This window comes from Sciurus vulgaris (assembly GCF_902686455.1).
Source record: "Sciurus vulgaris genome assembly, chromosome: 15".
NCBI classification, from domain to species: Eukaryota; Metazoa; Chordata; class Mammalia; order Rodentia; family Sciuridae; genus Sciurus; species Sciurus vulgaris.
The window spans coordinates 49,698,369-49,770,457 of NC_136476.1; the positions used below are offsets into that span (position 1 = coordinate 49,698,369).

General features: G+C 36.0%; 1 long non-coding RNA gene across 1 annotated transcript; it reads right to left on the reverse strand.

Moving 5' to 3' along the window:
- Positions 1-27,495: 27,495 nt before the first annotated feature.
- LOC306644982 lies at positions 27,496-46,306 on the reverse strand. The gene is made up of 3 exons (XR_013759490.1): positions 46,167-46,306; positions 29,488-29,615; positions 27,496-27,608 (listed from the first exon to the last, which is right to left on the reverse strand). It is a non-coding gene; the product is annotated as an uncharacterized lncRNA (long non-coding RNA).
- Between the last annotated feature and the right edge of the window lie 25,783 nt (positions 46,307-72,089).

The window sequence follows — 72,089 nt, forward strand, 5'->3', positions numbered from 1 at the left end:
GAAGTGCATGAGTATTGGTGTTCAAATTTCACTTGGATATATTTTTCTATCTTATAGGTATAAATGAGTGTTAAACTGTGCCCATCTTGTTATTCTAGAACAATACTATACATGTGACATAAGAGGAGCCTGGGCATTTATAAACCTTGACCTTACTACTGCATATGCATCATATTCCAGAATTCCTTAATCTTGTCAACATATATTTCCAGATATAAATGACTCAATTTAAAATATTATGGCAAAATTATAAAATTGTTGATTTATTTTATTTTGCAAGTATCCATACCTTTTATCTAATTTTATAGTTTATGGTAACTAAAACAAAAATGACCGCAAAGAAGTACATCAAATGCTATGTATCATCTCTGTAGAGGCTTGATGTTATTTTTGAACAGTGATTATTAAAAATAATTTGCTATAATTGAAAATACAGTTTGTCTGAAATAATATTTACAGGCATGAGATCAAAAACTAATGCTTCCCCCTTTGTGAATAAACATACATTTAGAGCTAAACTGGCTTTGTAATATGTTTCTCAATTTTATATTTCAAAACACTGTAGTTGGAAAACATGTTAATGGCAGTATTTACCGTGCTAGGTTGTTACAACATCTCAATGGATTAGTTCATGCAAAAGCCTCCAAATATTGCCTGAGACATAATAATGTTCAATAAATTTCATTAGCAATATTATTAATAATATAATTTTTAGTTAGACTGATATAATTTTCAGTTAACTGTTAGAGTTATATGATTTTATGCCTCACTCCTGAATCTTCTCTGGCATTTGTTCAACTTTCCTATCTTTAGATTAACCTCTTACTAATCATTTTAAAAGTCTGGGGTTACATCTTCCATCCTGTTGAATGCTTCCTCTACCTTTACAAATGTCGTGAGTGCTTTGTAAATCCCAATATTCTCTACAACTGTCATCCAGTAACTGAGCCCCATAAATGAAAATTAAAAGTTACAGAAAATCACCAATTAAACATACCACAAGTATGTCAAGAGAGTAGACACATTTTTCCAAGGAAATGTGCATGGTGAACAGTACTTTAAAATGCAGTTTTTCCTTAACATTTCTTATTCATGTTCTCCACTAAATAAATGTTAGAAGCACATCTTGTTAATGTGGAATTCTCACACAGAAAAGTTTATAATAAATATCAGCTGGCACAAAAACTAATTCGAAAATATATTAGATGTTTATCCCCACAAAACCTACACAGAGAAGTAGAACAATTCATACTTCTCAGACTTAGGTTTTATATGTGTCACAAGTAGTGAGATCAGTGGAGACCAAATCCCTAAGACCAAGGGCAGATTGAATTTGGGATACAATAAAACCTGGGCATCACACTCTATTACTTCAGTTTCTTTTAGACATTAGGCCTGTTTTCACTGGCCTTCTTGTTTCAGTGGGAAACCTAAAAGTCTGCGTAGAGGATTTCATATCAAAGTATTACATTAAACCTGAAACACAACAGGATTTCACTTGACTGTCTAAGTTTACTTACATCTGTTGCTCCTTTATAAAATATTACAGAGTTCAGAGTTCTAAACAAGAAGTCATAAACCATGCAACCCTTTATAAGAAATGTTTACTTGGGGCTTCCTATGTTGAAATGTCATAAATACAGGGTCAACAGGCATTTGCAAATTTTAAAAACTTCTTTCAAGATGTTATAGGTTCAGGGATCTTGGGGGGAAAATGGAGTCTGTGAAGTATAAAGTGGTAACAAGTCAAAATGAAACGATATAAAGATCATTATCCAAAAATGGGGTTCTGGCAAGTTTAATGGGTGGTCAATATCTTGCCCAAGCAAGTTTCAAGTCCCTATAAGAGACAAGTTCTAAATCAGAAATGTAAGGAAAGTTCTTATTTACAAAGACTGAGTATGCATGGAAGAGACTATGCATACACAAGCTCTCCAGGCCTGATACAGGTATTGTATATAATTACAGGTATTGTCTATATAGCTGACATCATTTCTACATTACCCCAGATGAAGCTGAGCTCCTAATATATTGCAAGAATCAAGCTCACCCAGTTCCCCAGCTAGCCCACCACACATGAGAGTTAAGGTGTCTCTAATATATTCAGATGATCAGTGGAAGAGATAGGTATCAGGCTCTCAGAAGCAAAGACTGACAAAGCCTGAATATTTAAGAAGATGCCTCCATAGAAAATTCAGTTTGGTTCCATGGTCTTTAATCCAGAATAATCTCATCAAAATTTAGGTCTCCCCACCTCTTTTAGAATAACAGATTTCAATTAATCAACTTCTTTAAGTGACTGCACATTATCTTGTGCTGGGACAATAGACCTTAGAGAACTTGTCCCCAAATGGATCATGCTCCTTATACCAGCTTTACTGACTAGAAGGAGGTTAGGAATTATTCATCTAGAGTCAACAATATTTGTACTACACACTAACTCCTTCAGAACTTTTAACAACTAACTGTCAAAAAGTTAACTAAAAAATAAAAGATATGGCCACTTAAGTTTAAGATTGCTCTAGCATAGGTTCACCAAGTCGTCCTTTAATTTAGTTCTCTCTTTATAGATCTGCCTGCCTCTTTTTCAGGGAAAGCAAGTGATGCTGCCAAGTGCTCAACATTTATAGGTCCTAGATTTTTATACCCAGATTCTTATACCCTAGATTCTAAACCCTACCCCAGGAGTTAGGTTTCTTCCATGATGTTTCTTTAACAATCAATAGGGTGTGCTGACCAAATGTAAAGATTCAGAAATTATCGACACCTAAGTCCTCCTAAGTCACCCAAATTTTGGATGACAAAAATCTGAGTTCACTTAGTTTTAGCTATATCCTGGTAGCAACTCTTTATTTTAGGATTGCCTTCTATATTCCTGGGCCTGGCTTCCTGGGTCAATTCATGTTAACACATACACGCCTGACCCCAACTCCTACTGAAACTGACATTCTAACCAAAGACAGATTTACCGTTAGCCTAATGATCTTCAGCTTCCTAGTAGCTTCTCACTTACATGTTCCCTGCCAGAAATGGGAGTTTTCAAGTCTTCTATGTAGACAGGAAAAACTTGGGTAGAGTCAGGGAACATTTCTACCTAAGCATTTCTGGTAACATATTCAAAGAGATCTAAGAAGAAAAGACATGAATCTGTAAGGACCCAATCATTTGTTGTATTTCCATTTCTTATCTCAGTAAATAATCAAACTGGTACCTAATTTTGCATCCTTTTTCTTAAAGAAAATCTAATAGTTTAAGCTTCAGGTCTCATAAAACCTGGATCCACTCCTGCTTTTGCACTGCCTGTTAATTCTGTAGCCTGCAATGTTCTTGCCTTCTTAACCCAACCAGTAGGGGAATGGTAGGAAGATACCTATCTTAACTCAGCTCACACCTGGGGATGCATTAGCTGTGCAAGAACTCCTACTAGTTGTCTACACTTGACCTCTGATCCTTTTGTCTGGGGCATCCTGCTGCCTCTTCTGCTCCTTAATTGGCTCAACAGTAAGTTAACATTATCTTTTTGCTCACTTTCCTTTTTCTTCTGATTCTTGTCCTAGCTTCCTGGCCTGCTCAGATTTTTATTTCCTCCCCCACAGGACACTCTTCTATGAGAAATGTTACAAGGGAACTTTGGTGGCTCTCTTAATCTGTAAAACAATTAATTGGAAGTTCATGGAGCACTCCCTATAGAAATACCTTTCCAAATAAGAAGCTAGTTAGTTTTCCTGCCTCAACAATTTCCTTATCTTTGGAACACAATCTACTTAAATATGCAGAGACAGTCTCCCCTCTGTGCTCTAGTTCATTTTAAAAACTGAATCCTCTGACTGAATTCTTCCATAAAAAGACAAAAGCTGTAAAATTAGGTTAAAAAACAAAACTAAGCAATGTGCTATTTGCAAGAAACTTGCTTCAGACCAAGCAATAAAGAACAGTTGAAAATAAAGGAATAAGCCAAGCAATCCAGGCAAGTGCACACATTATGAAAGGCAAGAATGCTAATACTTCATCAGAAAAGCTTAGATAATAGATTAGGTAAGATTAAAAGTTGTAAGCAGGGTTAAGAGGAACATTTTAAAATTACAATAAACACAGTTCATATTGAAGGAATTATCAAGATAGTAACACCTTGTATGTAACATGTTTTATATATGTGGAAAACATTGCAAAAGTAAGAAAAAATTGATAAAAATCAAATTATAGTATAAATTTAATAAAAATTATTGAGGCTTAATGATCAAAAACCAAGGAAGGAAACTGAAAAAACTGAATACCAGTGAATAAATCTCCAAAAGTGTATGTGTATGTGTTAGTGTGTGTGTGTGTGTGTGTCTATACCAACATAGTGTGTGCACACACATGCGCACATACAATACCAATTTTGTATCAATATATATAAAAGCATATTATGTATTTGATTTAAAAGGTTTACATTTAAGAGGTAGAGATTTTCTAGATCATATTCACTGACAACAATCACATTCTTTAAAACTATAGTATAAATATACTACCAGACAGATTAAAATCCTTCAATAACCATGGATCACAGCAAATTAAAAAATATATAGACACCAATACTGTTAAAGTAAAGCTCAAAGTGGATCGGGGGAAGGAACAGGGAAGGGGAAGGTACTGGGAAATAAAATGTGCATATATGAATATGTCAGAATAAGTCCCATTATTATGTATAATTATAATGCACCAATAAAATAATAACTAAAACGATATGCTCAGAGGAAATGTATTGCATTAAATATTTTTAAAAACTCCAAAATATATAAATTAGTGTTCATTTGAAAAAATTCAAATAAAAATAAAATAAACCAAAAGAAACCTAGAAGAGAGACTAGATAATGATAAACATGAAGTTAATGGAAAGGAAAACAAAAGCATAATAGAAATAATAAACTTTAAGCACTTTAAAAAGAGTTTGAAAACAAAATAGAAAAGTTACTGTGGGCCTGATTAAGAAAAAAGAAAGGTCAAAAATATACAAGATTAGGAATAAGAAAGGAAACTGAACTATATATGTAAAAAACAGTTAAGGTAATAGTAACAAATACAAGGTGAAATATTACAAGTTTTAAAATACATAAAAATTATTTTATTTGCTAAAAATTACCTAAAAAGAAATATTTAAAACTATGAGAAATGAGATTTTAAGCTCTAACCTTTAAATGTACCAATACCAAATGAATTCACAGGTACAAAACAGATAATTTTCTATTTATTAATCCAGGACAGAGAGAATAAAAGACTCTTGACTGTATTCATGAAGTCAGCTTAATTTTAATGCCAGAACCTAGTTTAAAAAAAAAAAAAAAAACTTATTCTTTAAAAAAGTTACAAAACTAAAAAAAAAAAAAATTAAGAAGTAAATCTGTAGTCATATCAAAGGCGAAAAATGTAGAATTTATTCAAGAAGTACAAAGATAATTCATTATCAAAAAATGAAGCAAATAAAAACATTAAATGATAAAAAGCTTATGATTATAGCCATAAATGCTATCATTCTATCAAATTAATAGGCATTTGCCATAAAGGCTTTTAGGAAAATAGTTCCACAAGTGATTTAAGTACAGTATAAGTCATTTTCACCACAAAAGGTAAAACACTAAAATTATATGTAACAAATCTGGAGCTGGTCAAGGGTACATTCCAAAACGTCACTGCATTCTTTTTCATGTACCTCAGTTCAATATGAAGCTTTAACATATAGCAGAGGAAGAGCTTATAAATGTGTTTTTATCTCATCTCTATTAAAGATGACACTTTTTCACCAAAATTGTAGAATCTGTTCGACTTTATGTACATGAAACAATTTCTAGGAGCTTTGATGTGCATTCACAGTTGATTATTTTGGTGGGAGAGGGTCGTTGAAGCCCTGAGAATGCTCATTTTCCTTCCTGGCTATTTTAAGTATTTCTTCTACCCATTTCTGTTGTATCTTCAAAGACCAACTGATTCAGAGCTAGGAATTCCAACAACTCATTTTTATAACTGTGATCTTATGGACCAACACTGTGGAACCCTCTGGACAAGACAGTGGCCAGCTGGTTGAATGACACTGTGCAAGGCTTAACTTAAGCATAATCACAGGTTTAGGTCTGGCAAAGGCCATGACCTATGGGATATTTCCATGGGATATTTGCTCAATTCCCTGGGAATAATGTTTTAGTCCATAGTAGTCAAGTGTAACCCCTCCAGTTCAAGACAATACTCCTGTAAAGAAAAATGCAAAATATCTTAACTTTGTAAAATATCAATCACAAAGAATTTATTATGCAGGTAAGCATAATTAAAAACAAACTGCAAATGACTTAGTGTCAGGTCCCCTATCATAGTTTGAAATTTTCTTGGTTTTGATAATCTGTAATAACTCTAAATTCACTTTAGATATTGAGAGCTTATAGATAATATTCCCAAGGGGAATCTTCTGACCACAAAACATGTTCTGTAAACACCACTTTCTAATCACTTTTTACTCCAGCAGTTTCTTCTTGCTGCCTGTCTCCTCTCTCAGGGTTCGGGGCCAGCTCCTCTGCTTTCTGATTTCATTCTCCTTCTTTCTATTTTGCACCAAGGTAATTAGACATTACCTGACTATATTCAAAAGTTAACCAAAACGAGTTTTTTTCTTAGGCAGAAATACGGACTCCCGATTCCATGTACACTTCTGTTGGTGTGGGGAGGACAGCCTGGCTCCTAAGGACATGTCCCGTTAAACAGCTTGATGACTACGCCCTGTGCTCCTTCTGCCTGCTGCTGAGGTGGCAAAGCTCTCTCTCCTGCTCCTGACTCGGTGGTGTCTACCACAAGGAGCACTGCATGATATCACTGGGAATAAGCATGTACACTCAACTGTAATCACCTTCTCTATCACTTACCCCAAAGATGGTTGAGATATCCACATCAGAAGATATTCCTCTGTAACCTCAGCCATATGATAGATTTGGAGACATAAAACAGAAGCAAAATATGGAAGAAATTTGTCAGAGCAATTCCTAAAATGCACCTCATCCTTTTATAGTAAAGGAGAAACTCCAAGTGCTGCCATACGGATTCACAAAAGAACACCCCAACAGGAGGGAGACTTCTAGGAGGAAGGACAGAGCTTCCTTTCTTCACAATTCCAATCACCAAATGTGCCAAGCTGACTCACTGTGTACTTCATCCCAAACGAGTGCAAATTTAAAAAGGACAGCTATATCACATGGAAGGACTATTTAAAGTGGTAAGTTTTAACCCATCTACAGTCTAAATCAATAATCTAGGACCATTTGGAAAGTAGTCTATAAAAATTAAAGAAAGTCACAGGATAGCCTCTGGCTGCTGTTCCTTTAGGGAACTGATCCACCATACAGTGTTGTCAAAAGGGCCAGTCACATAAGTGGCAGGATCTAATACAAAATGAAAATTGAGGGCCCCAATCAGGGCAAGGCATAGTCAATGTCTTCTTTCTACAAGCCTGCTACTCACGTCCACAACCAATGGGCAGCTCTCAATGGATTTAATGTTCAGCAAAGAGACATTCTGGTGCTTGAATCAGGGCACATGAGAGGTTCCTGAGAAGCCAGCTAAAAATTACACCATTGCACTAGATGCCGCCATTGTTCTCTGCCCAGGACACAACAGGATAATCTCAACTCCAATCCTCCCCACATCCTTACCTAGACCTGCACAGAGGGTGAAGCTACTGACAGAGGGCAAGCTTTCCTTCATCATTCTAACCCAGCACTGCTCCTGATGAAGGCCGGCAGGAATCTGGGACAGAAGTGGAAAAAAGGATATCAAGCAGAGGCTGGGGCACCAGGGATGGGTAGCAGGTGACTGATAATCCCACTGCTGCACAGGCTACATTGGCCTTCAGTTACAAAACATGAATTCAAAGACAAAATTATTACAAATTTCAAGATGGTAACCTTAAAGCATACCATAAACATGAGAATCCTCTTAGCATGAAGCCCTGTGCCGCTGTCCATGGGGCACACACTACAAAATGAAAGGCATAATATGTGAGGCATTGTTGTATGGGTGAAACAGCTTCAGTCTGGGATTAGAAGGTGTTTGACCTATGACTGGGCTTGATCACTGACTATGATGACACCTATGATGTGACTAGACCTCTTTGAACTTCAGTGTCTTTATTTAAAATAGGAATTTTTCAAGTTCTTTTGCACTAAGTTGGAATCTCTAGGAGTGGCCTCAAAATCTATTTTGATATAGGCTCTAGGTTTTTGCTACCCAAAGTCTGATGCATAGACCAGCAGCATAACCCTGGGAATGGATTAGAAAATGCAGAATCTCAGATCCCACTCTAAACTTGTGAACCTTCATTTTAACAAGAACCCTGTGATCTGAATGTGCACCAAAGTTTAAGAGGCACTGATGCAGGTGATCTTCATGATCAGTCGGTTATGGGAACCATCAATGAAGAAACTCTCTAAGGCCTCACCCAGCTGCCATCATTATTTCATGCAACAACTGAACACCAATGGCACTGAATGACCACACTGGAGAATTAGAGAAATTCATTAAGGTGGAACATGCTTTCATTTATATTTTAAGTTGTAAATGTGTGTCTGTATAAAGATGCTACAGAACTAAAAGGTACAATTAATAAATCAGTCTTAATAGACATATAGAATATTTCACCCATCAATGACTAAATACACTTTCTTCTCAGCAGCACATGGAATATTTTCTAAAAGACCCTATTTTGGGCCACAAAGCAGCTTTTAGCCAATAGAAAAAAAGAGAAATAGTACCCTGCATTATATCAGATCATAATGGAATAAAGTTGGAAATCAGTAATTAGATAAAAAAATAGAAACTAATGTAACACTTGGAGAATAAAATAATACACTAATGAATGATGAATGGATAGCAGAAAAAAATCAGGAGTGAAATTTTAAAAATACTTAGAGGTAAATAAGAATAGTGATACAACATATCAAAATCTCTGGAACACCAGGAAGGTGGTTCTAAGAGGAAAGTCCATAGCATTGAGCTCATTCATTAAAAGAATAGAAAAATACCAAAGAAATAATCTAACATTACATCTCAAGGCCCTGGAAAAAGAAGAACAAATCAACATCAAAATTAGTAGAAGACAGAAAATAATTAAAATCAGAGCCAAAATCCATGAAACTGAGATTTTAAAAAAATCAAAAAAGATGAAACCAAAAGTTGATTCTTTCTAAGAATAAACAAAATAAATCCATAGACAAGCTAATTAAAAGAGAGAAAAACCATGATGAAAAAGGAAATATTACCACAGACACTACTGAAATACAGAGGATTATCAAAAATTATTTTGAAAATTTATACTCCAATAAACTGGAAAACCTTGAAGACATTGAAAAATTCCCATAGACATATGACCTACCCAAACTGAACCAGGGTTTAGAAAATTTAACATGTCAATATCAAGAAATAAAATTGAAGATGCCATTAAAAACCTACCAACAAAGAAAAGCCCAGGACCAGATGGATTCTCAGCTGAGTACTACCAGACCTTCAAAGTAGAATGAACACCAATCCTCTTCAAATTATTCCATGAAATAGAAAAGGAGGGAACCCTTTCAAATTCATTCTATGAAGCTAGTATCACCCTGATACCAAAACCAGACAAAGACAAATCAAGGAAAGAAAACTGTAGACCACTATCCCACATGAATATAGATGCAAAAATTATTAATAAAATACTGGCAAATCACATACAAAAACATAATAAAAAGATAGTGTACCATGTTCAAGTGGGGTTCGACCCAGGGATATAAGGTTGGTTCAACATACAGAAATCAATAAAGGTAATTCACCACATCAACAGAATTAAAGACAAGAATCACATGATTATCCAAATAGATGTAGAAAAAGCATCTGACAAATACAACATTCATTCATACTTAAAACACTGGAAAAACTAGGGTCAGAAGGAACATACGTCCACATGGTTAAAGCTATCTGACAAACCCAAGGCCAACAGCATTCTAAAAACTGAAAGCATTCCCTCTAAACACTGGAACAAGAAATGGGTGCCCACATGTACCACTTATATTCAACATAATTTTTGAAATTCTAGGCAGAGCAATCAGGTAAAAGAAAGAAATTAAAGGGATATGAATAGGAAAAGAAGAACTCAAACTTATTTGTTCATTGACGACATAATCCTATATCTAGAAGACACACCAGAAAACTTCTAGAACATAAATGAATTCAGCAAAATAGCAGGATACAAAAGTAACACCCATAAATCAATTGAGTTCCTGTGCTCCAATGATGAATCAGCTGAGAGAAGACAGGATAACTATCCCATTCCCAATAGCCTCAAAAAAAAAAAAAAAAAAAATCTTAGGAATCAATCTAACAAAAGAGGTGAAGGGTCCAGCTTGGTGGCTCATGCTCATAATCCCAGCAACTAGGTTGGCTGAGGCCAGAGAATCTTCAAAGCCAGTTTCAGCATATTAGCACAGCATTGAGCAATTCACTGGGATCCTATCTCTAAATAAAATATAAAAAAGTGCTTGGGATGTGGCTCAGTGGTTCAGTGCCCTGGGATCAAGCCCTGGTACCAAAGAAGAAAAAGAAAAAAAAAAAAAAAAAAAAGATGTAAAGGACCTCTACAATGAAATCTAAAGAACACTAAAGAAAGAAATTGAAGAACTTAGAAATGGAGAGACCTCCCATGTTCTTCAATAAGCAGAGTTAATATTGTCAAAATGGTCAACTACTAAAAGTGCTATACAGATTTAATGCAATTCCATTAAAATTCCAATCATGTTCCTCATATGAATAGAAAAGGCAGTCATAAAATTCATCTGGAAAAATAAGAGGTCCAGAATAGTAAAAGCAATTCTGAGAAGAAAAATGAAGCAGGAAGCATCACAATTATCAGACCTTAAATTATACTACAAAGCTAAAGTATAACAGCATGGTATTGGCACCTAAACCATACGAAAACCAATGGAACAGAATAGAAGACACAGAGGCAAACCCACAAAATTACAGTTATCTCATACTAGACAAAGGCACCAAATACATATATTGAAGAAAAGATAGCCTCTTCAAGAACTGGTGCTAGGAAAACTGGAAATCCACATGTAGCAGAATGACACGTAACCCCTATCTCAACCCTGCACAAAACTCAATCCCAAGTAGATCAAACACCTAGACATTAGACCGGAAACCTACTTCTACTAGAAGAAAACATAGGTCCAATACTCCAGCATGTTGACTTAGGAGCCAACTTCCTCAACAAGACTCTTAAAGTTCAAGAAGCAAAATCAAAAATCAATAAATGGGATGGCATCAAACTAAAAAGCTTCTTCACAGCAAAGGAAACCATTAAGAGCTTGAAGAGAGCCTACAAAATGGAAAAAAAAATCTTTGCCACCTGTACCTCAGATCGGGCATTAATATCAAGGATATACAAAGAACTCAAAAAACCAAATAACCCAATCAATAAATGGACAAAGAAACTAAATAGACATTTCTCAAAGGAAAAAATATGGTCAACAAATACAAGAAAAAATGTTCAACATCTCTAGCAATTTGAGAAATGTACTGAGATTTTATCTCACTCCATTCAGAATGGCAATTATCAAGACTATAAGTAACAATAAATGTTGGCAAGGATGTGGGTGAAAAAGTATGCTCATACATTGTTGGCAGGACTGCAAATTGATACGATCATTATGGAAAGCAGTTTGGAGATTCCTCAGAACCAACATTTGACCAGTTATCCCACTCCTCAGCACATACTCAAAGAACTTAAAATCAGCATACTGTAGTGACACAGTCATATCAATATTAATAGCAGCACAATTTACAATAGCTAAGCTATGGAGCCAACCCTTCAACAGATGAATGGATAAAGAAAATGTGGTATACGCACACAATGGACTATTACTTGGCCATTAAAAAGAATGACTTTAGATATCTGGCAGTAAATGGATGGATCTGGAGACTATCATGTTAAGTGAAATAAGTTAATCCCCAAAAACCAAAGGTTGCGTGTTTTCTCTGATATATGGAACCTAACCACAATAAGAGGGGAGAGGGGAGGGAAAGAATAGAAGTTCCACAGATTAGACAAGGAGAAAGGAAGGAAAGGGAGTGGGGACAGGAATAGGAAAGACAGTGGAATGAGTCTGACACAACTTTTCTATGTACATATATGAATACACCACAGTGAATCCCACGGTGTGTACATCCATAAGACTTTTACATTGCTGGTGGAGTTGCAAATTGGTGGCAGTCACTATGTAAAGCAGTATGGAGAATCCTCAGAAAACATGGAATGGACCCACATTTTGACCCAGTTATCCCACTCCTCGGTTTATACCCAAAGGACTTAAAATTAGCATACTACAGTGAACGCAGCCACATCAATGTTTATAGCAGCTCAGGTCACAATAGTTAGATTGTGGAACCACCTAGATGCCCTTCAACAGATGAATGGATAAAGTAAGTGTAGTATATATACACAATGGAATGTTGTTCAGCCATGAATAATATTATGGCATTTGCAGATAAATGGATGGAATTGGAGAATATCATACTAAGTGAAATAAGCCAATCCCAAAAACCCAAAGGCCGAATGTTTTCCCTGATAAGTGGATGATGATATATAATGGGAGTGGGGTGTCAGGGTGAGAGAAGAATGGAGGAACTTTAGATTACGTAGAGGGAAATGAGAGGTAGGAGGGGGGTATGAAAAATGGTGGAATGAGACAGACATCATTACCCTATGTACATGTATGGTTACACAAATGGTAGGAATCAACATTGTGCACAACCATAGAAATGAAAAGATGCACTCCATTTGTGTACAATGAATCATAATGCAATCTGTAAAGATAAAAAAAAAATTAAATTAAATTAAGTTTAAAAAAAAGACTGGGGTCCTAATTCTAATAAGATATATTTCATGCTTGTGTGACTATATCAAAATGGATTCTACTGTCACGTATAACTAAAAAGAACCAATAAAATTAATAAGTGTTTGCTTAAATTGTTTCATTCTGTTTTTTATCACAGTCATTAATGATCGCTGCTCATGAAAATTGATTTAATTTTGCACTGTATGTAGAAATAAGAGGAAGGAATCTTACATCAATATTTTTACCAACATCTCTGAAATTTAGTTAAAGAACTTCCCCTTAATTTAAAATAGATTCACATATTAAAATAAGTAGCACTATGACAATTTTGTAATGATTTCTTTCCAACTACAGACCTTAGATCTCCTCAGTCTTTAACTTTTGTATCTATATTATGTTCCTAAATACACTGTTATTGCATTAATGAAACTTATCCTGACATTTCATTCTATATCACTCTTTAGGTAAATACGCTAATTCCCATGGAAACCAGGTAGCAGTTTCTAACCAACTTTCCATAGTGTGCATATTGTACTGGAACCCTGAAAATTACCAGTGCTTCATACAGTCTTCCTGACAGAGCCTACATTATCTATGTTTTCAATATGAAAAATAACAAAAAGGAATTTAAATTTTACCTGTCATACAACTTGTTAATTTAAAGAACAAAACATTCTCATAAGTTATATTTGTAAAAGGCATGAGTTGAGGATCTTTTACAAATTGAGGTTTTGTCATCTTTCTTCTTAATTTTTTTAATTTTGAAGCTTCTTGGAACCTGAGATATTTCTTAAGATGGATGTAAGAGGAAGAACATAGAACAATTTAATAAACAGCATCACTTTGCATGAATTGTTGACTCAGAATCCAGTAAGTATGTTGGCAAGTTGACTTACAATAAAATTGGTTTTTGTACATTTTTTTTCTGGCTTAGTTTTTAGCATCTGCTAAGATTTCAGATATGCCATGTAGTCAATATAGCCCAGAATTCTTTTAAATCCTTTAAATTTATGTATCAAACTGGTACTTTTTCTGGAAATGCTCTCTCCTTTTACCTTAAATTTAGCTTACTACATCTAGAAGAGTGGAAGTAGTGGGGGAAGGGTCAGAGAGGGTAAGAAAATCTCTCATCTACTGCTTTCTGACATGAACATAGACAATGTTGCCTGAATAGGCAAGGACAGGCTATTTCTACAGCACAGAGGCCATTTCTCTCCCCAATATTAGCAGGTACAAGTATGAGCAGTACTGGCCTTCCACCCAGGCAATAGAGAACTCTGGCCTTTGGCCATCCACTGACTGTACCCATTCTTCAGGGAATGAAAAGCCAGCAAGAACCAGGGTATGTGATTCATAAGGAGTGCACACACCCATATCCTCTTCTTCTAGAACAAACCTGGGGTAACTAGGAAGCTGTAATTTCTACCCAGAAGTCCTGAACTCACCTGCAGAGTATGTGGGCTTCTTTTTCTAGACAGGCAAAAGGAGGCCAAGGGACAGCAGGAAAGAGTCGGATGGACCATGTCTATATGAACCAGAGTGTCTACACAGTTATGTATAAAACTCTCCAGGGTGTAAGACAGAGTCAGGGATAGTAAAAGAACAAGATGCTACGTGGGTCATGTCTTGATATGGATATCCATGTAGTATGAGTTCTCACTTCAAAACTTGCCTTGTTAAGGTAGATGTCTCAGGATACAAAGGTAGAACGTATTTTAAATTTGCTAGATTTATTTACATTACCTAAGCACTTAGATTGATGGTATATGGAACTTGATCTCCATGTGTGCCCTAAGACACACAGATGTTAGAACTGGGCCTGATGATGAGAAGTGTCTGTAAAGGCACATACTCTTGTAAAGACCAGGTCAGGTTTGTATCATAGCTATAGAAGGAGGAAAATGGAACCATCAGCCTGGTGTCTGAATCTCAGCTCTGCAACTTAGCTGAATGACCCTGTCCCTGGTCTTATCCTCCCTGAATCTGAGTTTCCTCATTTCTAAGATAAGAATAATGACTACCACAACATTTTTTTTATTTAAATAAGGTTTAGGTCAATAAAAGTTTTATATTCATACATACACATACATATAACATTCTGTGATGGAATCTACCTACCTATCTAGAGAAAGAGAAAGAGATCCTCAAGAAAAAGTTGTACATAATATTAAGACATATATTTTTGTGTCAGCAGCTAATCTTCCAGTTTAAGAATTATTTAGTGGAGTTTACCCAAAGGTATGAGGTTTTTCCTGACTAAGGCATATTAACTTGATGTTACATGTCAACTTTAGAACATCAAATAATCCTCTCACTTTAGAGATGCACAGAATATCTCTCTTTTCTTGGGCACAAGGCTGTTCTATGACATTCTATATCCCAGTTTATGGGTTTATTAATGTTTCCCTTACAAAGAAATCCCAGATAAAATTTACACAGATTTTCACACTCTTCTTTTAGCCTAAGTCATAACACTTCTCCTTAAATACAAATAAAAAATCAGAGCTTGCTTATAAATATACTATTAACAAGAACTTCCCATTACAAAAGCATTTGCAGTATTCATCTTTGTTACCTCTCCTTTCTCTTTATTACACAAATAAACCATTTATATTTTCAGGAGCTTTGTTTAAGATATTGCTTATATTCCTACCTATTCTGTTCCATACACTTAAAAAACTGAGTAAATTCTATCACCCCTTCCTCCTCCACTACCCACTTGAATCATTAATCTTAAGATACAGGCATTCTCCCATCCCTTCATGTTTCCACAGATCCTACTCAATCCAATGTTTGGCTTAGCTATCATGGAGTGTGCTATGTCAACTTGGTAACATCAAGGATCACATTTCAGAAAAGTAATCTCTGTGTGGTTTGATATTTTTTCAATTCAGGAAGAAGTATGTTAAGTGTATAGAAGTACAGTGATTCAATATTTCATTATTTTAGTGACAATAAAATAATGAAAAACATTATTCTCATTACTACCAAAACAGATACTTGATTCACTTTTATTGTAGGTGCATTCCAAATACTCTATTCATACAGATTTTTGTCATGTGAGTTTTTTGGTGCTGTTTGTTTTTGGAACAGTTTCACTAAGTTGCCCAGGCTGGCCTTGAACTTGTGATCTTCCTGTTTCAGCCTCCTGAGTAAACAGGATTACTGTCATGCACCACCACGACAAGCAATATATGAGTATTTTTAATAAAAATAAAAATAATACTAGCATAAGATCTTTATTGTATAGACTATTCAAGGTGATTTTGTAATTTGTTCAGGGTCATAATAAGTGTTTAAGTGCCTTCTATGGAATTTAATTGGTGTTCATGACCATAATCTGATTTTTTTTCTAAATAATCCAGTGAATTTATTAGGGAAGGTAATTTTATCTACAAATACCTATATTTTATGTGGGAAGAAGTCAAGGTTCTTGATGAATATTATTTACTCAAATTATATGTTTACCAAGTAGAATTTCCCAGTTATTGTACAGTTGCTACCATGTAGAGTTCTGTGGAAATTACTAGCATATAAGGATCCATTTAAGGAAATAGTGGAAGAGATTGGCACAGCACATATACTAAAAGCCATTATGGAAGAGAAGGCTTTTTGTCTGCTGATCCCATGAAAGAAAATAGCAGATTTTTTTGTGAAGGTTTACGATTCTGATATATGGGTCAAATAATTTACTAGAAATATCATGAACATATACACACTTTAGTTCAGAGAGTTATCAATTATTCCAAATGCTAAATAAAGTGAAATGAAAGAACTTCATAGGAAATTAAATGTACTGAATATCAGTGAGTTCTTTGCCTGACTTGAATCCTGCTGTTCACATCGATGAAAATGAGTTTTCCATATTAAAGTCTGGTTATTAAAACAACCTGTTCAAATAAGGAAAACTTTCCACATTAATAAATACCATAATTTTATGCTGTAAACATACGATTGTCTGTAGAGGCCCCTGATAGTAAATTAATTAAATCTCTGTTCCATTATGGTGTCAGCTAATTTGGAAACTCATTATTTATTTGGCACTAATTTAGCCTAGCAAATTAATTAGGAAGGGCATGGGAAAACAGATGATTCAACATGAAAGTCCAAATCAAGAAAAAGAGGCGAAATTAAAGAACTTATTTAGAAAAGAGAGACAGTGACACCATTTTTAGGAGGGCTTTCTCTTTTCCTAAAGACAAATCAAACAGTGCAGAGAAGATGCCCAGACATATAATTAGAAAACCAGACCCAAGAATTGTCTTTTTAAAAAACACAGGTTCTACCCAAGGCTGCCCACCAGTGTGTTCACAGAGCTCTTCCAGGATTCACCTTCCTGATGCAGCTTCTGGTTCCATGGCACAATCAGCCACTGGTCAACAAACTCTACCCCAACTATGTTAGGAAATTTGGCCTTTATAAGCACTTGAAAAACAAAGAACCTGTTCATAGCTAGAAAAACATTAATCTTGTAGATAGCGAAAACAAAATAAAAAGTGGTTTTTTTTTCTTTTTTTCTTTTCTTTTCTTTTATTTATTGTAAACAAATGGGATACATGTTGTTTGTCTGTTTATACATGGCGTAAAGGCATACCATTGGTATAATCATAAATTTACATATGGTAATGTTGTTTGATTCATTCTATTATTTTTCCCTTCCCCCACCCATCTCACCCCTCTTTTCCCTCTATACAGTCCTTTCTTCCTCCATTCTTGTCCCCCTCCCTAACCCTAATCCTAACCCTAACACTAACCCCTCCCACCCTCTCTTATGTGTCATCATCCACTTATCAGCAAGATCATTCGTCCTTCAGTTTTTTGAGACTGGCTTATCTCACTTAGCATGATATTCTTCAATTTCATCCATTTGCCTGAAAATGCCATAATTTTATCATTCTTTATGGCAGAGTAATATTCCACTGTATATATATACCACAGTTTCTTTATCCACTCATCAATTGAAGGGCATCTAGGTTGGTTCCACAATCTGGCTATTGTGAATTGAGCAGCTATGAACATTGATGTGGCTGAATCTATGTAGTATGCTGATTTTAAGTCCTTTGGGTATAGGCCAAGGAGTGGGATAGCTGGGTCAAATGGTGGGTCCATTCCAAGTGTTCTAAGGAATCTCCACACTGCTTTCCAGAGTGGCTGCACTAATTTGCAGCCCCACCAGCAATGTATGAGTGTACCTTTCTCCCCACATCCTCGCCAACACCTGTTGTTGCTTGTATTTTTGATAATCGCCATTCTAATTGGGGTGAGATGGAATCTTAGGGTGGTTTTGATTTCCATTTCTCTTATTACTAGAGATGTTGAACATTTTTTCATATGTTTGTTGACTGCTTGTACATCTTCTTCTGTGCAGTATCTGTTCATTTCCTTAGCCCATTTGTTGATTGGATTATTTGTATTCTTGGAGTAGAGTTTTTTGAGTTCTTTATAGATTCTGGAGATTAGTGCTCTAACTGAAGTATGATTGGCAAAGATATTCTCCCACTCTGTAGGCTCTTTCTTCGCATTGCTGATAGTTTCCTTTGCTGAGAGAAAGCTTTTTAGTTTGAATCTATCCCAGTTATTGATTCTTGCTTTTATTTCTTGTGCTATGGGAGTCCTGTTGAGGAAGTCTGGTCCTAGGCCGACATGTTGAAGATCTGGACCTACTTTTTCTTCTATAATCTGCCGGGTCTCTGGTCTGATTCCAAGGTCCTTAATCCATTTTGAGTTGAGTTTTGTGCAGGGTGAGAGATACGAGTTTAGTTTCATTCTGTTGCATATGGATTTCCAGTTTTCCCAGCACCATTTTTTGAAGAGGCTATCTTTTCTCCATTGCATATTTTTGGCACCTTTGTCTAGTATGAGAAAATTGTATTTATTTGGGTTTGTGTCCATGTCCTCTATTCTGTACCATTGATCTACTTTTCTATTTTGGTACCAATACCATGCCGTCTTTGTTACTACTGCTTTGTAGTAAAGTTGAAGTTTGGGTATTGCGATACCCCCAGCTTCATTTTTCCTGCGAAGGATTGCTTTAGCTATTCTGGGTTTCTTATTCTTCCAGATGAATTTCATGATTGCTTGCTCTATTTCTGTAAGGTACATCATTGGGATTTTAATTGGAATTGCATTGAATATGTATAGCACTTTTGGTAGTATGGCCATTTTGACAATATTAATTCTTCCTATCCAAGAACATGGGAGATCTTTCCATCTTCTAAGGTTTTCTTTAATTTCTTTCTTTAGTGTTCTGTAGTTCTCATTGTAGAGGTCTTTCACCTCTTTTGTGAGATTGATTCCCAAGTATTTTATTTTTCTCGAGGCTATTGTGAATGGGGTAGTTTTCCTAATTTCTCTTTCTGAGGATTCATTACTTATGTATAAAAATGCATTGGATTTATGAGCATTGATCTTGTAACCTGCTACTTTACTGAATTCACTTATGAGTTCTAAAAGTTTTCTGGTGGAATTTCCTGGTTTCTCTAAGTATATAATCATATCATCAGCAAATAGGGATAGTTTGAGTTCTTCTTTTCCTATTCGTATTCCTTTAATTTCTTTGGTCTGTCTAATTGCTCTGGCTAGTGTTTCAAGGACGATGTTGAATAGAAGTGGTGAAAGGGGGCAACCCTGCGTTGTACCAGTTTTTAGGGGGAATGCTTTCAGTTTTTCACCATTTAGAATGATATTAGCCATGGGCTTAGCATAAATGGCCTTTACAATGTTAAGGAATGTTCCCACTATCCCTATTTTTTCTAGTGTTTTGAGCATGAAGGGGTGCTGTATTTTATCAAATGCTTTTTCTGCATCTATTGAAATAATCATGTGATTCTTGACCTTAAGTCTATTGATATGGTGAATTACATTTATTGATTTCCTGATGTTGAACCAACCTTGCATCCCTGGGATGAAACCCACTTGATCATGGTGCACTATCTTTTTAATATGTTTTTGTATGCGATTTGCTAAAATTTTGTTGAGAATTTTTGCGTCAATGTTCATTAAGGATATTGGTCTGAAATTTTCTTTCCTCGCTGTGTCTCTGTCTGGTTTGGTAAAAAGTGGTTTTTGATAACACTAATCAACAAAATGAAAAGGTGCTCTATGGATCAAGGAAAAAAATATTTGCAAACTATACATCTTATAAGAGTATATAAGTAACTCACACAACTCAATACCAAAAAATAAAAAATAACTTGACTAAAAATTGAGCACAGGACCCAAACTAACAGTTTTCAAAGACTCAAGAATAGACTGACAGTATAGGAGAAGGTACTCAAAGCACTTATTATCACATTAATGTAAATCATAACCACATGAGATATTACCTCACACCTGTTGGGATGACAGCTATCAAAAAAATCAACAATTGTAACTGTTGGCAAGGATGCGGAGAAAAGAGAACCCTGTGTTGTGTGCTGGTGTTAGGAATGTAAATTAGTGTAGCCATTATGGAAATCAGTATGAAGGTCCTCAAAATAAAATTTTAAATAGAACTACATATGATTCAGCAATCTCACCTCTGTACTTGCATCCAAAGGAAATAAAATCAGAATCTCAAAGAAATTGTCCGTGTTCATTACAGCATTATTCACAATAGCTAAAATACGGAATCACCCTCCGTGTCCATCAACAGATGAATGGATAAAGAAAATGAGGTATGTATTCATAATGGAATACCCTTTACCCCTCAAAAAGAAGAAAATTCTATCATTTTTGACAGCGTGGATGAATCTGGAGGATATTTCTATGTCAAATAAACCAGGCACAGTAATTAAAAATACTGCATGATCTCATTTACATGTATAATCTAAAAAGGTCAGTCTCAAAGAAGCAGAGTAGATGGGCTAAGGAGCAGGGGTAGTGGGGATGGGAGATATTGGTCAAAGAAAACACTTTCAGTTAGGGTGAATAAGTTCTGGAGATCTATTGTACAGCATGGCAATAGTTAATCAAAATATATTACATACTTGAAAACTGCCAAGGAGTATTATGTTCTCAGTACTAAAAAAAAAAGAGATATGTATGTGAGGTGATGAATATAATAACTAGCTTGAATTAATCACTTCAGTATGTATACATATATAAAACTGTCACATTGCATGTTATAAATATATATAATTTTTATTTGTCAGTTATACTTAAATAAAGCTGAAAAACCCAAGGGATACCATCTGCCAAGACTATGTTAAAATTCACTCCTCTGAGCTTTCACAATATCCAAACTGACAAGTCACTAAATTTAATATTTTCCTTATTGCTTTCCAACTATTCATTTATTTGGCTCTACCTGCCACTACAACACAAATGTCTTAATGACCAGGGAATGTGTAACATGCATGTTTATACTCTTAACTCCTGGAAGGAAGTCTAGCACACAGTAGGTACAAAAGAAAATGTTTGTTGAAATATGCACAGGTCTTTGTAAAATTTGTCTTCAGTTCTCACTCTTGACTGCACACCGCCTTTCTAATACAAGTGTTGTTCCCAAAGAGGAGCCAAGTGATTCCAGAGACAAATCACCTAATGTGGATCGCTGCAAATTTAAAGTACTTGTCAGTAAATGCCATAGCACTGTCCCGGTTGTTTTTCTTTCAGAAATGACTTTCTGACATAAAATGATCAACACCTCAGCCTGCGGCTTCTTTCAGTTCAGAAGCAAATGATTCATGCTTCTTGTTATTATATTAATGCACAGGGAAAGCAATAAAAATTCCAAGAAGCCATAATACAGTCACAACATCATAACTTTCTCTCATTATCCAGAAGTCAATGGATCATTACTCCTGATATGTATTGATCCAGGCTGACAGCACTGGAGTTTACATTCACTATCACTCACATTCTTTAGGTCAAAGAGCTATCATAATCATCTTAGTGTGTTCACCTATGGAACCACACTAGACTCCTTGCAAACACTGCACATTTTGCTCCATGGCGATTGGATGCTTGCTCAGTCTGAGGTGTTAGGGTGGGAAGAAATGAGGTTTTTATCTAAAGTCATCAATATTCTATACACTGTGCTAAGCATCTAGTCAGTATGTCATTTAATCTTCAGGACTTACCTAAAAGGGAGTTTGTTTTATCACTATCATTTCATAGATGAAGAAACCGAGGTTCTACATGGCTGATCCTGAACACACCACTGCTACGCAGGGGGAAAAAATGCACCTGCCTGGGTCTCAGACTTCACCTATCTCTCTGGGTACCTGCCAATCCCTGTGCATTGCCCACCCCCAGGGCTACTGCTGCCCAGAGATGCTTGACGCAAGGACTTTCCTGGTCCTCTGTTCTTATCTGTGAGCTTAGCATTGCGAGATCACTGCAGCCATCACTGTTTCTGAAGGTAAATGTAGGAAGACATGCTATCATCTATTCATTTTTCAATATATGTACCAGGCACTAAAAAGAATAGGCAAGGAATCTCCCCAAGGAACTTACATTTCAACAGATGTGGGTCTCTCTTGGTCCACAGCTAATTGTCTCCTGAGTTAACAGAGCTTCATATGCCCCAACACAGACAGGACTCCTCACAGCATTGTGTAGAGAGTTCCATGGGCCTGGCCACTTGTGGCTGTGGCCAAGCTCTCAATGTTCCTGTGCCTCTCGAGTTGACCACAGGGACTTTAAACACGGTAAGACTCATGGGAAACAGGCTTCCTTGACCTCAGGAGTACTTGCTGGTCTCTCTCTCTCTCTCCTCCAACCATGTATTGATTCTAAGCTCTCTAAATACTCTTTAGTTTGGTTTTCTCCAGAAGTTGAAATGAAGGATGTAAATGGTCGTTAAGAATATCCACAAGGTTCTGGCCTTCACACCCATAAATAGGACCATACCTCTGGATGTAAAGCACTTTTACTGAGGTAGGGACTTATGACATGACTTAAAAACAGCCTGTCCTCCCTTTTTTGTGGAAGACACTACCCTTCTTTCTAATGCTGATTCAAAATGTTTTGTGCTTGTGGCCTTCATGCTCAGTCACATGATGGCCTTAGCTATTGCTAGCCTGCTACAACTTCAATCTCTCTGCCACTACTGTTCTTCATTTCTATGAATTCAAGTCCCCCTCATCTACAAAATAAAACAAATTCCTCTTGACACTTTCAGCCATGTATATGTCTCATTTCTTTCCCAGATTTGCTTTTTTTATGGATCGTCAGTGCTATCTCCACTTCTGCAACCCTGTGGTTCCTGCAAATCACAGCAGTCTGCTGCTTCTGCCCCACTCTGCCCTGACTTCCATCTTCTTCAGGTCCCCAATCACCACGTGGTTGCTCAATGAAAAAGATTAAAGAAAAGACAAATCTATGTTCTTATTTGTCTTGGATCCTATACAGCTCTGGCACTACTGACCACTTTTTTCTTGAAAAGCTCACTTCCCCTGGCTTCTCAACCATTCTGCAGTTGCCAACATGGCTCTTTAAGTCTTCCCATCTGCCTCGGGGCTGTGCAGTTTAACATTCTGAACATGATGTGCTATAATACTCTGCCCCTCCTCATGCCTCTTTTCCCATGTCTTTGCTAGGCTGACTCTCCACTTTTCACCCTCTGGACAATTCATTTTCTGTGGAACATCTATTTAGTTGGCCTTTCCCCAATCCTCCCACTCTCATTTCTGAATGTTCTTCTCAGCTGTTACATGCCTGGCATACTCTATCCTCTCTCTGTTCAATAGCAAATTTCCTTCCCAAGAAAGCCTTTTCTTAGCAACAGGAGAAAGGAGGGTTTTTCATAATGCCTCCAAGATTTGCCATGGCTAAACCCTCTCTCCTTAACACTACTCTGTACATATTCACTCTTTGGCTTGTACAGACTATTATGCTAATATTACTTCATATCTGTGCCTGTATTATACACTGTCTAGCAATACAGGTTGAGCAGCCCTAACATAAAAATATGAAATACAAAATGTTCCAAAATTTGAAAAGTTTTGAGCACCAACATGATGCCACTAGTGAAGAACTCCACACCTGACCTCTTGTGATGGGTCATTGTCAAAACACCGGTACACTAAAAATATGTATAAAATTAAGGCTATGTGTACCAGGCCATGTGTACCAGGCATCAATTTTAGACTTGGATCCCTTTCCCAAGATATCTCATTATTCATATGTGAATACTCCAAAATTTAAAAAAAAAAAAAAAAAAATCTGAAATACTTCTGGTCCCAAGCATTTCAGACAAAGGATATTTAACTGGTAGTGACTTTCAGGATTTGGCGTGTTTTTAACACTTACTAAAAATGCATCAGTATGAAATTAGAGATATTTTGAATACCAAAATGTTCTATTAAATGACTAGTAGACTGTTTATATATAATTTTCAAATGAATTTGGGCCCAATAGTTCAAACACAGTCATGCTCAAAATATTATTTCACCTAAAGGGAAATAGGAACATCAATATAACTTTACACTACCTTCTTAATTCAAATACTAGGAATTCCGTGATGGAATAGTAGTTGCTGGCCTTCAAAGTTTTCATGAACAATTTTTGCATTTCTTATTTCCTCTTAATATTTTACCTGTCTCTTCCTTTTAAATTTTTTTATTGTACTATATTCCTTTTGAAAATTTTAAGAAAACTGCCTTCCTTCTATCATATTTATATAGCCTGAAGCCATTGTCACGGTACCTCTCCTCAGAGACAACTGATCTTACTCGTTTCTAGGTCTCTTCCTAGAAATGCTAAGCATATAAGATCATTGTATCTGCAAGTGATCAAATTCTGATATCTTTCCAGAGACCAGGATCTCATTGGAGGCCCCTCATCAACTTTCTCTTCATACATGTGGGTGTTTTGTGTCTTTCTAGCCTGTCTTTCCCATCTCTCCCAGGGCAAACATGACGTTTATGCCAGCTCCTTAGAAGCTCCCTCCAGGCTCTGCTTTGCAAGCTTCACTTCTGCACCTACTTGCTCAGCTTTGGTGACTTAGTTTCCTTCCCTCTGAGCATGGCCTTTTCCTTTACTTCTTTCTTGGGGGGTTGGCTATAGATTTTAGCTTTGGTCCCTGGCTCTGCCTTTTACATCTCTCCTGGCTTCAAGCTCTGCAGTTAACAGACAGTTTAACCCTTCTCTGTGCTCAGCTCTGACACTGAAATCTCTCTCTACATTCGGTGCCTCACAGAGTCACTTCAACCAGGAATAAAGTTTAGGACTTATAGGCTGCTACGAACTGAACCTCCCCACACCAAATTCCTATGTGGAAGCTCCCAGCCCCGATGTGAAGGTGGTTGGAGATTGAACATATGGCAGGAAATCTGGGTGAGGTCATAAGGGTGGAATCTTCCTGATAGGATTAGTGACCTTATAAGCAGAAGAAGAGAAAAGTAAGTACACACACAGAAGAAAGGCCCCGTGAAGACAAAGTAAGGAGAAGGCCATCTGCAAGCCAGGAAGCAAGTCCTCACCAGAAACTGATTTGGCCAACACCTTGATCTCAGACTTCTGCCTTATAGCACTTTGAGAGATAAATGCCTGTTGTTTAAGCCACCCATACCATGATATATAGTTATGGACATCAAGGAGGAGCAAAGGCAAGGCCTCCTGATCTTGGGAATGAAATCAAGCAGCCCACATTTCTCTTTTCCCTTTTGGAAAACACAGAGACTTCCTCCTCTTGTCACCACAGGCTCTTGTTCCACACTGTTTCCTTTTATTCTCTTACTTATTTATGCCCAGCCATTATCAGAAATTTCAACCTAGGTGGGCTAATTCATGCTCCTTAATAAAGAGTTAATAGAGCCCAGGCACAGTAATCTTCCCTCTGTGAAAAGAAATCCCTATGTCTTTATCCAATTATCAACTAGCAAAGCCCTCTTAGCTCTATCAGACATAAACAGTCTGCCATGTCAGGGGAATTCAGTTGTCTTCTTTTCCTGAGAGCATCTGGGAGAAAAGACACCCCAAAGATTCTGTTTTTCAAAGTGATCAATGAAGTGCAGTACACATGAGCACAAATCTGGTTTTCTGAAAAGTAAACTCTGTTCTTTCAGGATGAACACCTTTGCATCAGCAGAGCTATTGTGAGATGGGGCCATGAACCTGCAAAGCTGAGGACCTTTGAAATATTAGTTGGTGAAGATAAGACATTGCTCACCATGCAAATAAGAAATATTAAGTTATAGACTACTGAAACTGATGTGTGTCCTTAGTAGAGGGAATTAAACTGACTACTCTTAACATACACTTCAAATAAAAGTCAGGAATAATTGGCTGTCTCTCTAATTCTCTCTAGCAAAATTTTAGTTAATTTTCATATGCCAACCATTAAAATGCTTCTCTTTTGTTTGTTAGGATGGGTGTGTGGTTGCTTTGCATTTTACAATTCTTACTGCCAGGAGCATGGAGATACCTAGAAAGTATAATATTCAAGCATTACACTTTATGATATTATTAGACAATGGACTGATTCTTATTTTTGTGGGACTATGGAATTAGTACCTCATGTTATCAGCTTTAAAACCACAAGGCTTATCAGAAAGTCAACAACTGACAAATTAACTTACTCATTATCAGATACACATATTTACACTAAGCGACTTGAAAGGAAGCTTGTATATTATACAGGATTCATCCTACAGGATAAATTTTGTCTACAAGCAATGCAAGGTGCCAAGATAACTGTTAATGAGAATTCATCAAAATACCTGGCAAAGGCCTAAGTTAGGTAGTTATAAGTTTACCGAGCATCACCAGTCAAAAATCAATAAGAAAAGTAATAAACTAAGTTGGGTCATGAATCATCAAATCCTTTTGTGTTTCAATAGGGAAAACACCAGCTCATACCCAATCAGGATACATGTGAGTGCATTTAATGCCCTCAAACTAGAAAATTAATGCAATAAGGGTATCTTCATGGGTTATACCAATATTAATTGCTGTAGAATATTCAACCTTGATTGAGAACCATAAAACAGTAAATAAATATTTTGGTAAGACTATTGATTTCCTGAAATAAACAAACAAACACTGCCTATTTTATACTAATGACTGATGAATTATAAACAGAAGTCTATTTGCGAAGACTTTGATTAAAGATCCTTCAAGCCATGAGTAGGAAGGTGATGTCATAATAATGTTCATCAGCAGATGTCTATTGATTACACTCCATACGTGAGTCACTCCAGAGGTAAAAAAATACATGAAAGTGTCCTTTCATTAAAAGATTAGGGGTCCAGCCGAGACCTCAGATGTGATGTGCCCATTGCACCAGAGTGATTGTTATAGCCTCAGAGCAGAGATGCCTGAAGAACACAAAAACTGTTTCCTGAGTAGTTAGTTCTAAGACTCCAATTGAGGTAGAAAACTTGCATGTGGTACAGGGGCACACTATTTTATACTTTTATCCAGAATCATTCAGTATTAGAGTATAGAAATGTTGGGAAGAAAAGAAATAGTCAAAGGATTAGATATCTTGGGAAAAAAATACACACATACAAACATATTATAGTAAAATAATGGTAGATATACAAACCAAATCTTTTTACTTAATTCTGTATTCATCCATAAAAAAGAAAAATAAACCTGTTATATAACTTGCCAGATCCTGTGAAGTTATGTTTATTACAAACCGCTAAGAATGTCTATCCAATAGGAATATAATAATCCCCTACTAAAGAAGAAGAAATTTTGGAAAGAATGCAGGAATATGGTTCTTTTTTCTACTCTCGCATTTGGCAGAAGTGTTCTTTAAGCCCTATCTCTCCACACAGTCCATTTATTCATCTGTAAAATGGAAACAAGCACATCTTTAGTCCCTTATTCAGAGTGCAGTGGTGAGAACAACTGAGATAACAACTTGCAATAGTCATGGAACCTATCTAAATTAAAAGTATTTTTTCTTTCTATATCAATCTTTTCATGCAGCAGAAAGCTTTTTGTGTTTACTTCTTTATGAAAGTAATTCAATAGTCATTTTATCATTGGTTTTAAATGCACATCAATTCCACTTCTGGGTATTCAAGAGAAATGAAATTCTTTGTCCACACATAAAGAAATGTACACTGACAACCACAGCACCATTATTCATAACAGTCACACAGTGAAAACAACTATCATTCCCATCAACTGGTGAATATATAAGCAAAATTGGTATATCCACACAATGGATTGCTACCCAGCAACAAGAATGAAGCAGTGATACATGCTACAGTGGATAAACCTTGGGAACAATAAACAGTTAAGTTAAATAATCAGTCAAAAAGACTATATGTCATATGATTCCATTTATATGAAAAGCATAGAATAGCCATCCATAGAGTCAGAAATTGGCTCAGTGGTTGCCTGGGGTTGAGATGAAGGAGGAGAAAGGGAAGTGACTACTAAGAACTATGAAATTTCTTTTGAAGTGATGAAATTGTTCTAGAAATAGCAGTGATGACTGCCTAATTCTACTGAAATACTAAAATACCTTCACATAGTACATTTTATATGAATGAATTTTATGGTATGTGAATTATTTCTCAACAAAAATATTTTTTTAAATGCATACAAGCTGCCCCTTCAAAAAAAAATCACAATAACAGTTCTTATAATTTCTTTAATCCAAAGGAAAATATCTTCAGTAATATATCAAAAAGTTTTTATCTAAGCAGTTTGGCTTTACATTTGCTTGACATTTCCATACTCATCACTTCAAAGGCAGAAAGAAGTCAAGAGAAATCAGATCGGTTTCCTCTGTCATAAGGCAACTCAGAAAGAAGTCATTCCTGCAATTTTGGACCCATATTTCCTTAATCTCACCTCCTAAATAGTTTTAAGAATTAATTACTTTGACTTCCAATCCCTAATGCTGAGTACCCTTTAAAGGCCCACATTTCCCAAGTTTTGGTGCTACCAAAGGCTAGTATTGATAGGGTCTACCTTACTTTGGATGTGTTGATATAAAAGTCAAAACAGCTTAAAGCATGGCAACAGAATCAATCTAAAATGTAGAGTAAGGTGCTAATGTTGACAGAGCAAATCCTTATTAATTGGACAGCTAGAAAAATAACAGTACTGTGAGCCTGCCATGAACTCAGCTAAGTATTTCCTTTAAAGAACATTAAATCTTTGCAACAGCTCTATAAGAAAAATGTTATTTTATGCCCATTAAAAAAAATGAGGATACCAAGGCAAAAAAAAAAAACTGGTTTGCCCAAAATCATACATCTAGTAGGTGACAGGAGGAGGTTGGCTTCAAGTTCAGGCATGTTTCCCTTGAAATCTGAGCTCTTAATCACTGCACTATTTACCTCTTACATAAGAAGCAGTTTCTACCCTAAAATAATTCCTGTTAAGTTGGGGATATGTATCTTTCTAGAAGAAGAGAGAGGAGGAATTCACTGAAGATTCAAAGTAAGAGCTTTAATAACAAACATTTTAAAAGCTTTTTCACATTTTTCATTGGGCTTTCAAATGGATTCAAATATGTGACCTCATTTGACTTTTTTGACTTATGTTCTACAAGCTCCAAAAGGACTTACGGCTTATTTGCAGACATAAAAATAGCTGACCTCTGCAAGAGCAAATAATTCAGCCAACATCTTCATCTTAACATCATGCTCCTTGGGACATGAGCACATCACCACTGAAAATGACACAAGGGAATTTTATCCTGGCTTACATTTCAGTTCTCAGAACACTGAGCACTTGATCTGCATCCTGTCTTCTTAGCTTTGGGACCCACAGTATGGAATTAGAGATGACTGGCAAATGTGCTAGAGTGGGTATGTCAGCACCAGGTAAAAATAACTGAGACAAGAAGCAAAGCAGAAAAGAGTAGGTCCGGTCGAACTCACAGAAAATGCACCACATTCACAGGGGACGTGACATAGCAGAGAAAAAGAACAAAGTCCATGGAAGACTAGTCTAAGACCTGAATATGACACCATGGCAGGCATGTAGGTGTCAGGCTTGATTTCAAATTCTTACCACTTACCTGATGGTTAGATCTATATGTCAATCTGGCTGGGCTGGGTTTTCCTATTGCTTAGTCAGAGGCCAGTCTAGATATTGCTGAAAGGGTATTTTTCAGTTGTGATCAACAATGAAAGAAGCAAACTTTAAGTGAAACAGATTACCCTTTACAATGTGGGCTCTATCAAATCAACTGAAGGCCTTACGAGCAATAAACGAGGTTTCCCAAAATGAAGGAATTCTCCCCAAGACAGTAACATAGAAGCCAAGCCTGAGTTTCTGGCCTGCTGCCCCAAGAAATTCAGACCCAAGACCATAACATCAACTCTGAGCTGAATTTCCAGCCTGTCAGCTTGTTTATGAATTCCAGACTTGCTTGCCCCCACCATCACATGAACCAATCCCTTAAGTCAATCTCTGACTCCTTCTCACGATAGATATAGATAAATATAGATGTGGGTATATAGATATGCAAGTATATCCTATTGATTCTGTTTTTCTAGGAAACCTTAACTAATACAACATACTAACCTCATCATCTTATGGGTATTATTTAACCCTTTCTGAACCTCAGTTTTCTCTCATCGTTAAGACAAACATAATAACATTTAGTTCACAGGATATCGTGGAAAGCTCCTCTGATAGTGCCTAGCACGAGTAACACTCAATAAATGACAGCCATTATTATATTATCTTAACTCAGTGCTTTGGCCATTTATTCAGGTGAGGTTTCTACTCAGGTAGTATAGACCAAAGGATGTTTCCAGCACTTTAAAACTCCACTCATTTTTCCACACGACATCTTTATTATTTTACTTCACTTTTTATTTAACAAGCAACACAAATGGTCTTTTCTGAGAAGAAAAATGGGAGCAGCTCATTCTGTGAGAGATCAGAAGGTAGGGAAGAGGGGAAGAAGGGCTAGGGAAAGCTATAGAAAAAAGGGGACATTTGCTCTGGTCTTAAAGGAAGAGTTGGAGACAGGCTAGACATGCAGAGCAAAATGTGGGAGAGGTGATGGTGGGCAGGACCACCAGGGTTTTATTCATAGAAAACACTATTTGCCACTCACTGGTAGAAAACTGGCCTCCACAGACCCCATGACAGGGACTTTGCTAATTAAAAGTCTTGTGGTCATAAGACAGATTCACTGACAGAAAGGAAACAGGGGGCTCAGGCAACTGGGAATTCTTAGAGGAAACTGATATTTTGCTTTTTGTTTGGACCAAATCATCAGGGTGAAGTACCTTGGAGATTAAACACGTGGGGAATTTAGACAAGCAAGAGCCTGAGGCTTTAGCAATTCCTGGAATCCCCTTCTGTGGACTTGGAGAGTGACAGCAGGTACGAAGGTTGAAAAAGACCACAGAAAAGCTGGAGGTGCTATTAAGTTTCCCCAAAAGGCAGTTTGAAACAATCTAATGCATTTCAAAGCTTCTAGAACAAAATAAAAATAAAGAGTGCTGTAATTTAAATGTTAATTTCTCATCAAGTTTTATGTGTGGGGGAAAAAAAGGAGGGCAGCTCAGTAGTCTCTTTTCTGGAAGCAGATAATGTAGCAATAAACAGCTGGCTGCCCTCAACTCAGACATTTTATGCTGCCTTTGTGATCCATCTTCCCCACCATGTGGTAACATCACTTCAGAAGAGCAAGGCTTGGGGGCTCTTTATTCTGAGGCCAGATCACAGCATGTGAACAACATGGTTCTGTGAAATAACAGTGCTTCTCCAGTGCCCATGGCAGTGGGTCTGGTGAAGCAGGATGAGGACACCCAGTTGATTCTGGGCAATGTGTGATGCAACGAAGCTGTCACTCCAGATAGAAACAGCCAGTCAGCATATATTAATTAAATGCTCAGGTGTCCAATAAAGCAACTCTGGAGGTACATCAACTTGCTTCTCAAAGAGTGTTTGATGGAGGATCAACATTAGTACAGCAATTAGAATGCTGAGTTGTGGGCAGAAAAAAAAAAAAAATCAACAATGCCCACATTAACATGTGACCACAGCATATCAGAACTATTTGTAGGATGTCAATCAATGTTGCAGCGTGTGTACAAAGGGTAAGGATTACTACTACTCTTAGTGCTGTGTGTGTGTGCTTCAATGCTTTACTAGCATTGCTAGTGCTATCATTATCATAATCCTTCGTAAAGGCTTATTTTATGACAGAAACCATTCTAAGTATTTTATTGCATACCCCACTGAATCATCACAGGACTAAGATGTAAAATATATTGCAAGTACTAACACTTACAGATGATAAAATGAAACACAAAGATGTTAACAAATGCCCAAGGTCACGTAGAAAATCAATGACGGAGTCAGAACTTGAACTTAGGCCACCTGCCTTCAGTCTAGGCTGCTAGTATAAGACCTTTTGAGACAGGAGAGCAGGAGGCCCATGTGCTATGTACATAAGGATAGAGATGTGTATCCTTTTAGTTCCTCTAAATATGCCCCCAAATTTATCCCCTACCTGATTTCTGAGGCTAATGCTGCTTTGATAAAGGACAAAATCTTTCATTCATAAACAGAACTAAAACTCAGGTAGTATTTTTGCATAGTGACTCAATTTTGACAAACGGGTTAGCAACCAGTGGAAAATTGGATGTCTGAAAGGCTTCTCTGGGATACTAAATGATCAGTATCACCAAAGTAACATCAGGGCTGAAACTCTTAAAGACTCTTGCCTTCTAAGGGGCTCTAGAAACTTTCTACTTTATTTTACCCTGTTTATATTAAGTTCAAGGTTTCAGGTATGTATTCACAAAGAGCTTCATGGAAGGATAAGTACAGAAAGAAAAAGGTCTTATGCTTGGATAATCACACCTGCGTTTCCAAATATTTATCTCAATTTTTCTAACCGCTTTACTTTGAATAAGGAAGCCAAGATGATTATTCACACAGACCTTTTACCACCTGTGGATTATACTAATGTGGTCAAGATGAATCTTTTTGTCTTTTATGAAAAAGGGTCAAATGCTGTGGTCTAAGTCATCTTTCAATATACAACAATCTCCTCTTTCTCAGCTATTATCATATGTATGCTCCATCTAACCATGTTGGCATTTAATCACTAATTATCTTGAATTGTTACTATTTTACGTTTATATGTCCTCCCTATCTTAGAGGAAGAGGTATCCATCATATTTTTATATTCCTTTCTCTGTTTAGCAAAGCTCTATACCCACTGCCATGATTCAATGAATATTTGTTAAGATAATATTATAAGATTTATTTTCTCCTTTGGGGAATTTGTCCTATTTCCTTGCATTCTCAGAATGGTACTTTCTAAGAAAGTTTATAGAACAAACGTATTGTTTTTTTCAAAGCTTAAAAGAAATCACTACTAAATCTATCAATGTTAGGTATGTGGGGGAAGAAGGAGAAAACTTTATAGAATATTTTCTTTTTTTCTCCCAAGTGACTAACATACTGAGATTCTTGAGTCAGTGTTATACTTTCTATTATTTGTTTTATTTAGACTTTCAAATTTATGGCACTAAAGTTTCAATGGTGGAAAACATACTGCTCTTTAATTTTTCATAAATTAATTTTATTATTTTAAATTTTGTGTTTGTGCTTTTCCCTCTATAAAGCTAATAATTTTGTATTCTGTACATTAAAGTATTATAAGTTCTATTTATAAATTTGGCTGTTCTACATTTTCTTTTATCTTCAATTATCTTTTCACTCTCATTCGTGTTATCTTTTTTGTTATCGTTCATGTTATTTGTTTCTTGTGCGTTTGTTTGGGGGATGGAGTGGTAGATTAGAGATCCTTTACTAAATGTTAAATTGTACTATGTCAGCTGGGCAAGGTGGCACATGTCTTGAATCCCAGCAGGTCAGGAGGCTGAGGCAGGAGGATCAAGAGTGCAAAGTCAGCCTCAGCAACTTATTGAGCCCTAAAGACTTAGTGAGACCCTGGATCAAAATAAAAAAATTAAAAACAAAAGGGCTGGGGATGCTTCTCAGTGGTTAGAGAGCCCCTAGGTTCAATCTCCAGTAGGAAAGAAGAAAAGAAGAAAGGAAAGGAAAGAAAGGAAGGAAGGAAGGAAGGAAGGAAGGAAGGAAGGAAGGAAGGAAGGAAGGAAGGAAGGAAGGAAGGAAATAAATTAATTTACTATGTTAATGGAAATCTCTTTGATTATGCAGAACTCCCTGAAGTTACCAGAGTAAATTGAAAGTTTTAGAAAAGAAAATCTTTATCAGAACTAAAATGGCATTTTGCTAACATCTATGCTACAGCCACTTTCTACCTCCCATTACATTACCCAGAAATGGCCTGAAGTATGATCAATTTTTCTTCCACCATTATGTTATTTCATCTATATGTGTTTTCTCTTTTAGCGTTATTTTCTCTCTTGCCCCATTCTTCTTACTTAACATAACTTAATCATTATCTTATGACACAGAAAATAGTAGAAGTTGTCCAAGAAAAATTGCATCAGGTGGGAGCTTTCAAGATGGCGGCCTAGAGGGTGGCTGCATTTCATGTTGCTCCAGGATCAGGATTCAAAAGAGGAGATATTGAGACACTTGGGACCAACTCAAAGCAGCCGGGTGACTCTCACCCGTTGGGAAGGCGTTCCGGATGGGACGGTGGTCCCGGAACGCAGGGAACTTTGTGAAGTAGAGCTGCCGGCGAGACGCCCCTCCCCCCACTGGAGCAGTGAACTCGGACAACTGGGAGCGCCGTAAAGGAGGCCGCTCGGCACAGCGCTGGGACTCGGAGCAACCACTGGGGCTCCGGCGGCTGCCCAGGGGAGGAGTGGCGAGGACAACTGTGTGGACTCAGGACACCAGGGCCTGCCCTGAGGAGGAGGAGGAGGAACGTGGCCGCTTGGATTCAGAGTGACTACACCAGAGCTACAGGTGGTTGCCAGAGGAGAAGCTCCGCGGCGAGCTGTTTGGACTCAGAACAACTGCTTCTGAACCCCGGGGCCTGCCCTGAGGACGAGGAGGAGGAAGAGGAGCGCGGCCGCTTGGATTCGGAGTGACTACACCAGAGCTACAGGCGGTTGCCAGAGGAGGGGCTGCGTGGCGAGCTGTTTGGACTCAGACGGCTTCTGAACACCGGGGCCTACCCGGAGGAGTAGGAGGAGGAGAAGGAGGAGCGCGGCAGGTCGTTTGGACTCGCAGAGACTGCATTGGAGCTCCAGGCGGCTGCTCAGAGGAGAAGGCGAGTGGTGAGTTGTTTGGACTTAAAGCGACAGTGCCTGAACAAAGGGGGGCTGCCTGGAGGAGAAGCGTGGTGGGGCGCTTGGTCTTGAGTGGCCGCACCAGAGCTCCGGGCGGTTGCCCAGAGGACCCGTGCAGCGAGTCACGTGGATTCAGAGCCACCCGGGGGGTTATCTGGAGAAGGAGGAGGAACGGGGAGGGTCACTTCGACTCGGAGTGATTGATTGCCCAGGGCTACGGGTGGTTGGTGGGAGGAGGAGGAACGCAGTGAGTTTCTTGGACTCCTAGTGAACGCACCGGAATACTGGGCGGCTGTCTAAAGGAAGAGGCGTGTGGCGGGTCACTGGGACTCAGAGCGATTGTACGGGGCCCCAGGTGGCTGCTCAGAGGAGGGGCCACATAGCCAGGCGATTAGGTGCAGAGCAGGGTCCCAGGATCTAGGAGGCTTCTTGGTGGAAGAGCCGCACACAGACAGGCTTAGGACAGAGCGAAGGTTCCAGGCCTGCGGGCAGATTCTCTGAGGAGGGGCAGCCTAAGGAGATTCATCTGCGAAGGGTGAGGCTCCCAGGCCCAGGAGGTAGGGCCAGGCCCCTGGGAACTTTGCAGAGGAAGGCAGCCCAGCCCAGGCGGTAGCTGTAAATTGAGGGGAACCTCTAGGAGGGAACTGACCAGCGAGACCTCCCCACTGGGTAAGTCTTCCCTGCCGGGTGAGGATTTCCCACAAGGACGGTAAAACCAGAGACTCAGGCCCAAACAGGCCTTGCCTCAGCCCGCAGCCTAGGTCCCCTTTGGATGACCATTGGTCAACAAGTGGAGGCACCTCTGCCCACTAGCAGGGATTATACCCCACCTGAAGGCCACCACTCCTAGAGAAGAAGCTTCCTTGTGGAGCACCACATTATCAACTTCCTCCAAGACTTCAGCCTACTGAAGGCTAAGGGCGGATATATATAGAAATCTTCAGGGACATTGTAAGTCAATAGAGGAAATCTGCAATATGTCAGTGGTCCACTGATACCTGAACAATATGAGAAAACAAGGAAAGAAAATGCTGTAAACAAATCTAGATGTTACATCAATAAAACCCAATGACAGCATGGCAGAAGAAATGACAGAAAAGGAGTTCAGAATGTACATAATTAAAATGATCAGAGAAGCAAACGATGAGATGAAAGAGCAAATGCATGCACTGAATGATGAGATGAAAGAGCAAATGCAAGCATTGAATGATCGCACCAATCGACAGTTAAAAGAGCAAATACAGGAAGCAAAAGATCATTTCAATAAACAGAGATATTGAAAAAAAACCAAACAGAAATCCTTGACATGAAGGAAACAATAAACCAAATTAAGAACTCCATAGAAAGCATATCCAATAGGATAGAACACCTGGAAGACAGAACTTCAGACATTGAAGACAAAATATTTAACCTTGAAAACAAAGTTGAACAAACAGAGAAGATGGTAAGAAATCATGAACAGAATCTACAAGAACTATGGGATATCATGAAAAGGCCAAATTTAAGAATTATTGGGATTGAGGAAGGCCTAGAGAAACAAGCCAAAGGAATGAACAATTTATTCAATGAAATAATATCAGAAAATTTCCCAAATCTGAAGAATGAAATGGAAAATCAAGTTCAAGAGGCTTACAGGACTCCAAATACACAAAATTACAACAGACCCACACCAAGGCACATTATAATGAAAATACCTAACATACAAAATAAAGACAGAATTTTAAAGGCTGTGAGAGAAAAGAACCAAATTACATTCAGGGGGAAACCAATACGGATATCAGTAGATTTTTCAATCCAGACCCTAAAAGCTAGAAGGGCCTGGAACAACATTTTTCAAGCCCTGAAAGAAAATGGATGCCAACCAAGAATCTTATACCCAGCAAAACTTACCTTCAAATTTGACGATGAAATAAAATCCTTCCATGATAAACAAAAGCTAAAAGAATTTACAAAAGAAAGCCAGCATTACAGAACATTCTCAGCAAAATATTCCATGAGGAAGAGATGAAAAACAAAGAAGCAAATCAGCAAAGGGAGGAATTATCCTAAAGGAATTGTCAAATAAAGGAGGAAACAAGTTGTGTCAAACAAATAAATAAATAAAATTTTAAAAATGAACCAAATGACCGGGAAACCAAATCATATCTCTATAATAACCCTGAATGTTAATGGCCTGAATTCATCAATCAAAAGACATAGACTGGCAGATTGGATTAAAAAGAAAGATCCAACAATATGTTGCCTGCAAGAGACTCACCTCATAGAAAAAGATACCCATAGACTAAAGGTGAAAGGATGGGGAAAAACATACCATGCACATGGACTCAGCAAAAAAGCTGGAGTACCCATCCTCATTTCCGATAATGTGGACTTCAAGCCAAAGTTAGTCAGAAGGGATAAAGAAGGTCATTTCATACTGCTTAAGGGAAGCATAAATCAGCAAGATATAACAATCATAAACATCTATGCCCCAAACAGTGGCTCATCCATGTATGTCAAACAAATCCTTCTCAAGTTCAGAAACCAAATAGACCATAACACAATAATACTAGGTGATTTTAACACGCCTCTCTCACCACTCGACAGATCTTCCAGACAAAAATTGAACAAAGAAACCATAGATCTCAATAACACAATCAATAATTTAGACTTAACGGACATTTATAGAATATACCATCCAACCAAGAGCGAATACACTTTCTTCTCAGCAGCACATGGATCCTTCTCTAAAATAGACCATATATTATGCCACAAAGCTAATGTTAGCAAATACAAGAAGATAGAGACACTACCATGTATTCTATCAGATCATAATGGATTGAAGTTAGAAATAAATGAAAGAGTAAAACACAGAAACTATTCCAACATCTGGAGATTAAACAATATGCTATTATATGATGAATGGATAACAGAAGATATTAGGAAGGAAATTAAAAAATTCTTAGAGGTAAATGAGAACAAAGAAACATCATATCAAAATCACTGGGACACTATGAAAGCAGTACTTAGAGGGAAATTTATTTCATGGAGCGCATTTAATAAAAGAAGTAAAACTCAACAAATAAACGATCTAACACTACAGCTCAAAGCCCTAGAAAAAGAAGAACAGAACAGCACCAAAAGTAGTAGAAGACAGGAAATAGTTAAACTCAGAGCTGAAATCAATGAAATTGAAACAAAAGAAACAATACAAAAAATTGACAAAATAAATAGTTGGTTCTTCGAAAAAATAAACAAAATTGATAAACCTTTAGCCACACTAACAAAGAGAAGACGAGAGAAAACCCAAATCACTAAAATTTGGAATGAACAAGGAAATATCACAACAGACAGGACTGAAATACAAAACATAATTAGAAGCTATTTTGAAAATCTATACTCCAACAAAATAGAAAATTTCGAAGACATCAACAGGTTTCTAGAGACATATGAATTGCCTAAACTGAACGAGGAGGACATAAACAATTTAAATAGACCAATTTCAAGTACTGAAATAGAAGAAGTCATCAAAAGCCTACCAACAAAGAAAAGTCTGGGACCAGATGGGTTCTCAGCCGAGTTCTACAAAACCTTTAAAAAAGAGCTCATTCCAATACTTCTCAAAGTATTCCATAAAATAGAAGAGGAGGGAACCCTCCCAAACTCATTCTATAAAGCCAATATCACACTGATACCTAAACCAGACAGAGACTCATCAAGGAAAGAAAATTTCAGACCAATATCCTTAATGAACATCGACGCAAAAATTCTCAACAAAATTTTAGCAAATCGCATACAAAAACATATTAAAAAGATAGTGCACCATGATCAAGTGGGTTTCATCCCAGGGATGCAAGGTTGGTTCAACATCAGGAAATCAATAAACGTAATTCACCATATTATTAGACTTAAAGTCAAGAATCACATGATTATTTCAATAGATGCAGAAAAAGCATTTGATAAAATACAGCACCCCTTCATGCTCAAAACACTAGAAAAAATAGGAATAGTGGGAACATTCCTTAACACTGTAAAGGCCATTTATGCTAAGCCCATGGCTAATATCATTCTAAATGGTGAAAAACTGAAAGCATTCCCCCTAAAAACTGGAACAAGGCAGGGATGCCCTCTTTCACCACTTCTATTCAACATCGTTCTTGAGACTCTTGCCAGAGCAATTAGACAAACCAAAGAAATTAAAGGGATACGAATTGGAAAAGAAGAACTCAAACTATCCCTGTTCGCTGATGACATGATTATATATTTAGAGGAAATTCCACCAGAAAACTCTTAGAACTCATAAGTGAATTCAGTAAAGTAGCAGGTTACAAGATCAATGCCCATAAATCCAACGCATTTTTATACATAAGTGATGAATCTTCAGAAAGAGAAATTAGGAAAAATACCCCATTCACAATAGCCTCGAAAAAAATAAAATACTTGGGAATCAATCTCACAAAAGAGGTGAAAGTCCTCTACAATGAGAACTATACAACACTAAAGAAAGAAATTAAAGAACACCTTAGAAGATGGAAAAATCTTCCATGTTCTTGGATAGGAAGAATTAATATTGTCAAAATGGCCATACTACCTAAAGTGCTATACAAATTCAATGCAATTCCAATTAAAATCCCAATGACGTACCTTACAGAAATAGAGCAAGCAATTATGAAATTCATCTGGAAGAATAAGAAACCCAGAATAGCTAAAGCAATCCTTAGCAGGAAGAGTGAAACAGGGGGTATTGCAATACCAGATCTTCAACTCTACTACAAAGCAATAGTAACAAAAACGGCATGGTATTGGTACCAATATAGAAAGGTAGATCAATGGTACAGAATAGAGGACACGGACACAAATCCAAATAAATACAATTTTCTCATACTAGACAAAGGGACCAAAAATATGCAATGGAGAAAAGATAGCCTCTTCAACAAATGGTGAATTGGAAATCCATATGCAACAGAATGAAACTAAACCCATATCTCTCACCATGCACGAAACTAAACTCAAAATGGATTAAGGACCTCGGAATCAGACCATAGATCCTGCAGATTATAGAAGAAAAAGTAGGTCCAAATCTTCACCTTGTTGGTCTAGGATCAGACTTCCTTAACAGGACTCCCATAGCACAAGAAATAAAAGCTAGAATCAATAACTGGGATAGATTCAAACTAAAAAGCTTTCTCTCAGCAAAGGAAACTATCAGCAATGTGAAGAAAGAGCCTACAGAGTGGGAGAATATCTTTGCCAATCATACTTCAGTTAGAGCACTAATCTCCAGAATCTATAAAGAACTCAAAAAACTCTACTCCAAGAATTCAAATAATCCAGTTGACAAATGGGCCAAGGAAATGAATAGACACTTCACAGAAGAAGATCTACAAGCAATCAACAAACATATGGAAAAATGTTCAACATCTCTAGTAATAAGAGAAATGCAAATCAAAACCACCCTAAGATTCCATTTCACCCCAATTAGAATGGCGATTTTCAAGAATCCGAGCAACAACAGGTGTTGGCGAGGATGTGGGGAGAAAGGTACACTCATACATTGCTGGTGGGGCTGCAAATTAGTGCAGCCACTCTGGAAAGCAGTGTGGAGATTCCTTAGAAAACTCGGAATGGACCCACCATTTGACCCAGCTATCCCACTCCTTGGCCTATACCCAAAGGACTTAAAATCAGCATACTACAGAGATACAGCCACATCAATGTTCATAGCTGCTCAATTCACAATAGCCAGGGAACCAACCTAGATGCCCTTCAATTGATGAGTGGATAAAGAAACTGTGGTATATATATACAATGGTATATTACTCAGCCATAAAGAATGATAAAATTATGGCATTTGCAGGCAAATGGATGAAATTGGAGAATATCATGCTAAGTGAGATAAGCCAATCTCAAAAAGCCAAAGGACAAATGATATCGCTAATAAGTGGAGGATGACACATAATGGGGGGGAGGGAAGGGTTAGTGTTAGGGTTAGAGTTAGGGTTAGGGAGGGGGGCAAGTATGGAGGAAGGAAGTACTGTATAGAGGGTAAAGAGGGGTGGGAGGGGTGGGGGGAAGGGAAAAAATAACAATGAATTAAACAACATTACTCTATGTAAATTTATGATTACACAAATGGTATGCCTTTACGCCATGTACAAACAGAGAAACAACATGTATCCCATTTGTTTACAATTAAAAAAAAAAAAAAAGCAATCCCATTTTTACTGCAGAGAGGAATAACTGGGTTGATAAAAACATCCCATATTTTGATGGTGGTAGTTACACAGCTATATACATTTGTTAAGATTCATGGAATTGTACAATTAAGTTATAAAAAATGATGAATTTTATTTTTATGATTTATACTTTGATAAAGGTGATAAAATATTCAAACCCTGTTTATTTAAAAATAAAACAAAGCCCCTTCTTTTGGGTCTTCTTTTAAAAAAAAAAATTGCATCAGGTAATATTAAGTAGGCAAGGAAGATTGACTTCAAGGTCGCTGCAGTCTAAACTCTATGTAATAAGAGCTGGAGTGTTTTACAAGACCCTGGGAAATTTTAGCTAATTTGTGTTTACTAATTGGCCTTATTCAAAAAGAACATAAACTTTCTCAAATACATCTTTATTACATGAAGTAGGTTTTCAAATTATACCAAGAAGCCCACAGAAGATAGGCTCCTACTTTCCACAGAGACTGGGACTTGGGGGCTTTATCTTTTTTCAAGATTACATTTCAAAGGTATGGCTCCCAGGTCTTTGAGAAAGGCAGTCCTGAGCCATAAAACTACCAAGAAGCCTCTAAAACTACTTACATGTCAAAAGGCAGGGAAAGGGTTTACAACAACACATTTTCTAAATAAAATACTCTTTAAAGAGTGAGGCCAGACCAGTATAGGGGCCTACACCTATAATCTCAGGGACTTGGGAGGCTGAGGGAGGAGGATTCCAAGATCAAGGTCAGCCTCAGCAACTCTGAGAGACCGCATCTCAAAATAAAAAAAAAAAAAAAAAGGGCTGAGGATGTATCACAGTGGTAGAGTGCCCCAGGGTTCAATCCTCAGTACCAATAGAAGAACAGAACAGAACAAAAGGAGAAGGAAAAGGAACAGGAAAGGAGCAGGAGCCAGGAACCTAGCATCAGGAAGACTCCTGTGTAATGTTCAGTCAGCTTGAAGGAAATGTTAAGACTATCTTGGTCAATATGCAATACAAGGTCATGTGAGCGCTGGAGGGTTTATCTCTCACACCCAAAAAATGAAGTACACAGACAAAAGAGGGGGGGAATTCAGTAAAGTCTATTAGAAGCAAAAAGAAAAGCTCCCATATCATGGGAGAGGTTCCAAAGAGGGTACCATTGGCGGTTCTCTGTCTAGATTTTAATACTGTTTTGATGAGGAACTAACCTTTCATTGGAAAGTCTCTCTGGATCATTCTGTTTTACTGATTCAAATGAAGGTGTACAATTTTAACCTGTTATTCCCATAAAGAGATAGATAAATGTGTTTGCTAACCTGAGTTAACAAAAGAATTCTTAAAACAAAAAAAAGAATTGCTTGGGTTCAAAACAACTCTCTGGGGTTGACTAATATTACAGAAGCCTGGGGCAACAACAGAATGTATAGGCATCCAAGCAGGAATGGGGCCTTGCAATCAGGCAGCCAAAAACAAACAAACGAAACAAGCTCTAACCTAGGATTTTAATCTATTGTGGTGGTCCTGCCTCAAATGTTTACTAAAATCATTCTTGTTTCTTAATTGAGAGGTATTTCAAAGGTTACATTTCTTTTTTTTTTTTAAACAGCTTTGTTCTTATTTTATAATGTGAATATTTTTAATTTGCTACAGCTTATTTCTCTATTTGCTATTTGTTCTTTTAAAAAGAACTAGATATGTCTTCTTTAAAAGATAATACTATAATTATTTCAATAAGACATAGGAAAAGGAGCTTTATGTGCTACTCCCAACAAAGCCACTACATCAGAAAGAATCATTTATTTTAATCATATTCTGTAACTGGGGCCTAAGCTTTGGCATATCTCTATACTGACCTTAGTTTTCAATGCAATTATTTAGTTTAAATAACTTTCAGGGTTTGGCACTAAACCTGGTACAAAGTAGGCATACAATATATTCTAATGGAATTAATGAATTCTAAAATCTAAGAAGAGGAATCAAAATCAAGCAGGTGGACAGAAATCACTTTCAAAGCATGTCATTTATCCATTGAGATACCAGAAATTTCCACTATATTTATTTCAGATAAACTGGCAAATTTCATGGTTCCTGACTCCTTTGATGAAAAAGTAATGGGAATCAAATAATTTAGCTGGTCTGGTACATTTAGACTAGTGCAATAATGTGGTTCCTGGTTCCTATAAAATACAGTCAAGTCACAGGTAAGACAGAAGAAAAAAAAAAAAAAAAAAAAAAAAAAAAAAAAAAAAAAAACAGAAAAGAAAATAGCTTTCCACACAAAGGTAAAAGTATTGCTATTAGAATAGTGATATTTTTTTCCCTTAGTATGGAATTGTGTCATCTCTAGGAAAAATAGGTTACCTGAAAGCTACATTCACTTCAAAGGGACTTAAAAGGAAAGCAACAGGATCACAGTGCCCCTCGTGGTAAAGTTGATTTCATTCACCCCCATAACCCAGTAACCTGCAAGTTAAGATACAACATAACAGAGATACTAAATCCAACTCATACCTGAGGTATGCTTGAAAGTTCAATAAGCAAAATAAAATCTGAGGGGGTAAAACTTCTCTGGGTGTTTGGGATCCTTAGAATGAGACTTGACGAGGAAATGGATGGACAGAAAATGGAGAAACACACAAGTCAGACTATAGAAAGCATTGTGGAGGACACCTCATCTGTGGAGGTCCAAGCCTGAAATAAGGACAGCCTAAGAAGAAAAACCAACTTCTGTCCTATAGACTTTATAACACTGTAAGGTCCTCCTAGAATCTGTCCATTTTTTTTTTAATGAAAAACTATATTTCTAATATGGCAATGTAAAGACTAAAAGAAGAAAATAAATATGTAACTGTATTTCCAGCAGTGTGAAGCCCACGTGTGTTATGTAATGATCTGCACGCCTTTATCCTGTTTTTGTAAAACTGTATAATTTTAACCATGTCTATAGTTGTCTTTGTCAATTGAGTTTCCATGTTATGTAGCTGCTCCTTCAATGTCCCAAATACTCATACACCACGCTCTTTCAACTTTCTCCCTGCCCCTCCACCACCACACTCAGTCATATCAGAAAAGCCACCAAAGTCCTGGTCTCAAATGCATTTCAATTTGATCTCCCTACTCAAGTCATTGGAGATTTCCTTTGGGACTAGAAAGAAATGCACCCTGAAATGTCTAGATAACAGTTTTTAAAGAGGGTTTCTGCATGCTGGCTCATGCCCCTCCTGAGAGAAACTGGGATTTCAGGTACAGTTTTCACTACCACCTATAACTGCTGAAAGTCCTAATTTGCATTATCTGATCATTTTAAAATAACTATAATGTCTTCAGAGAGCTGACACTAAATAAATTGTCTTTACTTTTTGTCATGGGTTTTGACTCAAAAACATAATTTTATCATGCTTCTAACTAATTAAAAAGACAGGATAGGAAGTTTAATATCTCTGAAGAATATAACAATTTTCCAGTATGGAACTCTAAGAATGTATGCCCCAAGAATGAACATCTGAGAATAGTACATGATAAAGAATTTTTAAAAGGAAATAAGTTCTACCAGTCTAATATTACAAGCTTTCTGGATAAAAATGCCCTTTTGACATAATAACATCTCCACAGATGAAAAATTCTTCTCAGACAGAAAAATGAATAGTATTTCATTAAAAGTGGCATGTCTGACTGAGAGATTTATGTAAACTGCATTGGAAATGAGATGCACATATATTTCCAAGACATATTAATTGTGACAAATACAAAGCATTGTTGATGACTTTTAACCAGCTAAAGGAAGAGAAAGGAAAGCCATTTGTAGAATATTTGCAAATAATTTCAAAAGTTTTTGTGAAATGAGTCATTTCAATATTTGGCCTATCAGTGAGTATCATGAAATTGATGACATTTGGCTTACAAATGTAGTTGGCAAAGACAATTTAACATACTGCTGAAAGTATATTTGTTCTCTGATTCAGTTCACCTTTTTGAACTAATTCACGACTTAATTATAAAACATAAATAAGAACTTATCTACAGGTAAATCATTTTATAAACTAAGTATGCATAATCGAAATTCTATAAACTACTGCCATAAATCTATCCAAGATCAGATACTAGCCCTTAGAAAACTGAGTTTTGGAAGTCAAATAAATAATTTTCACCCATCAAATCATTAATTTGGAGCATGGGCACAAGGGAGCCATTGGCAAAAGAGAATGACAAGGTATGCAAAGGCAAAATTTGCAAGATATTCTTATCTGTTCAGATGTTATTTTGAGGGCATCAGAAAACCATTGACAGATTTAAGCAATATAGTGAAAGAATAAGGATTACACTTATGAAAAATCGCCCTGGATGTTGTGTGGAGCATTGGAAGAAAGCAGAAGAGAAAGGGCAGACAAGACCAGCAACCACGTGTCTTTTTTCCTTAATACCAGCTAGGAGAAGTACTGCTGTAGATACAAAAAGAATCAGACCAAACTGGCAAGCAGACTCTAAAGGGCTTGGTAGTTGATTGAGTGTGAGCGATTTGAGGAACGACTTAGAGGAGTCAAATACAGAGTTAATGTGAGCATGCTTACACAGGAGAAGCTGCACGTCTTCCATTACAGTAGCAAAGAAGAGGGAAAAATGTGCCATAGGGAGCAGTTATTTTTGTAGATTTAGAATAACAATGTGAGGAAACTCCTGGTCACTGCAGTTATGTTTGAATAACTGGAGGGGAGGTCTCTTAATGGAGACAGGAGGAAAAGGGGTTGGGGATTTAAGATAAATAATTAGGAGTTTTTAGGCCTGTACAGTCCCAGCTACTGGAGGCTGAGGCGGGAAAATCACTTGAGCATGAGTTCCAGGGCAGCCAAGACAACATAGCTTACACCTATACCAAAAAGAAAAAAAAAAAAAAAAAAAAAAAAGGTTCTAATCACAGAAAACTAGTGCATTAAGGTTTTCCAGAGGAACATAACTAATGGAAATCATACCTACTTACAAGAAGGGATTTATTAAACTGGCTCACCTGGTCAGAGGCTGTTTGCAGCCCCAGTCTAAGGCTGAAATTCTGGAAGCTCCCAGGGGAGTTGCTAGTGCAAGTCCTTGTTCAGAGGCTGAAGAATCTGCAGTCTGAGGTCCATACGCCATGGCAGAAAAAAAAAAACAAAAAAACGAAAAAAAAAAAAAAAACACCCAGCCGCTGGAGGAAAATGGCGCAAGAGCCCACACATGCGCACTCACAAGCTTCCTCCAGCTTTTTGTCTTAACCTGACTCCCAGCCTATTGGAAGGCACTGCTCTCATTCAAGGTGGTCTTCCCACCTCAGACTGCTGATTCCCATGCCAATCATCTCTGGAAACACCCTCACGGACACACCCAGGAATGTGCTTTACTAATTTTCTAGGCATCTCTTAATCCATTCACACTAACAACCAAGATTAAACATCATAACTGGGAAGATTTCTAGCTAGCCCCTAGGGCTTAAGGGAAGTTAAAGACAAAACCAAAACACCCACCCACACACACACACACACACACACACACACAGTTTACAGAAGTAAAAAATAAGTAGGGAAATTTATTACACACGTTGATAGCATCATTATCACACTAACTAAAAGGTGGGAACAACCCAAGTGTCCATGAACGGAGAAAAGGATAAGCAAAATGTAGCACATACACGCACTTGTCTGTTATCCCAGCGACTTTGGAGGCTGGGCAGGAAGATTGCAATTTGGAGGACAGCCTGGGCAACTTAGCTGTCTCAAAATTAAAAAATAAAAGAGCTGGCAATGTAGCTCAGAGGTGGGGTGTCCCCTGGGTTCAGTCCCCAGTACTCAAAGAGAAAAGGAAGGGGAGAACATTCTGGCATTTGCTACAACATGGATGAACTCTGAGAATATTATGCTAAATAAAATAAAGCAATCACAAAAAGACGAAAACTAAATGCTTTTCTGTAGATGAGATACTTTGGGTAGTCAAAAATCATAGAGACAAAGAGTGTAATGGTGGCTTATAGGAACTATAGGGGGAGGGAAGAGGGAATTAATTGTTTAATGAATGTGGAGTTTCAGTTTTGCAAGATGAAAATATCTCTGGAGATGGATGGATGGTGATGGTTGCACAGTATGAATGTACTTAATACTTCTGAATTATATGCTTAAAAATGGTTGAGAGAGAAAATTTTATATATATTTTGCAGCAGTAAAAATTTTAAACACACACAAAATAAGTAGGGCAGATATATGTATCATGAATGCAAAGAAAAAAGGAAGCAGAGTGAATTAATATCACATGAAGAATTATTTAAAATTGAAAGATTAGAAAGATGACTGTTTTAAATTTTTGAATAAAATTCGCCACTTAAAATCTCAAAACATAAAACAATTTGATATGTTTCCTCAAGATTCAGCTAAGAGTAGTTTTCATGTGAGCATTCCAGTCAACCAAATCACCAGCACCTACTAAACTCAGATCAATTTATACATTTTGACTTTAAGAGATAGGCTGTGCTTTATAATTTTTGGAGTGTTTACATAACCAGGTCTTAAAAGATTTAACAAGTAAAAATTGCAAACCCATATAAGAAACTCTAAGACACCACAGAAAAAATGTTCAAGAAACATAAAGTGTTCAGAGTAACAACAGACAATGGCACTGGAATGAAGTTCTACCACCATGAAGCTGAACTGAGACCCCTGGAGAGAATAATGTGAAAAGGTAATCAAGAGTATTACTTAAACTCTTACTATGGGCAAAACTGTAAGATTTTACATATTTAAACACTGAATCTTTACAAAGTTAATAAAATGAGCTACTACTGTTAACTGAAAAGCAAGAAAGGTAAATGAAGAGCAGACCTGTTACATATATCACCAAGGAAACATGGCCAAGATGAGGCTGAACTGAAAGTTGAACTCAGTCTAGCTTTCAACCCAGAGTCCTGGACTGTGTGGTACTGGATTCACTGACAGAGAGTTGTCAGAGACCCAATTAAACAGATTCGAATAAGCAACATTTTAAAATTAACATGAGAGCAGAGCACGAGAAGGCAGGGTGTGATTACACTGTGTTTCCTACAATGAACCTGGAGCCTTTTCTAGTCAAACACATACTATTTCTTCTAGCTGATACAAATATGCCTTTTTATATGCGGTGTGAGTTGAGGTTCTCTAGAGAAACAGTGCCAACAAGATATTTACACATATATGATTATCAGAAGGGGATTTATTAGAGTGGCTTACAGGATCAGACACTGGATATCCCACGATGGCCGTCTACACACTGGAGAGCTGGAGGAACCAGTGGCTGCTCAGTCCAAGAAGCTGGAGCCTCAGAAGAGGGACCAGTGATGCAGCCACAGTCTAAGACTGAAAGCCGGGAAACTGCCTGGAGAACCACTGATTAGAGACCACTCTGGGAAAGTGAAGAAGCTGGAGTCCTATGTCCTCAGCCGATCACAGCAGCAATTGAGCACCCACTCAAGAACAATAGAGCTTGCATCTGCATTGGCTTCCTCCTTCTCCCACGTTTTGTTCCATCCAAGTCCCAGTCCATTGAACTGTGCCACCCATATTCAAGGTGGGTCTCCCCTACCCATCTATTGCCAGTCATTTTTAGAAGTCTATCTTAGTCCAATCAAGTTGACAATCCAGATTAATCATCATATATAAATTCAAACAAAAGGAGTTTACATTCTGTTTACTTTTTTAAAAATTTTCTTCAGGAAATCACGGGGACTCATTTTTGACAGATTTTGCTTGTACCTTCCCAGAACATGTATTTATTTATGTAAAATTGCATGTTGATTTTTTTTTTAAAATGTGATCCTTGGACTCATTCAGTGTCTCTGCTGAATAAAATGAAGTTCTATCAAGTTGACTTGATAATGAAACAAATATGTAAGGATGTGAATTTTTTTTTTTCTTTTGGTGTGGGAGATTAGAACCCAGGGCCTTGTGCTTGCAAGGCAAGCACTCTACCAACTGAGCTATCTCCCCAGCCCTAGGATGTGAAATATTTTGTTATTTTTAAGTACCTATGGCTTTTTCATAGTATAAAGAAAACAGTATCTGTTATGCCATGCACCTTTGGTGTACATATTAAAATTTATAAATGTTTATACATCATAAAATAAAACATTAAAATATAAAGCTCACTTTTTCTTTTGTGTGTGTGTGTGTGTTACTGACTAGGAATTGAACCCGGAGGCACTCTACTAACCCAGCCCTTTTTATTTTTTATTTTGAGATAGGTTTTTGCTGAGTTGCTTAGAACCTTGCTAAGTTGCTGAGCCTGGACTTCAATTTGCAATCGAGCCTCCTGAGTTGCTGCCACCATGCATGGCAGTCAGATTCTATTCAATATATGAGTAAATATAATAAAAGAACAATGGTTTGGGAATATCTTTCTCAAAGTAGAACAGATAAGTTTATAAGTCTTATGAACTTATAAGAACTTTGAAAACTGAATGATACATGTATTTAATAGATGTATTATAAATGACACATGGTCAGACTAAATACAGACTTCTCAAATGATTTTGAAATTGTTTTAAATTCAGCACTAGCAAGACTCTTTGATGGCAATGACAGAAAACAAACTAAAAGAATATAAACTTCTCTATTGGGAAAAAGATGGACCACTGTTAAGAGAAAATCAGAATGAGATCAGGAGTGAATCCTGGTTACACTTGATAGCTGATTCTCATTGAACCTGGAACATTTTACATCTTTTTCTAGATTTTGATTCATAATGCCCCTTCAACCTACTGGTACAGTTTAATGTTATTCCTATAAATATCTCTGTCTTAAATCTTCCAATCCATGAACATAGTCTCTCCACTTATCTAGCTCTTCTTTGTTTCTTTCATTACCTTTCTGTCATTTTCAGCATATGGATCCTGTGTTTATTTTACTATGCTTATACCTTAGAACTTCATCTTCTTTGGAATAATTATAAATGGCATTGTGTTTTTAATTTTGGTTAGATATTTTGAAATGCAATTACTGTTTGTATTTTGATGCTATATCTGAGATCTTGCTGAATTTAGAGTTTTTGCTGGTTTTTTTTGTTGTTGTTGATTTTGTTTTATTTGTATATAGTCCTTTCATCAGAAATAAGACCAGTTTTGTTTCTTCTTTTCCAGTCCCTATAACTGTCATTTCTTTTTCTTACCTCACTTGCAGTAGCTAAAATTTTCCAGTACTATGTTGAATGGGGTAGTATGAGTGGACATTCTTGTCTTTTCCCCAATTTTAGAGGGAATGTTGTCCATTTTTCACCATCGTATATGATGGTATGTATGGATTTTGTAGATTCTATCTAGCAAGTTCCTACCATCCTATTTTTATGAATATGTATTGCATTTAGCAAAATGATTGTTAACTAACATGATCATATGATTTTTCTTGTTTAGCCTCTTGATATGATGGGCTAATGATTTCTAATGTTAAACCAGCTTTCCATATGTCAAATAACTCCTGTTTATTAATAATGTATAATCATTTTAGAAAATATTTGAATCTACTTGCAAAAAGAATTTTGTTGAGGGTTTTTAAGATTAAGTTAAACAACAACAACAAAAAAAAATTAGTTCGTAAGTGGTATTGGTCAATATTTTTTCTTTTTTACACTATCTTTTATTGATTTTAGTATCAGGTGATTATTGGCCTCATAAAATGAGTTGGAAAGTATCTTTTTCTAGTCTACAATAGGATTCTCCAGTGAAACCAAACTTTAAAATTACAAATTCAGTTTTAATAAGGTATTGCAGGATTATTCCACTTATTGATATCATTTTGGTTGGGTTTGAGTGGTGTGCAGATTTCAAGGAATCAGTCCATATATTTCAAGTTGTTAAATTTATGAGCACATATTTGTAGTATATTCCCATTATCCTTTGAATTGCTGCAAGATTTGTACTAATTTCCTCTGGTTTATTCCCGATTTTGGTGGCTTGTTTCTTCTCAATTTTTATCCTTGTCCTTCTTACTAGAGGTTTGTCCAATTTATTATTATTTCTGGTTTTTTGTTTGTTTGTTTGTTCTTAGAGGTAAAAAGCCTTTAGTTTCAATTATTTTTCCTTTCTGTTTTCAATTGTACTCAATTTTATTCTTACTTCTATTATTGTTTTCTTCCTACTGCTTCCTTTGGTCTTCTTTTCTTCTTTTATTTTCAAGTCATAAGGTAGAACTTTATTGATTTGAAGTCTTCTCTCTCTTTTAACATAAACATAATGCCTATAAATTTCCCTCAGCACAACTTCACTGACGCTCACAAACTTTGACACATTACATTTTTATTTCCATATACTTCTTTCTATTTTGTAAGTCCTTTAAGACTTTCTTTGACTCATGATTGCTTAAGTGTGTTGCTTAATTTCCGAAAGTTTGTTGATATTTGTATTGCCTTTCTATTAGTGATTTCTGGTTTAATCCTACAAGAGAGTCATACTCTATGGTATAAACTGTGTCTGCCCTCACTTTGAATGATGGTAATGCATCTAATAAATTTGCAGCTCCACTGAAAATGATTGGGAAACATGATATTATGATGTTAGTTAATATTGGCTGCATTTGATAAGGAAGATTAGGAGAGAGATGTTTAGAAAAGAATTGGCTGGCTTGCAAGAAGAAATGAAAAGAGAAAGTCAAAATTTTTCTCATCTCTAATATGTAAAAGATAAAACTGAGTAGGCATATGGACAACAAAGGCTGATTACTATTCTGCCTTGAGGCAAGAATCAAATCAACTATGTGGCCAGCATATCTGTTGTTAAAATCTCTAAATGGATTGAGCTGTCAAAGAGGAAGAAAGCAATTAAGGTTTTGGCTCAATAAGTCTTTTCAACTGGACAAAATGGCCACATATCCATGACAGACATCACAAATAAATCACACTACCTTTTCCCAATAAACCCAATGCAGTTTAACTTGTTTTTCTGGAACACAGACGCAAACTCAGTCATTACCTTTTGAAGACAGTCCTGCCATCTAAATTGAAGCCGCTCACTATTTTTTGGCAGTTTGTGTATGGTATTTGTACAAGTATTCTGGCAATTCTTTGGTCTTTTTTCTGTCTCCTACATATTCCAATGCACCATTCCTGAACTTTTAGTCTCATAAGCTTCCCCCACATTCTGTAACATAGAGGGGAATTCCAGAGTGATAAAGAAAACATCCTGAGATGTCCTAAATCTAATAGTAAGGGTTAAGATGGAACAGGGAAGAGACAAGGAAAGTTAATCAGTTAACAGATGTGGGTTTTAATTCCTGAACATACTTTGAAACTTTAACTTAAATCCCATCATGATGGACCACCAGACTTCCTGCTTACAGATAAACTTTCTGGACTGTTGACCCCAACTAATCTAGAACAACAATTACTTCTTCCTCTGGGCTCCTCTCCTATCCTGAAATTTTCTCTGCTTTGCATTACCCCACTTCTCATCTCTAGTCAATGTAGGTTTAATGCAACAATTTATATTTTGCTTCCCAGAATTTTTTTTTCTTTCTTTATTTTTTTTTTATTGTAAACAAATGGGATACATGTTGTTTCTCTGTTTGTACATGGCATAAAGGCATACCATTTGTGTAATCATAAATTTACATAGAGTAATGTTGTTTGATTCATTCTGTTATGTTTTCCCTTCCCCCCACCCCTCCCACCCCTCTTTACCCTCTATACAGTACTTCCTTCCTCCATACTTGCCCCCCTCCCTAACCCTAACTCTAACCCTGACACTAGCCCTTCCCTCCCCCCCATTATGTGTCATCCTCCACTTATTAGCGATATCATTCTTCCTTTGGCTTTTTGAGATTGGCTTATCTCACTTAGCATGATATTCTCCAATTTCATCCATTTGCCTGCAAATGCCATAATTTATCATTCTTTATGGCTGAGTAATATACCATTGTATATATATACCACAGTTTCTTTATCCACTCATCAATTGAAGGGCATCTAGGTTGGTTCCACAGTCTGGCTATTGTGAATTGAGCAGCTATGAACATTGATGTGGCTGTATCTCTGTAGTATGCTGATTTTAAGTCCTTTGGGTATAGGCCAAGGAGTGGGATAGCTGGGTCAAATGGAGGGTCCATTCCAAGTTTTCTAAGGAATCTCCACACTGCTTTCCAGAGTGGCTGCACTAATTTGCAGCCCCACCAGCAATGTATGAGTGTACCTTTCTCCCCACATCCTTGCCAACACCTGTTGTTGCTCGTATTCTTGATAATCGCCATTCTAATTGGGGTGAAATGGAATCTTAGGGTGGTTTTGATTTGCATTTCTCTTATTACTAGAGATGTTGAACATTTTTCCATATGTTTGTTGATTGCTTGTAGATCTTCTTCTGTGAAGTGTCTATTCATTTCCTTGGCCCATTTATCAACTGGATTATTTGAATTCTTGGAGTAGAGTTTCTTGAGTTCTTTATAGATCCTGGAGATTAGTGCTCTATCTGAAGTATGATTGGCAAAGATATTCTCCCACTCTGTAGGCTCTTTCTTCACATTGCTGATAGTTTCCTTTGCTGAGAGAAAGCTTTTTAGTTTGAATCTATCCCAGTGGTTGATTCTAGCTTTTATTTCTTGTGCTATGGGAGTCCTGTTAAGGAAGTCTGATCCTAGACCAACAAGGTGAAGATTTGGACCTACTTTTTCTTCTATAATCTGCAGGGTCTCTGGTCTGATTCCGAGGTCCTTAATCCATTTTGAGTTTAGTTTCGTGCATGGTGAGAGATATGGGTTTAGTTTCATTCTGTTGCATATGGATTTCCAATTCTCCCAGCACCATTTGTTGAAGAGGCTATCTTTTCTCCATTGCATATTTTTGGCACCTTTGTCTAGTATGAGAAAATTGTATTTATTTGGGTTTGTGTCCGTGTCCTCTATTCTGTACCATTGATCTACCTTTCTATATTGGTACCAATACCATGCCGTTTTTGTTACTATTGTTTTGTAGTAGAGTTGAAGATCTGGTATTGCAATACCCCCTGTTTCACTCTTCCTGCTAAGGACTGCTTTAGCTATTCTGGGTTTCTTATTCTTCCAGATGAATTTCATAATTGCTTGCTCTATTTCTGTAAGGTACGTCATTGGGATTTTAATTGGAATTGCATTGAATTTGTATAGCACTTTAGGTAGTATGGCCATTTTGACAATATTAATTCTTCCTATCCAAGAACATGGAAGATCTTTCCATCTTCTAAGGTGTTCTTTAATTTCTTTCTTTAGTGTTGTATAGTTCTCATTGTAGAGGACTTTCACCTCTTTTGTGAGATTGATTCCCAAGTATTTTATTTTTTTCGAGGCTATTGTGAATGGGGTAGTTTTCCTAATTTCTCTTTCTGAAGATTCATCACTTATGTATAAAAATGCATTGGATTTATGGGCATTGATCTTGTAACCTGCTACTTTACTGAATTCACTTATGAGTTCTAAGAGTTTTCTGGTGGAATTTCCAGGTTCCTCTAAATATAGAAGCATGTCATCAGCGAACAGGGATAGTTTGAGTTCTTCTTTTCCAATTCGTATCCCTTTAATTTCTTTGGTTTGTCTAATTGCTCTGGCCAGAGTCTCAAGAACGATGTTGAATAGAAGTGGTGAAAGAGGGCATCCCTGCCTTGTTCCAGTTTTTAGGGGGAATGCTTTCAGTTTTTCACCATTTAGAATGATATTAGCCATGGGCTTAGCATAAATGGCCTTTACAATGTTAAGGAATGTTCCCACTATCCCTATTTTTTCTAGTGTTTTGAGCATGAAGGGGTGCTGTATTTTATCAAATGCTTTTTCTGCATCTATTGAAATAATCATGTGATTCTTGACTTTAAGTCTATTAATATGGTGAATTACGTTTATTGATTTCCTGATGTTGAACCAACCTTGCATCCCTGGCTTCCCAGAATTTTTGTTATAAAAATGCTTTGGGCTTTAGGTCCAGCAGGTATTTTCCAACTGCTCTCTAACCTTGCTCTGGGATCTTGTCCCAGGTCCTGGTCCTTTTCTGGCTAGAAATTATAACTTCATTCTCAAGTTTTGTTTGGCAAGGGAAACCAAAAGGAACCCAAAATGACAGATAGTAAATGGAAAAGAGTGAAGTTTCAGAATAACCACCAAACATTGCTATATCATATATGGGGAAATTGAGAGGACAGGGCCCTGTCTAGAAGTGACTTTGATCTTCCATGTCAGGAAAGAAAATTGATAACAAAGAGGGGCCTTTTTAAAACTTTGTCAGTGGTGTTTTGGTTGAGGGGGAGAGAACATGAACAGGGATAAGAGAAAGGAAGTCGCAGAGTGCTGAACGGGACAGGAAGGGGTAGAGAAAGCCACAGAAGCCAGGGAAGGAACTCCACACCAGCTATCTTTGTGTTTTTCTCCACTCAGTAACCCGCCACCCCTGCACAGCCCAGAAGCCAACCCTCCCAACATTCTGCATCTTTGAGCAGATGCACACCATCCCGTTCAGTAATATTCATAGCTTAATAGGAAGAAAATTTGATCAATCTGACGGAAGTTTGGAGGAGGAAGAACACAACAAACAGAGGAAAGGATAGATGCATTATTCTCTTCTTGACATAATGAATGGGGAGTCAGAAGATGTCATCTAAATTTGGTGAAACAAAAAGTAGCCTTTTATTTTAAGTAGCCAAAATATCCACTTGAATGGGAAAAAATAACATTGTACAAATAACTATCAAAACTTAAGAAGATGAGGGGGAGAAAGGAACTATAGGGTATGTATGTGAAGTTAAATTCTCACTTTTCATAGTAGGAATCCAACAGAAATTGTCAGAAAATAATAAATTTTAAAAACAACTAGAAAAATAAAACGAACCCATTACAAGATATTTCTAAGGAGACTGGGATTGAAGAAAATGTGTAGGAGTATTCGAATTTTTTAATCATAGTCTTTTAAAAATGTTTTATCATATACTAATTTTGTTTGCATAAGAATAATAAAGCAGCAACCAAAAACTAAAAGTAAGGCCCCAAAGCAAAAACTAACAAATAACCGAGAACTGTTATAGTTCAGCTTCCAAACTTTATTTTTAGGAATGAAGAAAACTCAACAGTTTTGTTCAAGAAGATTATGACCACTTATTACATACTGAGAAAATAAAAGTATAAACTTAATAGTGAATTCTAGCACCAGAAACCCCAGGGTCTTGTGTTTTGAAAAACCTGATGATATTTTCTGCTTTCTTCTCTAGCTCATGGGCTTATTTGCATCAGAGTTAAAACAAGAAGATAAATGAGTACTGGAACTGGATAACATTGATTTTCAGAGATTGCCAAGGTAAACAAAATTGCTAACATAGGAGAGAAAGAAATATTAAAAAGAGGGAAAAAAAATACACTTTGCAAGTGACCATGAAAAATGACACTAAGAAATGATTGCTATTAGGAAAAACCATTTTAATGTTTTCCCTTTCCCCTGCAAACATGTAGCCGGTAGTTTAATAACAAGATCTGAATCCCTTTATGGCAATTAATATCCCTACATTTACATTATGAACTATTGTCTTGCTTCCTGTGACTGCTGGAACAAATTACCATAAATTGAGTGACTTAAAACAACAAAAAATTTATTTCTCACAGTTCTATTGGCCTGAAGTCCCAGGTCAGGTGTCAGCAGGTTGCACCCTCAGAGTCTCCAAGGGAGAATCTGTTCCTTGTCTCCTCTAGTTTTTCTTGGCTGCCAGCATTCCTCAGTTTCTGCATCGCTCTGGCCTCTACCTTGTGATCACGTTGCCTTCTTTTCTTCTGTGTGAGTCGAATCTCTCCACCTCCTTTTGATAAGGATGCATGTGAAGGCATTAAGGTCTTATCCAGGTAACCCCATCTTAAGATCCTTAATTTAATTACACCCATAAAGAACATTTTTTTAGAGAAGGTAACATTTACAGATTCCAGAGATTAGGACTTGATCTCTTTGGGGCTACTATTCAGACCAATTTGAATAATAACTAAATGAATTTATACTGGATAACATATTAGCTGAGTTACATTTAAAATATATAATTAGAAATCCAACTTTATCCCAATGACAATGATCTATGAGTAGCCATTTCTTCAGAATTTCATGTTCTTCTGCACACATTGAAGAATATAGAGTTTTCATTGTTTTCTCAGTAGAAGGAGGTGTTTCCTGGAACAACTCTAAGAGGAGTTTTATATCATGTTACCATTTCCTTCACACCAAATATTTACTAAGTAACTTCTACCCTGAATTTAATACATGTCACTTGTTGCTCTGGCTACCTTCCAAAGTGTCAAACAAAATGAGCAAATGCAGAAAAGGCCAGTCTTATTCGAAGCTGCTTGTGAAATTATACCTGTTGCTCTAGGAAGCATGAGCTCCTTATATTTCAAGCTGTTGAGGGAATTTTGAAACACAGAATGTTTCACCCAGATGGTGATCCTTTTAATACATAGATTTTTAAATTTTTTTATTTGTTTGAATTAATTTTACATGACAATAGAATGCACTTTGATACATCTATATAATGGAGTATAATTTCTCATTCTTCTGGTTGTACATGATGTAGAATCCCATGGGTTGTATAGTTATATATGTACATAGGGTAATAATGTCTGATTCATTCTACTATCTCAATATATAGACATTTTTAAATGAGTAGAATTTGCATGAAAACATGTTAGCGATTTGAAATGTTTTCCTTGCACCAGGAAATCAGTAATTATGTGAACAGCCTAGAACCACAGCTCAAAGAAAACTTACCTGCAAGCTCTAATTACTGAGAAAGCAGAAGAATGAGCAAGAACACACAAATATAGAAATAACCCAATTAAAAAATGAACAAAGGACACAAATGGACATTTTTTTTTCAGAAAAAGACATACAAGTGGACAACAGATATATGAAAATGTGCTCCAACATTTCTAATCATCAGAAAAATACCACCAATCAGGCCCAATGCAGTGGCACACGCCTGTAATCCAGCCACTCTAGAGGCTGAGACAGGAGAATCATCTGTTAAAAGTCGGCCTCAGCAAAAGTGAGGCACTAAGCAACTCAGTGGGACCCTGTCTCTAAATACAAAATAGGGCTGGGGATGTGGCTCAGTGGTTGAGTACCCCTGAGTTCAATTACTGATAACCCCCCCAAATAAAACCACCAATCAGATATCATCTTCTACCTGTTAAGATGACTTACCAAAAACATGTGGTATAATATCTTGACTATGGTACAGAGAAAAAGAAGCACTTATACACTGTTGGTAATAATGTAAATTAATACAGCCATTGTAGAAAAAATAGTATGAGAATTCCTGCAAAAGTTTAAAATAAAACTATCATAATCTAACATCTGGGTATGTATCTAAAGGAAATGAAATAAGTACCTCAAGGGAGATGTCTGCATCCTCATGTCCACTGCAGCTTTATGCACAGTAACTATGTTATGCAAAGAACCTAGGTGTCCATCAATGGATGAATGGGGCATATGTGCAATGGAATACTATTCTGTTGTTAAAAAGAGTCAACAGTTTGGATAAACCTGGAAAGACATTATACCAAATGAAATAAGCCAGACTCTGACAAATACTTTATAAACTCTGTTATATGTGCAATCATCTGATTGCTTCATATCACCACAAAGCAATAAATGCTCTAAATATTTTATCATTTTTGTGCACCTATATCAGATTTAAATAGCATAGGGATCATGTCATATGCACACTTTGTCTCCAACCAATTGTATCATGTCACAATAAATAATGAGAATTCTTCTACAACACCGAATTTTAAAATATGGTTCACAGTATGATATGCACAAATTACTGTCTCCTTTTTATTATATATTAAGAAAGTTTTAAATTTGTCTTGCTGTTGAAAAATCACACTTCATCGATCATCCTCACTCATCAATCTTTGTGTTTATTATTATTTCCTTGATTAAAAGGTTAAATTACCACATTAATTAGTTACACATAAATTACTACATCAAAAGCCATGGACACATTTTTATTAATTTCCAAATAACATTCTAGACAGGCATTTCCATTAACCTTCTCATCTGTAGTGAGTGATAACATGAATTTTATAACAAGGAGATAAAATTGATATATTTATTTTAATCTTTACTAATTTTGAACATAAATTATATCTTCATTTACATTTATTTATTTACAAGTGAGTTTAAGCATTTACCTGTGTTTCTTAGATTTCATTTTCTTGGCCTTTGATTTTTTTTTTTTTTTAACTAATCTTATTTCTATGGCTTGACATAATTTTCTTTTAAATTTTCCAGTGTTTCATGTCTGTATGAACTAGGTAGGAAAAAGTTAGTATATTCATCTCTAATAAATAAAGCCAAATTATTTTGCTTTCCAAACAGCTTCACATCTTCACCCAAACTTGATGTTGTCAGACTTAACTGTTGATAATTTGGTAAATAAATGGCTTCCCATTATCATTTTAGTTTGCATTTTTCCACTTGTTTTTGAGGTTGAAATTTTTGTGACATTTCTATTATATCACCAAATTTTGAGAAGTTCTTTCATTATTTTCTGTTGCATTGACTTTTTTCATTTTTCCATGCATTTTGTGAATACACGCTATGTATTACATAGGTAATTATACCTAATTAACCCATATGTTTTGTTTTAGAAGTTTGTATATAGAAATGCAAATTGATTTTGTGTACTTAGTTTGCATGCATTTACATTGTGGAATAATGTTCCTAATACTATTTTGAATTTCTATATGTACAATTTTAATGCCATTCTTCCACTACTTAAATCTCTGAAGTAGTAATTCATTCATTCATTCATTCACTTCTTTGACTCCACAATACTGGTTAGGACATCCATCTCAATGAAGACAAGTGTAATCAGTGGGCTCTCTGAAAGTTCTCGGTCTCTAAGAGACTGTTTTCATTATTAATAATGTTATTTGCTGTCACTTTCTTTGTAATGTATCTTGAGTAAATTTCTTTCCATTTAAACTTTAGTTCATTGTTTATTTTCCACTTTGTCTTCTCTGATGCTTACCTCCCATTTTGAGTTTCTAAATTCAAATAATATATTTTTATATTTCTAAAAGTCTCAATGGTTTTGCTCACTTAGATCTTGGTTACTTTTTGTGTCTCTTACATATATTCTTGTTTCTGTTTTTTGATATTTAAACATATTGAAAACACTTATTTTATTGGTTACTGAATCAAACTGTGCAGACTAGGACCCATGGAGCTCTTTTTATTTGTATTTCAATATTTTTTTTTTTATTGTAAACAAGTGGGGTACAACTTGTTTCTCTCGTTGTGCATGCAGTAGATGTAAACCATTTGTATAATCATACATTTACGTAGGGTAATGGTGTTTGATTCATTCTGTTATTTTTCCTTCCTCCCCTCCCCTACCTCCCCTCTTTTCCCTCTATGCAGTCCCTCCTTCCTCCATTCTTGCCTCCCTCCCACCCCCCATTATGTATCATCATCTGCTTATCAACCAGATCATTCATCCTTTGGTTTTTTGAGATTGGCTTATCTCACTTAGCATAATATTCTCCAATTTCATCCATTTGCCTGCAAATGCCATAATTTTATTCTCCTTTATGGCTAATATCCATTGTGTATATATATATACCACAGTTTCTTTATTCATTCATCAACTAAAGAGCAGCATCTAAGTTGGTTCCACAATCTGGCTATTGTGAATTGAGCAGCTATGAACATTGATGTGGCTGCATCGCTGTAGTATGCTGATTGTTGCTAAATCAGTCTCTGTGGGTAAGTCAGTTGTCATTGGTAATGGCTCATTCATTCATGGCGGCTTATTTACTTACTTATCTTGAGATGTTTAATTGTGAACTCATTTTTCCCTGGAATACTTAGTCTGAGGCCTAGATTTAGGCTTTTCATACAGTAAGATAGGCATGTTTTTCTTGATGTCTTCTGGTACTATCAACTGGGTTTAAGTTTAAACAAAATTTTCTAGCTAAACTTCAGTGTTTCTTGGACAACCAAAATTGTATGCATTTTTTCCCCTCCCTGTGACAGCTACTTGTAATTATGAAGAACCAGAAATGTCTTTTTCTCCTTCTTCAAGAAACAAAGCTGAGAAGGGCAAGGTGATTTATGTGATTCTCTCTATGGCATTTCCTCCAACCCCCTGAAGTTTCACTTCTTGGAGTCTTAGCTTTATATGTTTGTTATCATTATAGAACCATTATCACATATGACTATTAAAAGTTCTCATTAATCTACAATAAATAAATTGTAAATTTATTTATTTAAATTTAATTTAAATTATTAAATTTAAATAAATTTATTTAAATTATTTATTTATTTAAATTCATGCTAAATTGCTCTAATGCTTGTAATCGCTTATTAATGCTCAATTTACAAAGGAAACGTTTACATATACTCAGTGGGTCCATATATATCATATAGTATATAATGTATATTCTTTAATATATGCATATTACATATTATATACAATATGTATTCTTTTAATACACCCTATATTTCATTTCAAAGTTAGTGGTGAAAATGGTTGCAGACCAAATTATTTTCAGTTCAACCTAAAAATTGACATACTTTCATTCTGTAAATAGGAAAAAATACAGCAGAGTCTCAAAGTTACACTATATCTATATCAGTACTATTTCTCTTTTACTTAGAATGAATATATTCAATAAAATGAGATATCCCATATCATCTTTATTAGCATAAATCATACAAATCTATTATTAATCATACAAACAAGATGTGATAATTGATAGACATGATTCAAATATGAAAAAGCCATCGTCTCATATAATTAACATTGCTAGATGCTTTTTATTCATATACATGACAATAACATGATTGATATATCCAAAAGAATAATTGCACTTCTACATGTCTAAATTGGCTTTAAAACAAAATTGATTAACAGAGTTGATTTGGCTTTTGATGCACTGAATGTATGGAAGTGATCAAAAGATTTAGGTGTACAGGAGAAGGAAGGTATGTTCATTTCCTATTCCTACTACATCACTACAAATGTAGTGACTTTGTGATATCACAAAATGATTACCTTACAATTTTGGAGTGCAGAAATCTGAAGTGAATCTTATGGGGCAACAACCAAAGTCTGGTTTTTCCAGGGGCTCAAGGGGAGAATCTATGTGTAATAGAGAGAATAATGACCTTCCAAAAGATGTTCACACTCTAATCCCCAAAACTGTAAATATATTAAAAATGACTTTTCATATGTGATTAAAGATCTTGAGTTGGAAAAACTATCCTTGACTATCTAGGTGGGCCCAATGCAATCATAAGCATCCTTTTTGTTTTGTTTTGTTTTGTGGTGCCAGGGAAAGAACTCAGAGCCCTGCACACAATAGGCAAGAGTTCTACCACTGACCTACATCCCCAGTGTCTACACAAGGGTCCTGATAAGAAGAGAACCGAAGGGTTAGAGAAGGGAATGTGAAGATGGAATAAAAGATTGAAGGGTGACATTTTGAGGAGAAAGAGGGCTGTATGATTCTGGAAAATATAAAGAAACATATACGCCCTTAGAGTGTCCAGAAGGAATGTGAAAAGGGGGAGGAAATGGCGTCTCAGCTCTAACTTTCTGAACTGTCAATAAATCTGGGTTGTTTTAAGTCACTAAATTTATGGGTATGCGTTTCAGCAGACTGACTTCAATAGACAACGTATTTCAATAATTGACTTTTGAATCCTCCATCATCCCATTTCCCACTTAGACTCTGATGGTCCTATCTCCCTCCTACAAGGACCTTATGACCACATGGGTCTCCCCATCTCAACATCCTTAACGGAGTCCATTCTCCCTATGGAGGTCTTTTCAGCATCTGACCTCCAGAACTGTAAAACTCTACTCATGTGTTTTCAAGTTCACACTTTGATGAGAGAAATATAAGTTAGAGTTCTGTACATGCAGCATGTAAGATTACTTCATGGGTACTTGCATAAATAATATTAGATTTTAGTTATATTAGATTTACTTAACATATTTACAAAAAATAAAACTTTCATTGTTATCCCATAATTTCAAAGATATTATCGCTTAGGACAAAGCTATAAAATAAATATTTTTAGGAATAGGTTCATCTGAAAAAAACATTAATTAAATGACAGTATCAGTAGTTCGTGGTTATAGCAAAAACATGATTTGTAAGTGAATGATTGAAATTAGAAATGCATTCTATATACTGTTGTCAGAGATGGCAGGTCAATTTTTGCCATTAAAATGTTTAAATATCACTATATATTAAAAAATCCATCTTATTCTTCTTTCCAATTTTACATGCCCTGAAATCAAATCTGAGAGTCAATTACTGTCTTGCCTACGATGCATATAAGAGTGATATATTTTTAAATATAAAAGTTCCCTGTAGATGATTTGGGTAGAGATGTGTCTTCAAAACAGAAACTCCAGAAACAAAGCAATCATAACAGTATAAAATGAGAGAAATCAAAGGGAACAATAATGTAGTATTTTTAAATGGGAGCATAAAATTAGTTGAACAAAAGAAAACATTCTTATATTTTTTTCTAAAAATTACAATTATGTGCCTTTTATAGCATAAATCTGCAACAAAGCAAAAAAATGAAAATTAATGACTAAAATGCACCCAGCAAAATGTGGAACATAAAGGGTGGAAAATTAATTATAATTGAAAATTCACAGAAAAATGTGCCCAGTGGATCAGAGGATTTTTATTAATTAAATGTAATAGTTTAATGATGATATAATCATCTTTAGACTCTATGTACTAAATTCATGTGTGTGTGATTTGTGTTTATAATACCTTAGAATATGAAAAAAGGAACTGGGAGAAATTATCAGAAATAATACATTTTGAACCTCTGAACATCTCAGTCTATTTCAGATTGAACATGTCAGGACAGCACCTGAATTGACTACCTAATATCCATGGACAAATGCAAAATGAAGGATTTGCATGAAATAAATTCAAATGTTCCCTCTAATTCTAAAATTCTGATTCATTAAAGGTACTTGGAAATTTTGGGGTAACCTAAAATTTCTACTAAAACAATCAACATCATTGCATATTTTTTGTGGTTTCTTGTCTTTACAAATGTATTTCAACATCTGCCATGTGTCATTTGTTACCAGGTTGTAGAGTCATTCAGTATTTGATTGTCCTTGATACTCAGGAATATAGAAGATGTAATCAGTCTGCCAAGCTCCCAAGAGTTACCACTACAGACCAGTAGTGACAAGGCTACTATCCAAATTTTACTATATGCTCTGACATGTCTTCTTTACTGAAATGGAATGAAGCTTAAAACAAAGTATTCATAATGTTAGGATATAAAAATTTACTGTGCTTTCAAAGTTCACTTAAATGAGTCCAATACTTTCTGCTTACTTTTGTCAAATTCAAAATATACTCTAATCCATTAAGACATAGCCATAGTAGATTTAATCCACTAAGACATAGCTGTGATATTGCTTTCCCACATTTTAATTATTGGTATGGTTGAAATTTAGCTTAAATGTCTTCTGTAATGAAATAATAAGCAAACATGCATTGAGGAAATAAATTAAAACAAAGGAAATGTCGGTTTTCTTTACTTAGAGTGGTATATGATTAAACTGTTGCAAAAATTTCTATTCATACACAGGAGAATCAAAAGATTATCCTGGATGTTTTCCTGATGCATCAAGAAAAATTTTTCTAATGCAAAAGAGGTATTCTAATGAGTTAAGCAAAATTCAAATAAACATGTTTAACATACTCTTTCATATTATGTCACTTGGTCCTATTACTTCCTAAGTCTCTTGTACTTATTTTATAGCTGACACAGTGAATTTTAGCCTAGAAATGAGCAGGAAATGTGGAGGATTTCTTCTAATTCAGGTCATGAATTTGTGGTCATGAAGGGAGAAGAGAAAGGGGATGGTTTCTCTTTTGATATTTTCCCCAGATATCTTCCTCTCACATTGCTAATCATCGTAGGGAGTCAGAAATGGTATAAATGTTACTGTGAGTCAGCAATCAGCAAAATGAGGTTGTAGTTTACATGAATTCCTTATTGCAGGTGAGAGAAGTTTAAGCCTGAATTTCAATGGAAGCAATTACAGGACAATTAACTGATAGATAAGACCAAAGATGTAACTTGAATTAGAAAATCCCATTTGTGTAGTATATGATATTCGAAAATATATACCAACTTATTTGTCCTCTCAAAGGAAATAGAATACTATATTCAACAGGAAAGAAAATTGCGAATAAATAACATTTATGATTTCCAAATTTGAGCACTTTCGCAAATGTCACCTAACAAATCTGTTAGTTATAGATTGTTCATTTATAAGGCTGGTTAATTGCTCACATTGGAGACTTTGAAACTTAGGTCCAAAACAATAGTCACCTTACCAGAATTTTGTATTATGGTCTTATTTAGGAAGGAAGCACTCATCAAAATGGCAAAAGTAGATTGATTATTCTTATAAATAATAAATGAGAACTTTGTAATTCAAAGGGCCTGCATTCTAAAAAGTCACTGATTTCAACAACGGTATTCTCAAACAGGTTTAAGTACAAACTTATTACTTATTTTACAGGCAGCTGTCTTAAGTTTCATAATGCATTTGTATGCCATTATTATACTAATCAAACACTGTATGCAGTAAGATAATAGAAGTAAAGTCCAAAATATTATGTGGCTCAGTCGATTGGGAATGGGTTCAAAGAAGGCTAAATTCAAGAACTCTGTAAAGCTTATAAACCACCAAATCATGGATTTTACCATGTTTTCACTTTTAAACATCTGCTGTCTGGTTTTTGTTCTTGTTTTCATGTGGGGAATTTATTTCTTCCTTGCACAGTACAGCACTGTGGTCCTGCAAGAACTTGCAGTGTGTGAGGAAAATGCTTTTTCTCTCTCTCCCTGATGAGCTGTGTGTTGTCTCATCTGCCCCTGACTGGACTCACTGTATAATCTTTTCAGATTACAATTTCTTAACTGACAGTTTTCTTTTTAAAATAAATTGGTTCTTTTTTACCTACACATGACAGTAAAATCCATTTAGGTAAAATTATACAGGCATAGAATATATCTTATTGTAATTAGGGTCTTGTGGATGTACATGATGGTGTGATTCACTATGGTGTTTTCATATATATACACATAGGAAAGTTATGTCAGATTCTTTCCATTGTCTTTCCTATTCCTCTCCCTTCCCTTCTTTCTCTCTTGTCTAATCCTCTGAACTTCTATTCTTCCCCTTTACCCTCCTCTTTATTGTGGATTTTCTTCCCCATATCAGAGAAAACATTCACCTTTAGTTTTGGAGGATTGATGTATTTCACTTAATGCAATAGTCTCCAGATCCATTCATTTACCATCAAAATTTATAAAGTCATTCTTCTTTATAGTTGAGTAACATTCCATTGTGTATATAAACCACAATTCTCAGTTTTCTACACAGACATTACAAATTGTGTTTTCATTAGCTATCATATGGATATCTTTTTTCCCCAAGGGTCATTCTTATTAATTTATGAGACTTTTTGTTTTCTAATTTTTAATGACTTTTTTTCTTAAAAACTTTATTTCATAGTCTATCAGAGTTTGGCTTTTTTTTCTTATAATTCTTCCCATAATAAGTCAGACCTACATATTATTTCATTTCATTATCATTTTCTAACAAGTAGTTTTTACTTTTTATAATTCTTAAGGTTGCTGGCATTGCTTATAGTTTATTCCTGTATTGTCTTCTTGTTGCTTTGTTCAGAAATGATATGAGATCAAAAGGCTTTCTTCCTTTGCTCAGAAAGTAACAAACCCTGTGAACTTCGAGTTCTAGACATTAACATTTTCTCCACTAATGCTGTTGAAAAAGAAAAAAGAGAACTAATGAAGTTGCTTTTATTTTATATCTATCACTATAAGGATTTTAGTGAAAGCATTATATCAGTAAAAAACTATCAAGAAGTCTTTAATCTATTACCTTACTAAATGTAATTTATTTTTCCAGTACTCTTGTTTTAATGAACATATCTCATTCAATTCATAAACCAGTAATTTTGACACTACACACATTTTTATTAGAACCAGTAATTGTTATTTGTAAATATCAACTGTAAGCTATTTTATTTTATTTTTGTTTTAACGTTTTTCCAATTGGAGAGATACATACTTGCTTATAATTGTTCCCTGAGCATTCCATTTTTATTAATGCAGTGAATATCTGTAATTCTCCAATGAAGAGTTGTATTCATTCATTTACGCATTTTTCCCCAAAAGAAGATTACAGCTAAATGTCAGGTATACTGTATTGTATAATTTAGTCTTAGTTAGCTTTATCAGTTTTCCATCAGTTTCATGAATTTAAACTTAGGCAGCTGCATTGTCTGTGTTCTGTATTTCTGAAATTAAATATGAAAATAAAAATAAAGAATAGTGGCTTAAAATCAGATTTACATTCTGACAGGTGCTTTTGTGGCATATTTCTTTTAACATTAAAATGTATTAATATTAATTTTACTTCAAAAAATTGGAAACATTTAATGACCCTCATTGAAATAACTTAAAGGCACTCTGGGGAGCCACAAAAACACTGCTCTAAGCACTATTTAATTGAGTAGAAACTTGGAAAATTAAAAGTCTGATAAAAAATGATAGCTTTTCAGTCAGAAGAGTAGACATAAAATTGCAGAAGCGTGCTGTGTAATGAGAAACATCATCAATAAAGAAAAATGAGGTTCCTGGAATATTTCCAAAGAAAGGCACCATTTGATCATGTCCTCCTCATAGAAGCACCTCAAGAAGAAAATGTTAAAAACTGACCAAACAGAATAAAGTCGTTGAAAGCATCCAGACGGTAGTTTGTAGGACAAGAGAAGAATGTATTTCAAAAGTGAAATATTCTCGTCTCCAAACTCTTATCTTTGGCGTCCCTCCACAACATAAGTAGAAGTAGCATTTGATGAAAGGTTTGCCAGCAGAAGGACTAAATTCCAACAGTACCTTGAAGGATGTAAGGGAAAAGTAGGCTAAAGGCAAGGGAAAGAATCAGGAGACTACAGAAAATAAGATTGAAAGAGGAGATTTGATAGAGCGTTATCTCAATTTCTAAATTTCCTCTGTTACTTATTCTCTGGGTTCCTGCCATTATCACTAAACACCAAAGCAGGGAAAAAAATATTCAGTATACAGTTTCAGTCTCCTCAAGCATATTTCTGATAATTGTTACCTTTCCTCTTCCTCCAACCCAAGGCTCAATTTCTCCCAACCACAGAAAGCCAAAGGGGAAGGACTGTTTCCTCATCAGGTCTTCTTTGTGGCCCCTGGAAAGGCAAGGGTCACAGGGTGTGGTTCCATGAAGGCCAACAGGACTGGTTGTTTCTTTATGACATTTTGGAACCTCTAAAATAATTCCTTATATTGTGAACTGTGCTTATGCATATCACTACCAAAATAAAGAGAGAACTGTTATGGTTTACGTATGAAGTATGGTCCTCAAAAGCTCACATGTGAGACAATGCAAGAAAGTTCAGAGTGAAATGATTGGATTATTATATTAATCTAATTAGAGCTTTAATCCCCTTATAGAAATTAAATTGGTAGTAACTGCAGACAGGTAGGGTGTGTCACTAAGGGCATCCCTTTTGGGTATGTATCTTGTCCTTGATTAGAGAAGTCTCTCTCTCTCTCTCTCTCTCTCTTTCTTCTTGCTGGTACTATGTCCTGAGCTGCTTTCCTCTACCACACTCTTCCGCCATGATGTTCTACTACATCTCACCTTCATAACCTTCATAGAGTCATGAAGTCGGCAATGTGTGGACTGAGACTTCTGAAACCATGAGCCAAAATAAACTTTTCCTCCTCTAAAATTGCTTTTGTCATGTCTTTTGATCACATTGCTGAAAAATCTGACTAAAACAAGTACTGTTTTTAAAAAACAGGTTAACTTTTAATACTCTTAATACCTTATCTCACAAAGGAAATTAGAAAGCATGGCTTCTATATATCTTAGCAATAATGAACATTAGAGACCAATGCTATAGGTAGGCTTCCTTTCTAAAGCAGCTGGCCACATCGCATGACTAGACTGTGTCAATAACTCTGGGCAGCCTTGTATAAACACAAGTAGGGCCAGGTAAAGGGGTGTAAATGAAACAGGTCCAATCATTATTATCACCAGAAAATAAAAAGAATGTCATAAGCATATTATAAAACATAAAGGATGATATACTTTTATTTTAAAAACTTGTATTCAAATGAACCTATGTCAAGTTAATTTAATGCCTCATATTTTCTTGAAATCAGGATTTAATTCAAAGAGTGTTCTCAACATTTTTACATTTCTGTTTTATTTTAAATTAGTTATTTTTGTTTCAGTGGCATACTGGAAGTAGGGAGATGGTATTTGACGCAGTCTATTATACCTACAAGCACCAAACGGGTGAGTTGCCTACAGAGAATTTGAAAACAGGAATAATTCCAGGAAATGACAAGGAATCAGAGTACCAGGAAGAGAAGAAATGGAGAATAGCACAAAAATATATTTGAAAAAGTAATGACTGAAATTCCAAACTTGATAAAAATCAGGAATTTTCAAATTGAAGGTGTTAAATCAACACCAAATAGAATAAATAAAAAGAAGCTGATACTAAGGTACATCACCACCAGTGCTCAAGGCCAATGATAAAAGCAGAGAGAGAAAAACAATATATTTCATACATGGGAGCAACAGTATAATTAACTGCTGATTCTTATCAAAAACTATGATGAGAGGATAAAAAAGGAGGGAAATGTCTAAACTGATGACAGGAAAAAAAAAAAACTGTCCACCCAGTGCTCTATATCCAGCAAAAGTATCATTCAAGAACGAAGACAAAATAGGCTTTTTCAGAAACTAGGAAATTAAGACAATTCATTGCCAACAAACCCACATAAAATGAAATCACACCTTAAGTTTCTTAGGATGAAGAGAATTAATAACAGATGCAAACCTGAATCCTGCGAAAAGAACAAAGACCAGTAAAACTGTCAAAATTAAGGTAAGTAGCAATGACTAACATTGGTTTGCTTGTGTTTCTCTTTCATTTTTTTCTAAACCACATACAAATTTTGAACAAAATTAGACCTTCTGTTCAATATTGCTGTGAACCTAAAACTCCTCAATATTCACATTGTTTAATGAGATTTAGAACATGCATAGTTGTATCACATATAACAACTATGAACAAATGATAGGGAGACTTATTAGCGTGCAAACTTTCTACATTTATGTGCAGTAGTACATTGACAACCATCAGTGAACTATGAGAAGTTCATATATATATATATATATATTTTTAATACTAGGATAACCACTATAAGTGTAATAAAAAACATCTAAAAAGACAACAAGAAAATTACAAAAGAAATGCAAATAATATTCAAAAAAGCAGATAAGGAGAAACAGATGTGAGCCTTGTTAGAATCAAAAGGGAATTGCTTATTGTCAACTCTTACAAAAATAAACAAATAAAACCAAGAGGTTATGAAAGAGGGGTTCTCACATACAACTGCCCACTAGTAACTGTCACAAAAGGCTTTGTGAGAACCACAACCTTGCACAAAGGCAACCACAACTTTACATAACAAATACTTCTGCAAGGAAATCTACCTAGCAACTGTCTGTACAATGCAGGCAGGTGTCTGGTAACCACCCTTGTAATTAATCCTCACGGTCAAGGATTATTGTTTCAAAGTAATTTACATAATCCTCCTCAAAAAGCTTCCACTAACTATTCTTTAAATACATTCGTATTTTACAATGATGTATTTATTCTCATTGCAATGCTATTCTATTCTCAAATAAATATCATTTTTGCTTGATAAATTTCCTTGTTATGTAGGTTGGCATAAAGGAAAGAAAAGACAAAGGAAACAATATGGTGGGTATAACCCGCTTGAACATTAATTATGTCAAATATGAACGAAGAACTTATATGAAAAGATGGAGATTGTCCAAAAAAAGTATTCAAAAGACTGAAAAAAAAAAAAAAAAAAAGCCAGAATGCAGGTATTTACTGTCCAAAAAAGATCACCTCATTTTAAATATACAGGATAGTAAAAGTCAATGGATATAAAAAGATACCATGTGAACAAGAAACTTCCTGGAGTCACTGTTTTGAATGGTCTTTGCAGCACTGGGAATTGAACACCAGGGTCTTGCACATACTAGGCAAGTGCTCTACCACTGAACTACACTCCAGCCCTCTGAGTCACTTTATTTCTTTACCAGAAATACAGACATTTCTTAATGATAAAGGGACCCATTCCAAAGGAAGACATAACAATTATAAGTTTGTATGCAACTAATAACACATCTTCCAAGTAACTGAAACAAAACTGACAGGATTAAAAGCAAAAATAGACAATAATTTTGGTAACAAAATCCTCTTTGAAAAAAATAATGTGCCTTTGGTCTAACCAAGTCTATTAATATATATATTATATATATATATATACAAGTCTATTTATATATATATATATATACACACACATATAAATACATAGAACTGGTTTTCTCAGCTAGGAAGTTGCATGTCTCATTTTGAAGCATGGCTTTTTTCATCATGTATACAATAAAGGATAAGAAAGGCATTGGGAGAGATTAGTAGACTAAATGCTGATGACTAATTAGTCCTTATACACCAAAAATGTCAGGGGCCTGGATAGAAATGGCACTGTGAGGTTATGATTAATTTCATATGATTAATTTCACACACACACACACATATTATATATATATATATATAAAGTTAGCACACCTTTTATTACTTATCCTTTAACAAACTGAATTTTGCATGGAAGTTAAATCAGAACATATAGCTATCTAAATGGCTCTCACAACACCAGCACTCAGATATTACATTCATCTTAGGATTGAGTGTGCAAGTCTTCAGAGACCAATCTTGGTCTCCAATTTCTGTGAAAC